The 71,763-nt window shown below is 47.5% G+C and overlaps 1 protein-coding gene across 1 annotated transcript; it reads left to right on the forward strand.

Annotated features, from left to right (window-relative positions):
• Nucleotides 1–11,336: 11,336 nt before the first annotated feature.
• LOC308262475 (gamma-aminobutyric acid receptor subunit alpha-5-like) lies at nucleotides 11,337–44,466 on the forward strand (the record flags this gene model as incomplete). Its single annotated transcript, XM_080694885.1, is given in 7 exon segments — nucleotides 11,337–11,411; nucleotides 17,808–17,904; nucleotides 18,446–18,521; nucleotides 41,856–41,931; nucleotides 42,782–42,805; nucleotides 43,552–43,920; nucleotides 43,924–44,466. Coding segments are annotated over 7 exon segments (1,260 nt in total).
• Nucleotides 44,467–71,763: the final 27,297 nt, after the last annotated feature.

The raw sequence follows: 71,763 nt of genomic DNA on the forward strand, positions 1-71,763 counted from the left end.
GGAATCTGTTGGACTCACACTGTGTATGGATGGAGCTGCACCACCGCTGTCTCTGGGTTCTATCTGCGCAACCAGCATGTGGGAGGGAAATGTTAATACCTCGTCCTAATCACCCTGTCCTGCTTGGATAATTTGCAGATGAAAATTTCCTTGTCTCCTCAGCACCACTGGTGAGTAGCAACACAGGCAAGAAGTATAATTGCATTAGGGACGATTTTGCTGCCACTGGTTTTTGGCTAATGAGGTGAGTTATAATTTTACACTCTAAAATATCAGCATCCATCCAAACTGAGTACATTTAAAGCAATTAGGGCAGATTATGGATTTGAAATGAAGAAGGAAATACATTAATATGTCTAATTACTATGTTAATTAGACATCAGGGCCATAATATTTCATACCTAAATGCTAATGTTGATGGAACTGTAATTATTATTATTATTATTTTTTGGAGTGCAAAATGAAATCCTGCTACTCTTCTCCATAGTTAATAACTGTGGGGGTCCACGGGGGTCTGTGTGTATGGCTACCCACTCCCTGTCTTTTAGGCATCAGATAGTCTAGAAGTCACCTGAGTAGGGGAACAGGATTAGTAGGGAACGAGGGAACAAGGTTAGCAGCCCTTTCTTGTCAAGCCATACCCTGTCTATTAAATCTACCGAGGTACTAGAAAGGGAGAGTGTAAACTTAGAAATTTCGAGGAGTTTGTTGGACTCTCACCTTTTACTGTCTGGCATATTAAATGTCTTAATTTGCATGCTAATTTTCACCGTATCCAAGGCCAGGCCAGCTGCAGAGCACTGGGAATGGTCCAGCAGGAACTACCTGGGACCCCTGAGTCAAGAAAGGAGCTTTGCAATGCTCATGTCATAGAAGGGCACAGTTGTCATCCCAGGTCTGTGCCTAGGTATAATGCCTGGATTTGCCGCTGGATTTTCCACACTCTGAAAACCTATGTTGGTTGGAAAAAGGAAAGTCGTATGCCATAGGGACTCCCTCAGCTCCAGGGAAGCCATGTCCCAGCCTTCTTTGGGACCTGTGCACCCCCACCTCCAGTGAGTTGGACCCTGCCTGGGATGTGGGACCCTGCCTTGCCGGACACCCTGGTGGGACACGGTACCCGTGCAGTGAGCCACGCTTCCCACTTGGCTTTGTGGAGCTACGTCTAAAAGGACAGCGGACAGATGAATGGCCTCCGTTGGCCTGTACCTCTGAACAGTGATTATTTGCATTGTTTAGTTTCACCAGGGCTTCGGGTCTTGTGCAGAAGCCTCAGGGGTGGACTTCATCTGTGCGCTGTAGGAGGCAGGATGGCCATGGCTCCAGTGGTCCTTCTGCTGAGAGCCCTTGAACTCAAGCCCAGGTTCTCATCAGAGTCAGGGTCCTCAGTTGCTGCCTGGCATCCACTCCACTTCCCTTTGGGAACACCATCCGCTCACGCCCTCTCCGGGCCTCTACCAGCCCCAGTGGGTGTAGCTGATGGGACCTGGATAAAAGGGCCAAGCTTTTCTTGCAAGGAGAAGATATGGCATCTCAGCAAAGCCACCAGGTGTCATTCTCCTTAGATTTTGAATCCTGTGTGACGTGACGAAGCAGCCGCAGTGGCTGGAGATGCTCCATTCCAGGAACCGGAGCCCCATGGACTTGCCACTCCCAGCATGGCTCTTTTGCCTTGGGCTTGAATCTGTGACTTTCTTTCTTATCCATCCAATGAATCTCCGACGCTGGGACTGTTCCGGTTGATTTACGTAGGTGGCAAACAAAGAGCTCTGGTGTCTACAGAAACCCGTGCCCCGCTCTGGAGTGTGTCAGGGCGGGAGGAGGGAGGGCTCCCACAGTCTCCGCACTATGCCACGAGCATTGTTGGTGCCTGTTCTATCCAGCCTGGAGAGGTGGTGACTTTAAAATCCACTCTGATGCAGCAACCTGAGCCCACTCTGGATTTAGGTTTCAGTGGATCTCAGTCCTGTGGAGTGGAGATAAGAAATACCCTCTGTGTGGTTGCTGGAGGTTTCGGGGTCGCAGCCTGCGTCTTTTGGTGTGAGCGGAGGAATTTGAGCTGATGGTGCTTTGAGCTGGTCAGGGCTTCAGAAACAACCATCTCCCCTCTCACATGGAGGTTTTCCTTCCTGGCAGGTGTCTATCTCCAAAGCCATGCCCCCAGTGAACGCCGGACCTCAGGGACACAGAACAGAACCAGTGTCATCAGAAGTCTGGCACCAGGCTCCATGGGCTGGCCGCTCCTTCCCATCCCAGCTTGGGAAGAAGCTCTGCTGCTCTCCCACCAGCTCTGCCAGATAACCAGCTTAAAATAGTCCTGTCTTCCCTGAGGGTCTGTTACCTGCCACCTATTCTCAAGAAACACATGCTTAAAAAAGAAAAGAAGAACAGGAACCAATTCAACTGCACCTAAGTAAAAGGAGAGCGTGCTGAAAGAAGAATGTGGCAGGATAGGAATAAGAACTGAAACCGCGGCAGCCGGAGGACAGGATCAGGGCAGCCCTGGGAGTCAGGGCAGAGTGACCTCTGGCCATTAGGTCACACCCAAGAGAGGGCACCTGCCTGCTGGTCTCTGTTCTGACCAGTGCCAACTCACAGATGGCCCCTTATGCTGGTCCTGGCTTCTCACTGTAATCTGGGGGCACAGGAGCCTGCACATTTCAAGGCTTCTGTGAGGCCCTGAGGAAGCGGGGAAAGACTTCTTAGTCCCAGCTACCTGGAGGGACACCTGGGCCCACCCTGGAGGGGCGTGTTTGATGACATCATCCCCAGGAAATCTGAGGATTGGAGTTTTATCAGCATATTTGGCAAAAAGTATATTATTTTATTTATTTATTTATTTATTTATTTATTTATTTATTTATTTTTTGCCGGTCTGGGGATGGAACCCAGGGGCATTTGACCTCCGAGCTACACCCCCTGCCCTATTTTTTATTCTTTATTTTGAAACCGGGTCTCACTGAGTTGCAAAGGGCCTCACTAAGTAGCTGAGGCTGTCCGCGAACTGCGATCCTCCAGGTCTCAGCCTCCCGAATGCTGGGATTACAAGCGTGCACCACCACACCTGGCAAAAAGTGTATAATTTTAAAAGGGGTGCATTTGAGAAGCCTAATTGTTTTGTCTGAGATTTTCACAGCCATGGATCATGTCCATGAGCTTTGTTTTGGTGGATTATTTACGCTCCATACCCTCTATTGTTAAGGGGAGGATATTCATTATTAAATGCTTTTGTACAGCTTCTTAATTGATCAGCGATCCTGGCAACAATGTAGAAAGAACTTGCTCTTGCTGATTAATTGGACAATGGGAAATTATCTTTGTCCTTGTCGGTGAAGCTTTTATTCATGCCCTGAATACTCAGCTTCCAGACAATGTGGTTTCGAGCTCTGATGACACTGGGAGAGGGATAGAGCTTTCTGGGTTCTTTTTTGTAATCCAGCACATATTAGCTCAGGCTCCGTTGCTTTTCCTTGGGAGAGCAATGCGGGATGGCTGGAGCCTTGGGGACGATGGAGTCAAGTAGGGCTTCCTGTGGTCTCAGGACACTCTCATCAGAAGAGGAGCAGGAGAGCGGATGGACCACAGACACCCACAGTACTGGCCCTTCCTCCTGCCTCGCCCAGTTAACTGTGTGGGGAGCTGGCTGGGTGGTCCAGCAGCACCATGCTTCTCCAGCTTTGGCCAGTCCAGGGCGACTCCTACGGTGTCTTCGCCCCTTTCCTGATGTGGGTGTGCAGCCATCACTCTAGAAGACAGCACCAGTGTTACATGTAAATGGAATCTGCTAAATGCATCGCTGACGTTCCGAGAGTACCGGGGGATCTACTTCCCTGGGATAGGCTTCTTGCATAAGTAAACGGTCATCTGTGACCTTTCTTAAAACAACTCGCAAGAGTATAACTAATAAGCCATTAGTGGAGACAAAAACAAAATCACAGAGAACATTCCAACATCCCCAAAAGCAGTTAGAAAAGGGGAAAACCAGAACAAGGAATGGGAAAAGAAAATGAGTGGCAAAATAGTGGTCTTAAATCTAATCACATCAATAATTGTGCTAAATGCAGGTATCCTAGACAGCCTCAAGATTTAAAAAAAATTTACAAGCAGAGATGGTCAGTCTGGGTATAGAAGCAAGACCTAGCAGTATTCTGTCATAAGAAATCCACTCTAAATATGAAGACATCAGTAGGGTGAAACACAGGGCATTGTCTCATGCAAACACTAAGGTAAAGAACCTTGGAGTGGCCATATTACATCTACCAGGATAGACTCAGAACAAGGGACATTGTTTAGGACAAAGAAGGATGGTTACATAGAGACAGAGGTCAACCAATCAAGAGATATAATCCTGAATGCAGCTAATAAAAGAGCTTTCAAATATGTGAAGCAAAAACTGATTGGACTGAAAAGAGAAATAGACAAATCCATGATTATAGTGGAAGATGATAGCACTTGTCTCCTTGTAATCAATGGAATGAGTAAACAGAATCAGTAAGGGCACAGAAGTTGTGCTCTGCCAACTCGGTTTGGTTGACTCTCAGAACAGCCAACTCAGAGGCAAGCAGGTGTGGATTTGCCAGATTCATATGAACATTCACTAAGACCAGAGCTCTCTGGGAAACTGAGTGGACCCCAACATCTAGTGGCATGCAAAAGAACTTAAAGCTATATGAACTATATTCTCTGATAAGAAAAGAATTAAGCCGGGCATGGTGGTGCCACTTGTATTCCCAGCATTCGGGAGGCTGAGACTGGAGGATCGCGGTTCACGGACATCCTTAGGTACTTAGTGAGCCCCTCGCAACTCAGTGAGACCCTGTTTTTAAAAATAAAGAACAAAAAAATAGGGCAGGGTATGTAGGTTGGAGGTCCAATGCCCCTGGGCTCCATCTCCAGAGCCGAAAAAAGAGAGAGAGAGAGAGAGAGAGAGAGAGAGAGAGAGAGAGAAAGAAAAGAATTAAGTGAGAAATTTGTAATAGGAAGATACCTGGAAAATTCTCCTCAAATTCAGAAACCAAAGGACACTCTTCTGAACAACATGGGCCCAGGGAAAAGTACATGAGAGATGAGATGAGAAGGTATTTTCCATCAGATTAAAACTTAAAGATACCAAAGACAAAACTTGAGGGGATGAAAGTAAAGTATTGCCTTGACATAAATTCATAATACTTAGACTGAAAAATAAGAAGGGGTTTGCATAAAGAATACACATTTATTTCTTAAGCAACTGGAAAAGAGAGATGATCAATTCCAAAACAACTAGAAGGAAGGAAATGATAATGACAAGGCATAAGTCAATGAAATTAAAAACAGAAAAATGGCAAAATAAAGCCCCCAAACAATACAGTCTGCTCTTTGAAAAGATCAACAGATTTGATAAGCCTCCAGCCAGGCGGATCCAAACAGGGCAGAAGACACGATTTATCAATATCAGAAGAGAAAGGCCAGCACCACTGCAGACCCTGCAAACATAAAAAGAACCAAAGTGAAGCATCTTTTAACACATTTTGTGCTAAGAATTGCAGGACATCTGCCCATAACCTTCAGCAGGCTACTTGCTAATTCTAGACTTCGGGGTTATCTTGTTCAGTAGGAGGAGTAACCAGAGCACGTTAAGAAGCGGCTTTTCTTTCATTTTTCCTAAGATGACCTGCTGACGGTTCTGATGCTGTTGCACTGTGGAGAAGGATCTGCTAGCAGGTGGATTTACCGAGGCTGGTGCCTGGGTGGCTGTCTCAGCCCTCACTGAGGTCTCTCTTCCACTTGCTCCTCACCATACACCTGCCTCTTGGGCAGGGATGGCATCCGATACACAAGACCACGGATTTCTGCTTCCTGAGCCAGCTCCAAGAGTCCATAGACTCTAGGAGTTCAAGCCATGGAGTTTGAAGACCAGGGTTCAAATCCAGTCTCTACCACATTAGAGCTATGGGTGGAGTGTTCATGTACCCCAAGTTCACAGTTTGAAGACCTAATCCCAAGTTTAATGGCTTTTAGAGGCAGGGTCTTTGGGAGGTGACTGTGGTTGGGTGAGGTCATGGGGGTGGGATCCCCTGGAGGGATCAGTGTCCCTATGAGAAGGGAGGCCAGAGCTCTGTCTGCTTTCTGGGCCAGTTAGGGAAACTTGGAAAATTGATCTGATTCCCCAGGCTCTGGAACTGTGAGAGACCTGGGTTTGTAGTTAAGCCACCCAGTCTGTTGTGTTTTTTATAGTGGTGTGGGCACAGCCACCTCTCATAGAAGGCCCTGCAGGAAAGAGGTGTTTTCAAAAGAGGTAATTGAAGAGAATTTGGTCAGAGGCTCAGGCAGAGTTGAAGAAGTCAGGATAGGGTGGGCAGCACTCGTGGGCTGAAGTTGAAGGAGACTTTGCCTCCTTGGCATGGAGGTGGCAGGGGGGAAGTGGCTCCTGAGCCTGGGCAGAGCTTCATTCAGGAAAGAGGGGCCCTTGGCAGCAGCCTCCATCTGGACTACAGCAGATGGGGTAGAGCCTGACCTCCCTCCTGCTAGCCTTTGCCTCCTGCAAGTGTGTCCCTTGGGCACATCCAACCGGTGCCAGAGAACAGGAAGCTGGTGGAGCTTTGCCCAGAGTAGGGACACAGCTCAGGGGAATGGTCTTCAGGGACAGAGGAGGTGGGCTGGGTTCTTCCTCTACATCCTTGCTGGCTGTCTCCTCCTCATTCAGCTGTGTGGAAGTCACTTCCTCGGTCCCCACTCATCTGTTCTCCATTCCTGCACGGTCTAGGCTCCCTGGGAGGCTCAGCCCGGAGCCTGGGCTTGGGCGCCATATTTATCTGATGGACTCAGAGCAAGTTCTGTGTGCAGTACGCTCGCAGTACGCACACAGGGCTCCTGTGCCCTGCGCGTCTCTCCTGTCTCACGGCCTTGGATGCTGAAGCTGTAGGATGGAGGAGGGCGCCTGGCCCTCACTGATCTCAGCTCACCTTCTCAAGCCCCGGGGACTCGGAGTTGGCTCTCACGAGCTGCTTTGCTCTCAGGCCGAACGCGGGTGGGTGGTTTGACCTTGTCTATGGAGCAGCAAAGGGACAGTGGTGCTGTGACCCGGATGGAGGCACCGAGGGGACGTCCTGGCAGGTCTCAGGGCTCACTGGCCACACTCAGGACATTGGGCTGGATGCTGGGCGAGGTACGCATTCTTGGAGGGCTTCAGGAGAGGTGCGTAGAGTCCGCTGCACACTGTGCAGAGGCCACAGCTGTGGAGGTGGGGTGACGTCGCAGGAACACGATGTTGCCCGCCGGGCTTGGGCGTGGGATGGAGGGAGAAGCGGGAGGCTCCAGTGTGGGGTTTGGCGCTAGAGAGGATCACACTGCTGATGGCTTCAAGTTGAGAGTGACGAGAAGGAGGGGCAAGGACGGCTCCAGGTCTGGGCTTGATCAGATGGAGAAGCGCAGGGGGGCTGGGCTGCAGTCAGACTCGGCCGGGATTCTGGGCTCTGCTTGGGCATCTTAAGCCTGAGGTGCCTGTTTGATTCACGAGGAAAGGGTGATGTCTAGTTCTGTCACTGCTCATGCACAGAGTGGCTTGCTCCCCTTGTCCAAGCATAGACACGTGGCCCTGACCCGCCGCATGTTTTGGGGGATATATTAGGTCCACAGAGTCAGAAAACGACGGGGAATGTCCGATTCATGTCTAAGTCTTCAACACGTACTTTCATAAGCCGTATCCAGATTTCTTTTTAAAAATGTTTTTGATGGGCCAGTTAAAGTAATTTTTTATGTTTTTGCTGGTGCATGGTAATTCCACATCACAGTGCAGTTCAGAGTCCTACAGACAAACGTGTGCACGGGTCTTGGTGTGTTCCCGTCAGGGACTACCCCCTGCCCGCCCCTCCCTACGCGATAGTGAGATTGGTAGCCATAGATACCTTCACACGTGGGCACAGCTTCATTTGAGCTGTTTCTTGGATCAGTTCTGCCCTGTCTTCCTCCCTCCACTCTCCTGCTGGTCACTCTCCTCGGTTACCTAAAGTCCCCTTTGTTTCTATCTTCTCTCTGGCGTCCACAGATGAGGGCGCACATCACGGGGATTTCTTCGCAGCAGAGGTGCCTCCGAGTACTTCCGAGGGCATCCGCAGAGCCAGTGCCGCCACAGCCATTGTTTTTCCTTCAAAGCTCTTTACCTGTTTTGCATAATTGCTTGATGCACACATAATTAGTTTTATGGCAAGTTAGGCTTCCACCCAGTGCCTCGAGAATCAGAATTTCAACTTCTAGGGCTTGGTGGTGCGTGCTGGATGTGTTATCGGATGACCCCGCGGTGCCGCAGGCTCACGTTGTCCCACTCGCTCCCCGTGGGAACGGCAGCCAGTCAGGAAGTGCCGACCAGCATTTGCCCGCTGTCAGGAGGCCCTGAGGTGATGTGCGCGTGGCTGAGATTTCTTCCAGCAGTGGATTCCATTTACCGGCCATTTGCACATGGGCTCACGCAAGGCCAGCTTCTGGTGGGGCGGAGGGGGTGGGAAAGACGAGCTGTGCCCTGTGAGATAGATCAGGATGCTGGCCCTGACAGCACGGTGTGCCCAGCCTCTGTGACCTTGCTGGGGCTTGTGCTCAGGGAAGGACCCTGCAGGGGCAAGGCTGCCTGGGGACCCAAAGAAGGAGGTTAGCGGGTCCCAACGGGTGGGGCAGACAGTTTCAGGGCAGAGAGGGCTGCAGTGAAGGCTACAGAGGTGGGAGGAAGAATTGCAACGATAGAAACATAACTACTATTGGTGCTCCGATGAGAGCTTGCTGGCCTGCATCAGCGGCATGCATGGATGTGGGGGTATAAAGGGATTTGCAGTTGAGAAGCTGAGTCCCTGTCCCCAGGCTTGGAGTGTTTCTCTCCACACCATCTTTATTCTGTCTTCTCCTTGTGGAGAAGATGGAACTTCACCTCTTTTCTCTCCTCGACCGCAGCAGAAGGCCCAGGGCCGGTTCTTCTCTGACTGGCTTGGGTCATGCATCAATTTCTGAGCCAGTCCCTGGCCAGGCAGATGTGTGTTCTAATTGGATAAACCAGGCCCTCGGCTACCCCTGGAGCTGGTCAGCCTCAGTGAACGCTGTGGACTAAGGATGAGGGCAGGTGGTTCTTCAGAGGGAAAGAGGGTACTGCCACCAGAAGAAAAGGAATGGGTGCTAGAGGCAGAGAGGCGAGATGCATGATGGGAGCCTGAGTTTGGTGGCAGCAGGTCCCTCCCCCGCCCATCTTTCCACCCACTCACGCATCAAGAACCAAGTGACGGTTTCCTGTGGCTGCTGGAGCGAGCGATCAGCACCTTCACTCTTGACAGTCAGGAGTTGGGAACGGGTCTCATGGGGAGGCCACCTCCCTCCAGAGATGCAGCCGATGCCAGGCCCCTTGTTTGTTGTTGGCTTCTAGAGCTGCCTGGATTCCCTGCCTCCATCTTCAAGCCAGTGTCCCACGGCGGAGTCCTCACTCTGCCACCACCCTGGCTCTTTCTTCCATCTCTGTTTTCTCTTACAGAGTCCCTTGTGATGACTTGGGCTGCCAGCCTAGACCAGGGGCTCTTTACCATCTCCAGGTGGGCTGGTAGAAACTAAATGGCATCTGCAAGTGAATTCTCTTTGTCGGGGAAGTGAGAGGTGTTCACAGGTTCTGGGGGTCAGGATGTGGGCACTTTTTTTGCAGTACTGGGGATGGAAACCAGGGGCATTCTACCTCCAAGTTACACCCCAGCCCTATTTTTGATTCTTTATTTTAAAATAGGGTCTCACTGAATTGCAAAGGTCCTCACTAAGTAGCTGAGGCTGGCTGCCAACCTGCAATCCTCCTGTCTCTGCCTCCTGAATGCTGGGATTCCAAGCATGCACCACTGTGCCCAGCTGGCACCTTTTGTAGAGATGGTATTCTGAGGCCACATTTAGTCCTAAGGTCCAGGCACTGTTGGGTGCTGGAGACAGAGATGAACACCTGCCGCCCCTGAGTTAAAGACAGTGTCAGCCCACGAGGGCACAGTCATAGTGCACCAGGCACGGGGCTGCGGGCTGCGGGCTTGTTGTCCATCCAGGATTCCTAGTTGTCTTAGAGTGGAGCGGAGGGACGGGGTCAACGAGCAGTGCTTGGGGACGTTTAGGCCGGGCAGAGGGAAGCGCTCACTCTGAAGACCGCTGGGAGCGGTGCTTTCATTCTGTTGTAAGCAGAGGGCAGCAAGGGAACAGGCTCCTCCTAAAATGAGGAGGTGTGTGATCTGAAACTCGAGCCACAGTGGAAAAGAAAGTCGGGCCTCAGGCAGAGACCACAGCAGAGCAGGGACAGCGGGGCCCAGAGGCCGCCATGTGTCATTTCCAGTGGCTCGTGCTCCACAGGTGTTTACACTTGCACTCCACAGGCATTCACACGCTCTCCACATGCGTTCACACGCTCTCCACAGGCGTTCACACGCTCTCCACAGGTGTTCACACGCGCTCCAAGGTGTTCACACGCTCTCCACACGCGTTCACATGCTCTCCACATGTGTTCACACACTCTCCACAGGCATTCACACGCACTCCACAGGCGTTCACACGCGCTCCACAGGCATTCACACGCGCACCACAGGCGTTCACACGCTCTCCACAAGTGTTAACACGTGCTCCATAGGCGTTCACACGTGCTCCACAGGTGTTCACACGCTCTCCACACGCGTTCACACGCTCTCCACATGCATTCACACGTGCTCCACATGCGTTCACACTCCACAGGCGTTCACACGCTCTCCACACACATTCACACACTCTCCACAATGCGTTCACACGCTTTCCATGGGTATTTACAAAGCTCCACAGGCATTTGTACAGGCTCCACAGTGTTTACACGTGTTCTCCACAGATGTTTACATGTTTCCACACGTGCTCCACAGGTGTTCACACGCATTCTATATGTGTTTACACGCACTCTCCACAGGTGTCCACACGCGCTCCTTCCTCCTCCCCAGTCCTCCCATGGAGTCGATGTTGCTGTGCCCTCTACAGGAGGCCGGTCCTGGAGGTTGAGGACCGGCACACAGCGTGGTCTGAGGACACAGGGCCGGCCAGCGAGGCCCTCCTCCTGGGAACCCCAGGCTTACGCCTGTTCTTCCGACTGTGACAGGCAGCCAGTCATCAAGCGTGGATGGACCTGTGCTTCACTGTCTTCCATTCAGTGGTGAGGGCCGGAAAGCTGCGTGCACAGCCTCCTGGGCGGCGCCTTGGGCTTTTCAGCTGCAAGGTCTGACCTTGCACACATGCTGGGCCTTCCTGGCGCCTCCTGAGCGCCCTCCTGTGGGATGGAGGCAAACAGTGGCGCGGGGGCCCGGGTGTTGCTTAGTGGAGATGACTCTGCTCTGAGTTTTGCTGAAATGGAGCAAAGGCGGCTGTGTATCAAGCTGCTGCACTTGCTGGCGCTGGAGGGCCCTGCTCCTGCTTCAGGCAGTGTGAGTTTGGAGAGGAGGCTTTAAATGAAAACTTCCTGTGGATGGCCAGGCCTCCTCTTCCTGCCTGCAGCAGGACCTGGGCCTTGCAAGCCACCAACAGCAACCACTTCTGGTTACCGCTCCTGCTCCCTGCTCAACTGTCTTTTATTTTGGTTGTTTTTAGCTTTCACATAAAAGTGAGATCATGTAGTATTTTCCTTCCTGCGTCCAGCTTATTTTTGCCGTATGCCTCTCCCCCATTCTGAAGGGCCTACACTTCATGTGTCACGGTGTGTTTTGGAGCCTGTCTGGGGTGAAGCGGAGGAGCGTCCTCTTCCCGTGCCCCCCATGCAGGCCTGGCCTCGGGCTTCTCTGTCTGCGGCTGAGCTCAGATGGGCTCAGTTGTGGCCCCTGTGCTCTGACATTTTAGGTCTTTTCCTGTTTCTTTCTCAGAAAGGGTGTGTGTGAATAAAAATTCTTAAACAATTAACTTTCTGTGTGACCTACTTTTCTTTTTTTTTCTTCAATGCAAATAAAAGAAAATGACCCTGGCATTGCAACCTGCCGTTTTTGAGCTCCGAAGACCATTCCGCAGGATTTATGTATCTTCGCAAATCCTTGGGCATTAGCCATCTGGAAGGTGCTGACTTTGTACTGGAGAAGCAGAACCTGCTATTTGCATTGGCTTCCTATTGTTGCTTTGACAAATTACCATCATCTCAGTCATGTAAGATGGTGTACATTTATTTTTTTATATTTTGGTGGTACTGGGGTTCCAGGAAGCCCTTCTACCTTTGGACTACACTCCCAGACCTATTTTATACTTTTTAATTTGGAAACAGGGTCTCTTAAGCCAGCACGGCTGGCTTTGAACCTGCGCAATCCTCCTGTCTCCGGCTCCCAAGTGTGGGGATTACAAGTGTGCGCCACCACGCCCGGCAAGATGGTGTACATTTATTATTGGGCAGTCTTGGAGGCAAGGGTGCCTAAATTCTAGGCACTGGAAGCATCATGTTAATCTGGAGGCTTTCTAGAAAAATTCATTTCTTTCTTTATATAATTCTTTCTTTCTAGCGTCTAGACCCATGTCTCTTGAGTCCTTACATCCCCCAGCTCCTAGGTTCTCCTGTCTATCTCTAAGTTCTGACTCTGCCTCCCCTGCCCCCTCTTTCAGGGCTTATGATTACACTGGGATCACCGTGTAACCCCAGAATAACCTCCCATCCCAGGAGCCCAATTACTCATATCTGCTAAGTCCCTTTGATGTAAGGCAGCACAGTCACAGGCTGTGGGGATTAGGACGTACGCATCTTTGTCCAGCAGTTGTCCTGCCTACCCTTAGTGTTCAGTTTGGCTTCCAACTTCTTAAGGATTTAGCAGACAGCTTGGTTATTGATTTCTAATGTAATTCTATTCTGGCCAGAGAGCAGAGTAGGTGTATGTAAGAATCTTTTTCCAGTTTTGGAGACCAATTTTAAACCCCAAAGTACGGCATGTCTTAAATATTAATGTTTTCTGTGCACCTAAGAAAAACATGTATTCTGCCGTTACTGGGTGAGGTGTGCTACCATGTGAATTAGGTCAGCTTGATGAATAGTGTGGTTCTGTCTTTAGTATCCTTGCTGATTTTCTGTCTACTTTTTATATCAATTATTGAGACGAGAGAGAGAGAGAGAGAGAGAGAGAGAGAGAGAGAGAGAGAGAGTGAGTGAGTGTGTGTTAGTTCATGAAATTCTGACTATATCCATGGAGTTTTGTTTCCCCTTTTTCTGTTACCTTTTGCCTCATGAACTTTGGGTTTTGTTATTAGCTTTGTAAGCACTTAGGATTGTTATATCATCTTGATGAATTAACTCTTCTCTATGAGTCTCCCAACCCATGCTAATTTTCTTTGACATTAATGTGTCCAGTCTACCTTTCTTTTGATTGGACATAGAATGATCTATCTTTATCATTTTCCTTTAAACTGCCTGTGTTTCTAGACAGCACACATTTAGTCTTGCTTTTGACAGTGTCTGATAATCTCTGTCTTTTAACTAGAGCACATTGTCCATTTATATTTAATGAGATTACTGACATGGCTGGTTTTAAATTTAGTATTCTGCTATTTGTTTTCTATTTGCTACATTTGTTCTTTGTTCCTATTTTTGTCTGCCTTAATTTTAGGTTAATTGTACATTTTTATGATTCTATTTTATTTCTTTTATTAGCTTATTAATTATAGCTTTTTATTTTGTTGTTTTATCAGTTTCTTTAGAGTTCATAGCATACATCTTTAATTTGTCACAGTCTACTTTAGAGTGATGTTATTTGGCTTCATTTATAGTGTAGAAAAATTAATAATGTTTTCCCTTCGAGTCTTTTATCTACTATTCTTGCACATTTTTATTTTACATGTATTGTATGCATTGTCATTATTTTGAGTTTAAACAAATAGCTGTACTTTTAAGATATTTAAATAATAAGAATAACTGTCTTTATATTTACTAATCTGGTTAACATTTCTTGTTTGTCTAGATCCAGGTTTCCATGTAATCTCATTTTTATTTTCTTCCTTTAACAGTTTTTGTAGTGCAGTTTTGCTGGTGATAATAGTCTTAGCTTTTGCATTCCTAAAAACACGATTTTGCCTTCATAGTTGAAAGCCCTTTTCTCTGAGCAAAAGATTCTAGATTAGCAGGGTTTTTCCCCTAACAATTTAAAGACAATGAACCACTGTCTTTTAGCTGGCACAATTTTCAATGAAACATCTACTGTTATCCTTATCTACTTACCTATTTTCTTTCTAGGTAATGTAACCTTTTTTCTCCGGCTGTTTTTAAGACTTTAGTCTTTATCCCTGGCTTTGATTATAATGTACTTTTGTGTAGTTTTCTTCACCTTTATTGTGTTTGAGGTTTGTTGAGCTTTTCTGCTCAATGGATGATTTATGTGTTCATAAATTTGAAAACTATCGGTCATGTTTTGACTCAAGTCTCCTCTCTTTCAGGGATTCCTATTGTGTCTATACTTGGCCACTTGAAGTTGTCCCACAATACACGGAAGCTGTTTGAGCTCTTTCTCCTCTCTGTGTTTAATTTTACATGGTTTCTATGGCTATGTCTGTAAGGTCACTAATCTTTTCTTTAAGTGTTAAGTCTACTGTTAATTTCATCCATTGAATTTTTTAAAATCAGACTTTCCTTACAGTTTTCATTTTTGGAAATTCAATGTGGATCTTTTTATTTACTTATCTTTTACAATTTCTTTTTTGTATACTTTTATTGGTACATTGTAGTCTCACATCATACTGTAGTTCAGTGATGGTGACATGCACGCACACAGCACTTGGTGAGCTCAATTTGGGTCTTCTTAAAGAAAGGCCTTTCATGGCTTTTGCACCAATTAAAACAAATAAAACAAAATGGAAAAAAAAAACAAAATAAAAAATAAAAGGGGCTGGGGTGTATCTCAGTGGTAGAATGCCACTGGGTTCAATTCCCATTACTACAAAATGTAAAAAAAAAAAAAGTGTGGTTAACATCTTCTGAAATACACGAAAAGTTTAATAGTTGCGTTTATTATTACCTTTTAAGTGATCTTTTTAAAAAATCTGTGCCAGTGTTGGGTCGATGTTTATTGATTATGGTTTATCCTCATTATGTGTATTATTTTCTTGCTTTTATTGTATACCAGGTAATCCTTGATGGGAGGCCAGTCATTGTTAGGTTATGTTGTTTGCTAGATATGTTTTATGACATATATGTTTCTGCTCCTATAGATATTCTTGAGCTTTGTTCTGTACCATGGTTAAGTTCTTTGAAAACAGTTTTACTTTTTTCAGGCTTTACTTTTATGCCTTTTAGGAGCAACTATTAATCCAGGGCTAATTTATCCCATTCTTGATGTTAAACTATTTTTATAACATTCTACACTATGCCTTGTGATTTTTAATTTTTCCCCTGGCTGATGGGAATAGGCACTATTCCCTCTAACCTGAAGGTAGGGTGGTCTTTGCCTGGCCTTGGGTTTGTCCACATGTGTACACTAAGTAGCACTCTGCCGTATGTTCAAGGAGAACCCTCTGGAGATCTCTGGAGTCCTCGCTGTGTGAAACTCTCTGTTCTTCAGCATTCTGACTGATAAACTCTAACCTCTTTAGCATTTGAGGACCTCCAGTGCTTTCTCCTTAGTTCAAGGAGACTACTGGGCTCTGCTTATAGGATATTTTAGTGAAACCCTCACGTTTTAGGGTAGATTCAAGAAAACCTCTTGTTAGGTGCCCTTTGTACAGCTTTCCAGAGATCCACCGGTGACTGGCCCTATCACCGTGGCTTGCTCCATGCCTGATCAGCTGAGTGTCAGAAGGCTTTTCTTGCCTGGAGTTTTACTGATGAGTGCAGTCCCACTGCTGTGACATGCAGGAAGCCTTGTTACCTGCCTCCCTCTGAGTCCCCAAGTGCCTGATTTCAGCTCTTTTACCATCTAAGTTGTTCTGCTTTGAAATACAACTATTGTCTCTTTGTTTCCAAGGGAGGCACTCATATTTAAATGTGGCGTTCCAGGCAAGTTCCAATTACAGGGCACAGTTATTACCTCCTGCCTCCTAGATGTGATGGTTCTCTTAATGTGGCTCGAGATTGCTTTGGCCTTCTTGATGTGTTGCATTATTCTGTTGTCTGGCACTGAACTTAGAGTTGAATGAAACCCCCAAATCTTATTTACATATGTGATTGTAAAGTCATGGTAAGCATGACATTTCTTTGCTTCAGTGTTGGCTTTGAAGGACAAGTTGGGCCACATGTGTGCCAAAAATATATTAGAAAAGAGCAGAAATACATATCAGGAGCCGGGTCTCCACTGGGGTGAATCCTGAACACGCAGTTCCTACTTTAACTTGTAAGTGAAATCAAGACCTTGTTAGAAGAGGGTGCATGCTTGAAGCACAGCTGAACATTTGGCTACCTGAAAGTTTTAATATTTTATAGAAGTCCTGAATTTTGCATATTTCAGGATTTAAATTGAGGCTATTTTAAAAATTGGTTCTGATTCATTAAAGCACACTTTAGAGAGCATTTATTTAACCAATAACACTTATGGTATTGAAGTTTATGAAGTAACAAATGGTATGAGCTATTGGCTTAGCGTTGACACGAAGATGAGCTATTGATATTTGATTAAGATAACAGCTGTTGTGTGAGCGCTGTGCCCTCATGACAAGAACACTGTGATTATACAGTAGGAAGGACAGTTACAGCAAAACACCACAATTTAAAAAATAAAGGTTACTCGTGAGCACGAAATTATTTCAAGTTAATTTTGCACTCTGCTCTTAAAGCTGATTAGTATAAAATGTAATGAAGTGTAATTTTTGCTAAACAGCTTAAGCCAGGGGTATAGCACAGAAACCTGCAATTAGCACTGATTGATACTGAGCCTTTTATGTGGCAAAGAAAATCTGGGTGTACAGCGGTGGTTAACAAGGTGACCCCTGGCAAAGTTGGTCAGCCTGGCCCGTAGGAAGTGGGTTGACCTCAGGCTGTTTTATTTTTTTTGATTGTCTTCGGGGTCCTGGGGACATTGACAGACATGCTCAGTATTCTTGAAGCAGGAGTTGGTAGTACTTTGCAGCAGTGTGTGTGTGTGTGTGTGTGTGTGTGTGTGTGTGTGTGTGTGTGTGTGTGGAGGGGTTGCTTCTGATCTCTCAGAGTGAGCTCCTGTCTAATGTCTGCTCAGCTCCTGTCCATATCCCCTGCATCTTGAGTGGGTGTTGATTCAGTTCTACTGACAAACAAAGCCATCTTGCCGCATGACTATTAAGAAGGCGGTGCCCTCCCCAAGCTCCTAGAAGGGGGCCATGTCTGTATGTCCAGATGTGGTGTGTGGCCGGTGAGGGAGCTTGTGACCTAGCCAGCTGGAACCCTGGGTTGCCTTGGAAAAAATTGCTCTGTGTGTGTGTGTAAATTGAGAGAACAGCACACACACACATACACACACACACACAAAGAACAGAGAGATGGAGGGAAAGAGAAAAGACAAAAAGAGGCATAGAAAGAGGAAGAGAAGATGAGACAAAAAGAAAGAGGGAGAAAACAAAAGAGGAAAGAGAGAGTAACAGAGAGATACAGAGAGAAGAAAGGTAGGCGAGGAGCTTATAAGGAGTTGGATTCTATGGCTAGAGAGGCCAACAAGCTCTAGATATGTAGCCAGCCAGCAGGCTGGAGACCCAGGAGTGATTCTGGTACAAGTTGAGTCTGGGAGTGGAAAAGGACTGGTGTACCAAGAGCAGTGGGCAGCAGGAGGACCCCGCACTCAGCCTTCTTGTTCTAGTAGTTCTTCAGTCGACTGGATGAGGCCCGCCTTAACATAAGGGAGGGCCATTTGCTCAACTCAGCTGACTGATTTCGACTGTTAGCCTTGCTGGAAACACGCTTTCAGGCACGGCACGCCAAGCCAGCGTTCGTCCAAACACCAGAGCAGCCCACACTGACACGTGAGATTGACCACCACAGACGGAATGGTCTTGATCCGTCAGGTAGGTTGCCCTGCTTCTCTTAGACTTCCAGTCCCTTTGCTTTTTTTTTTATTGGGAAATGGTCTAATTTGAGGGGAGTCTTTGTTTTTTATCTGACTAATGGTAATTACCACAAGTGGAACAATTGGGGTGATAAGGGAGCCTCATCTACCTTGGAGTGTGACTGTGAGAACTGTAAGATTTATGAGGTACAAACATCTCCCCTCACCCCAAAGACATCTATCTGATGGGCGTGTTTCTCCCCCAGTGCCCAAGTTAATTGCATTTTTAATGTTGTATTCTATTCCTGTCAAGAGTTAAATAAAACCAATAAGCGCAGGTTAGTTTCCAATGACATTCCTGCCACTTCTAAAGATGAAAATTGTTTGTTCTTTGTGCATTTTTAAAGAAAGATGATGCAGGTGTGCTCTGAGGGTCCATCCGAGTGGAGCCTGACTTTGGCCAGGCAGGGAGGCAGTGTGTGCGACCCCCACATCGTGCCTTTCTGCACCGGCGTTAGTGACGTCTGAGCCTCCCTTTCTCCTGCCACTTGCTCTGCCAGCTTCTGAGCAGACAGGCAATGGGTGGTGCCCAGGGGCTGCCCTTGGCATCCAGGACCCTGATGAAGGGCTCACCGAGTAGGTTTGGGTCAGCAGAATTTTAACCTGCGGGAAGTGGAGACAGCTGAGTAGCTTCTCCAGGTGCAAGGACTGGGGTGTTGAGACGCTGGCAGCAGCACCCCAAACATCACTGAGCACACATGCCCTGCCAGCCAAAGAGGCAAGCTGTCATGAGCAGCTCAGCCTGGGCAATGGAAGTGAAAGTGGTAGACATGTAGGCAGCGCTCATGTCCTTCCCAGTCCCCACGGAGGCAGGCAGCCTGCCGCAACTCTCCTGCCCAAGGCTGCCCCTTGCTGGCCTTCCCACCTCCCCAAGCCTGTGGCCCCACACAAAACATTTGGCCCCATCTCCACAGCCACAATCCCTCCCCTGTCCACGCTGCATCCAATCAGCTCCTCGAAATTTGCCCTTTTCTCTACTCTTAGTGATCCCAGGCCATAGATAAATATCCCCAGCCCCCCGAGCACTTATTTGAGGGGCTGGGGGTGGGAAGGCGGGGGCTGAGCTCCTTCTGCAAATCCTGGGGCCTAAGAGTATACGTGCTCTTTCTCCAGGCTAGGCCATTCCCAAGCACGAGCATCACTTCCAATGTGGCTTCGGGCATGGTTCTCCTGCTCCCAGGCCTGCTTTTTGGTAATGGCCAGGCACTTCCAGCAGTAGCCAGAGCCATGGCCATGTTCCCGCCTGTATCACCTTCCTTCCTGCTGCCCCTTCCGGGGGGAGACCTGACACCCCTGCAACCCTGAAAAGGCTCGTGGTGCTCTTCTCCCAGCCTGCCCTTCCCCCCAGGCCACAGGCCCTCATCCTGCTCTGAGATTTTTGCTTCCTCTTCTCCATCCCCACACTCTGCTGATGTCAGGTTGGCATCGCCACATGTAGACACTAGCAGTCACTTTCTCAATGGGATAGAATCCAGGGGACCTATGAACTAGGATGGGGAAAGTTACATTTTCCCTAAATGAGAAGCTAGCTGAAATCGAGCACCTCCTTCCGTGTGAGTGCAGACATCCCAGCCCGTGGTACCCATGGTGACCTGGGAAGGGATTCGTCCTCAGAATAGGCATTGCTTTTGGGAGGCCCTGTTCTGGCGATCACACTGCACATTAGAAGAACTTCACTAGAATCTACAGGGACGGCATGAGCATTTCCACATCCCACGGCACTCCCCACAGGTCTCTGGAATGGTAGCCATGCTCATCACTTCTTCAAAAGTACCCTCTGTATTGGCCCTGCTGCTTGAAAGCTTAGAGTATTAATAAAGAAGCTCCTATTTTTCATATCACATGTTTGTTTTCTAAGAAGATTTGATATCTATAGTTCATTGTCATAGATTTGCTTTGCAAGTACATGTTTTTTTTTTTTGTTGTTGTTGTTGGTACTGGGGTTCCTGGAAGCCCTTCTACCTCTGGGCCACACTCCCGGACCTATTTTATACTTTTATATTTTTGGAAACAGGGTCTCTTAAGCCAGCACGGCTGGCTTCGAACCTGCACGATCCTCCTGTCTCGGCCTCCCAAGCGCAGGGATTACAAGCGTGCGCCACCATGCCCAGCAAGTACATGTGTTTTAAAAATCCCTTTAAGAACTGTTCTGTGAAGGGTCCAGAGGCTTTGCCAGCCCATCCAGCTGTCCAGCTCAGGCTCACAGTGTGAGACTCCCAGCCCCTTTTGGGCAGGTTTCCATACCTGCTCCCTCATCCACTTTTTTTTTTTTTTTGATGGTACTGGAGGTGGAACCCAGAGGCTTTCTACCTCTGGGCTATACTCCCAGCCCTATTTTATATTTTATTTTGAAACAGGGTCTCACTAAGTTGCTGAAAGCCTCACTAAGTAGCTGGGGCTGGCTTCGAACCTGCGCGATCCTCCTGTCTCAGCCTCCCAAGCATGGGGATTACAAGTGTGCGCCACCACGCCCGGCCCTCAACCGCTTTGACTCAGCCTCTCATGCTGCCCTTTGATCTCTGAAGCACACTGAAACACTGGACCTCTCCTGATTACTGCTGGAGGGGTTCAGGGAGACCTGTGGTGGTGGGTCCTTGGTTCTGTCTCCTTGTCCTGCCTGTCTCATGTCCTATACTTGGGCCACACTGGGCTCTTAGGGTTTCCTGTGTGCCCTCCTGAATTCATAGAGCTCCTCCTTCTGGAATATTCTTCCTGTTACCTGAAAGCCCATTTCTGGCAGTGTCTGGCTTGTCTCTAAGATCTCAGCATGTGGCTCTCCCATGTCACAGTGATTCTCAGCATTGTGCTGTCCAGACAACAGCTGAGTAGCTGAGTGAGATTGAAGGGGTGGCAGGTGGGGTGAGGAACCTCTGGGGTCAGTGCAATGTCCCCCAAGCCCTTCTCTAGTGAGAGCCAATTTCATGAGTGCCAAACATTACCATAAAGTCGTCCTTGCCTGGAAGAACCAGGAGCTCTCAGAGAGTTTGAGTAGGAAGCATTCAGAGGGCTTGTGGAATGGGAGTGGAGTCTGAGGGAGGGTTGAGAGCTCCCATATCTGTGGATTGAACTCACTTGGAGCAGATGAGTGACCACGGAGCCACTGCCCGTGTGTGGGGAGTGTCGCGGCTCTGACCTGCTCAGTGGGACATTGAGGTCTTTGCTGCCTGTACTGGGATGAATGGTTCTTCCTCCCTAGTTCACGTCCATTGGAACCTCAGAATGTACCCTATTTAGAAATAGAGCATCAACAGATATATGTAGTTGAGATGACATCCTACTTGGTTAGAGTTGGCCCTTGTCCAGTGGCCAGTGTCTTTACTAGAAAACCACGAGGGGGCAGAGAGACCCCCGGGGAAAGCCACGTGATGATGGAGGCAGAGACAGGAGTGGTGGGGCCACAAGTCAAAGGACACAGGAGCTGGGAGAGAGCCATGGCAAAGCCTTTCTCAGCCCGCAGAAGGAGCCACCCTCACTGGCAGGCTGGTCTTGGACTTCTGGCCTCCAGGATAATGAGAAGCTAAGTTAAGATTGTTTTAAATCCCAATTTTGTGCTAACTTGTTATGGTAGTTCCAGAAAGCTAACAAACATCCAGATACACAGGCTGAGCCTTCTGTTTTTTTCCTGGCCTGCTGGTTATCCCATACTTCTGGTCCTCTTTAGGATGGTATGAACATTAGGGGTGTCAATGTGTTAGCCTACAGCCCAGGAGGATTGATTACACCCTACAACTCCAACTTGTTTACCCAGCAAACTGTTTGTGCTAGTGTGCTTTTTATTTTTAATTAACTGTTTGGTACATAGCATGTTTTCTCATGCTCTTGATTACCATATATAATTATTTAGATATAAATTTTAGAAATGTCAAATAACTAGTTTCTTAGGAGGAGTTGCTTGAAAACTCTAAACCTGACATATGTAAGACTCTGTTCCTAAAATCCAGAGTTGCTCAGACCAGTAGCTGCTCAGACCACCCCTGGGTGGTCTTCAGGGAAGATGAGGTTCATAGGACCAGAATTCCTGATTAATTTTATTGAGTAGGAGTAATTTAAATCATGTGTACACAAAATTAGCTGGTGGGTGATGCACATCTACCCACCAATATAGATGACCAGGACAGAGATTCTGAACTCAACACATATGTGCCAAGGATGAGTGACTTATAAAAGTCATAATATGATAAAACAATACTTCCTTTTGAGTATTCAAGAGCGTGTTGATCTTCAGTAGCCACAGACCATGTTCCAAATATTTGTTTAAAGGAGTGCCCTGGGGTGGAATGAGCTGTCCGTGGTCCTGAAGCCAGCCAGCTTTTTGAGATGGAGGGGTCCCTTGGTGGGAAGCCCGGGGAAGGGTTTGGACAGACTCTGAGAACTTGATAGGCACTTCAGCTTCTCAGATCCTCCGGTGGAATACACAAGCAAGGAGCAAAGGCTTCCCAAGAATGCTTCTCAGTATTTGTCTCTGTCTCTGGAAAGGCTGTCTCTGGGGAAAGTATAGAGAGACCACAGGCAGCAGAAGAGGTCGGGCCTGTGCTCAGGGGCTGCGAGTGGCCTGGAGGTGAGCAATTTGTCCCTTTGTTAAGTGTGCTCCGAGCTTTGCCCACTGTCCCCTGGGGAGCCCCATGACAGGTCTGTCAGGAGTGAATGTTATTCTCCAAGATCCAAATCACAAGCCCAAAGGCAGCATCTTCTAAACAGAAGCAGTTTTACAAGAACAACCCTTGAATTATAGCTTTCTAAATCACATGTCAGTCATGTTTTAGGGTCTTTTTTATGCTGTATGGAACGTAAACTATGCTTGTTTGGTGGCTCAGAGATTTTAATGGCCCTCTCACCAACCATGCTGGGATAGCTACACTTTCAAGCTGTTAAGATATGCAAAGCTATCTGCCTCTATCTCAATGGCCCCAGACTAAGGAAGTTGTTTTTGTTTTGTCTATTTGTTCTTCCCTTAGTAGAATCTGTGAATAGAAAGAAGGGTATAGAAGAGGATTTATCTGCTCCATGAAGCATCTTCTGCACTAGAAATGATCCTAGAAGACAATGATCCCTAGAACCCTATGACTGGCCAGATGCATTGTAGGCATTCAGCAATCTCATGAGTGAATGAATGAATATTTACATACATAAGCATGTCACCATCATGTATGGCCACTATAGAAATAGTTGCACGCATACCTCAGTTAAGGGGCATCCTATGCATTTTCTTCTTTGTTATTCTCTGAAGCATGGCATTCCGTACTCATTCTCCATAGAATAAGAACTGGGCAGTGTTTTACATTTTCTACCTGTTGCTTGATTGCTTGTCTATTGTACTAGGTTCTAGGGCTGATGAAGCTACACCTTTCAACTTGAACCCAGATGAATTCAACTCGTGCAGTAAATGTGCCTTTGGGTTGAAGGCCTGTTTGGCTCATGGTCCTGCTCTCTTTGTTGGTGGATGGAGGTTAGAGGATGGATGATAGAGGACCTCTGCAGACATCAGATGGACAGCACAGTGGAGAAGAGGACCCATGAAGAAGAGTGAGGGGTGTGCTGTAGCATCAGGGCACATACAGTTAGAGTGGATGTGAAGCCTGAAATCTGCAGAAGGAAGTGATTTGGAGACCTGGTAGCATGTGGCTGAGTAGGGCCTTCAAGGAGGTAGTGTTCGAACTGACCCTGGGAGGATGCACATGTTTGGGACATGGGCAGGAGGGAAAGTGGATTGACTGTGGGGGAACACTATACCTTTTGGTTAAGTTGGAGTTTTTTCTCTGTGGAGAAGACTGGGGATAGATGGTGCCAGGCATTGAAGGTCAAAGAATACTCTTGGTGTTATGTGGGATTACATAAGGCAGAGCATGTGGCCTTAGGAGGGGCCATCTGGAAGCCAGCGTGGGCTGGAGAGGGAGGTACAGGGAGCAAAAAGAGTGATGTGGTGCCAGAGGGCGGATGGGGAGGCATTGAGGAGGGACATGAAAACAGATGCTACTTGCATTGCAGGATGAATTCAGAGGGTGGCTACTGCTCAGAAGGAAGCTCCTCCCATATCCAATAGCAAAGAGACATTGCAGTTCCATCCCCACATTGGTCCTGTGCTCTGTGCAATGGGCTTGGGACATCAGATGAAGGTGTATCTCAGGCCACCAGTGACACATTGACTAGCCTATTGGTCAATAGAATGCCTTTTAGCCTAATAGGACTTTGGATGTTACCAGTACAAGGTACTTGTGCCCTTAAGTATGTTCAGATCTTGGTTGAGTTTGCTGAATCATGACAATGGCTTTGCTTGCCAGATCATGGTCTCTGTAGGGTGGGGACTCTGTTCTGGCCAGCCCCCTCCCTGTTGCCTACACAGTCCCAGTCCTTAGAGAGAGAGGGATTCACACAATATTGATTGGTGAGTACAATTCATGAGCCACTTTGCAAAGGAGAGTTGCTCCCAACTGAGTTCAAGAAAATCTTGGAAGCATAATATTGACTCTGTTTTCTGTCTCCTGTGTTTCACAATGTGGAACAAAGTGTGTGTCCTACTTTGGTGAAAATAGATGTTTATTCAAGGTATTGATTTTCTGCAAAATCTGATTCCCTCATTGTATTTAATGAATGCAGTCACTCTCCTTATCCTCCTCGATGTGATATATTATAGCCTTACAGTGCTGATAACTATAATCAGGGTGAAAATGGCTCAATAATCTATGGTGGTCACCACCATCCTGTAAATAGCTGTAACTACAACACTGCAGATGGGCACTGGGAAGTTTTCCCAGCTAGATTCAAAGGCTAATGGGGCTGAGGATCCAGAGCATTAACTGGGAGGAAGTACAGGGGGCAACGAGGTCCCCTGAGGCCCCAAGGCTTCCTGCATCTGCAGCCTCTATAGGAGCACACAAAGCAGGCAAGGTCCAATCAGGGTTGGGTATTGCAAGGGCCACTTGGAAACAAATTTCAGAATTCTTGAAATATCCTGACCATGATGCCCAAGGTCATGGCGGCTCTACCCACCATAATTGTTTCCCTTCCTGCATCGATCTTGTCTGTGTCCAAAGAGGCAAGTTTTACAGGAAGCTGAGCCCTGGGTAGGTGATCCCAGGAATCCAGACCTGAATGTTGGAGGATTCAGAGAAAAATCAATATAAGTTGGCAGGAAAAGTGACCATTATATTCCACCAGTTTTGAAAGACTACCTCAGAAAAGTTGTGTGAGACTGAAGGTTTCAGAAGATGTAAACAGAATCAACTCCCTCAATGATTTAAATAATTTTTAATCTCTTATTTAAAATTTCAAGTCTATAAAAGATTCTGAACAGCTTATGCTCTAAGGGGGAACCCCAAAAGGCCTTCCATATTTGAGGGTGTTTTTAGCTGGAAAGATTTTAGGAGCCTCTGTAGTTGATTACATTGCTGAACTCTTCCTAGACACTTTGGTGGTCAAGTGTTCAAGGGACTGTGGACAAGGGCTATAAGAGTAGAAGTTCCGCAGAACATCTGAAGACAAAGTAATTTTCCATTTTTTGCTACTTTTGATATATAAACAATATCAGGCTCAAACAGCCCTTTAATAAATGACACTTCTGGGACTAAATTAGAATCCATTTATTTAAAAAATGTTAGAAAAGAGCTGCATGCAAATCAGAAGTTAAATTGCAGTATTTGTGGACATGTTCATGATGGGAAACCTTGGCTATGCTTGATTCATTTGGTAGAGGTGAGGCCCAGTATTTATCATCTGCATTTTCTTTCTAAAACTGCTACAGATATTGAAAATGCAACCTGAACATGACTTAATTTTTTGTAAAGGGGCACGCACATTGCCCGTGGTGCATGCCTGCATTCAAAGAATGTGAGAGCTGCTGTTTGTCTTCTCTAAACGCCTCAGGAGATTCTTCTGCACGCCGTGGCTGTAGATGCCTCTTGCCTGTCTGTAGAGAATATAAACATGGTGCAGGGGAGGTAGAGATGGCAGTGCCAAGAACTCAGTGCTGGAATTAGGAATGCACCCAAGAAACTGTACCTGGCTGTCTCTATGAGCCGTGTGGATGAGGAGCATCCCACACTGCATGCAGACTCCTTCCATCTGAGAGTGAGAACTTCTCCCCTTGGACTTCCACGTAGCATGCACAGGAGGCATGGCAGAGGGGCACTCCATATTCTGAGTGGAGGAGGATGTCACAGCCTGGTGACTGGAAACGAGGGAAGACCTTAAGTCTTTGCCTCACGAGCTCCATGCTCATGGCTAAATCCTCCATCTCTGATTCTGGTTGAAATTGGATGCAGGCTCTCATCCTCTGGCCTCTCTGTGTTCCTACATTGCCATCTGTGGGCAGGAAGGCTAGCCATCCCATGAAGCAGGTGTTAGGCACGGCTAGGAGGATTAGATGAGATTAGGCATCTCTATCTGGAGCACTGAGTGCATCCTGGCACACCATTCTCTGCCTCTAAAGCTCGAGGGCCCTGGGCATCTGCACCATGGCACAATGAGATATTGCCATGGTGCCATGTGAGAGTATCCTCCTTCCTCACCCTGTCTGAGGGCAGGCTTGGACATTTGGCCAAAGAGGGTGGTGTCCTTCTCAGACACACGGGCTTTTCTTCCAACAGAGGTCTGTGGGCCAGTTTCCTGGCCACTGATATAAGCTGGTGCTGCCAGCAGGTCATGCCAATTTGTCTCTTTCAGTCCCTTCTTGCCACAGATGGTGCCAAGTTTGGAAACGAGCCATGAGACCTGTGTGCTGGCTCTGATCACAAAAGCTCGGTAGCACCAGCTTGGTCATGGGAGAGCAGTGGATGACTCCAGAAAGGGCAGCCATGAGCTGGGGCCTCAAACAGAGCCAGGCACAAGACAGCAGGCACCAGGAGGGAAGCGAGGCAGATGCAGGGCATAACCCCAGCTGGTGACGCCTCCCCCCATCCCAGCACAGTACGTGCCTCTCCTCTCTCTGCCCTGTGTCACCACCCTTCCCTAGGGGAGTGCCTGCACGTCTCTCTCCTGCAGTGAAGGCAAGCATGGCTTCCTGGCCCAACCCACTGCCTGTCCATGGCGCTCTCCAAGGTGCTGACCACACCCTGCTTCTTCCTATGTTGATGGCTCCCGAGCCTCAGTGCTCAGTAAATCCCACATGGACACTGGAAGCTGTTGGAACTGACAACCTGCACTGCATCCCCATCTTGGCCTGGAGGCCCTGGTAACATCATAGAATGGGGACCCTAGCATCAGAGGATGGAGGGAAGAGATGCACTCACAGCTGAGGCCGGGCTCCTGCAGAGAGTCCTGCAGCAGAGACTTCCATTTTCTTTCCTTGTGCAACTGACAGTGCCACTTGCACACCCTGCCCCAACTCACACTCAGATGCCCTAAGTTAAACCTGAGGTTTCCCCCTCACTCTGCCATATCCTCAGCTCGCCCCACACTGCCCACTCCACCCAGCATTCCTTGGCTCCTGGAGGCTCCGTCTCCTTCTGCCCCAGGCTTGCCTTTTTAACCCCTCCACTCCCACCGAGACCCTCCTTGCCTTTCCTTCCTCTCTTTTAATTGGATCCCCGGATCTCACTGCCAGTGAGATGGCGCCTGCACATCTGCCCTCAGAAGGACCTGCGGTTGCTCTCCTGATGACTGCGGCACCACACCTGGGCTCCAGGTCACATCCTCGGCCTGTACTTCCCCAACAGGCTAAACTTCAGTACTTCACATCTTTGAATCTCAAAGTAAACCCAACAATGTCATGGCTCTCGTGGCAGATGGGGTCCCTTAGAGGTTAACATCAGGAGCCCCTCTGGCCCTCCTGTTAGGGGGGTTCTCATCGGAGCATGGTGGGGCCGACTTGGAGGTGACTGGACAGGAAGTGCATTGGGAGCACCTACAGGTATCTGTGGGAGTCCACGTGTGTGGAACTCACGTGGTGCATATTGAAGCCAGGGAGCTGATGAAAGCACCTGCAAGTTCCCATACCTTCATCACATGGTGTGAGAACTAAAGGGGCCAGATCAAGAGCTGTGCATGGTTTATAGTTACCACAAAGATTTTCCTCTACCTGGAATCATCTGCCCTGTCCCCTCTCCACCCTATCTGTTGTCACCCTGCCCTTGTTTGAAGTCCAGACTCACACGGCCCTGCCTCAAAGACCTCCTCCTAGTTGTCCTCCTTGATGGGAGGAGATCCTCATAGACCCAAAGCACCCATTTTGGCCTTTCTCACAGAAGCCTGCCCTCCTCCATCCCTAGAAGGTAAGTGCCACACCACCTTTGGATCCCATGCCAGGGCACCATGCCAGGCAGTGTCTGAGCTGTAGGAGGGCCGTGTCCCCTTCACCTGTAGCATTGCTTCCTAGGATGTAGTTACCCTTGGTCAACTCTGGGGTGAAAATATTAACATATGACCCGGCTCTTTCAAAAGAGAGAGACCACATTCACATAACTTTGATTGAAGCATATGGTTATAGTTGTTCTATTATTAGCTGTTGCTTTTACTCTATGGCTGTGCCAGGTTCATAAATTAAACTTTATTCTAGGTATTCTATGTAATGAAAAAGAGTGTATGTGGGGTTTAGCTCCAAGCATCTTCAGGGGTCTTGAGACACATCCCCCATAGGTAAAGGGTCTACTATACTTGTAGGTGGAGAGAGGCTGGCCAGTATCTAAACAATGTCTGCAAAGACTCCAGCTGGCTAGAAGAGTGTTCTGTTCTCTGGGGGTGTTGAAGGTTTTATGTAAATAATTCCTTTTCTTGTTAATCCTTGGATGTCAGATAAGTAGAGATAAGAAGCACAATACAAATAAAGCCAGAAGCATCTTTCTTAATTAAATTTGAAATGCTAGTAATTATCCACATTATTAAGGCACATCTTATCTACCTCACGTTGCTGACAGGATTAGTATTGGTGCTTGGTACTTCCCCACTGGCAATGTTTTGAACCATGGAAAACATTCAACCCAAGTTACAGCATGAAACACCTCCAAGCTCCCACTGCCCAGGGCACCCAGGCCCAAGGAGAGGCTGTGGAACTCTGCACCAAGATGACACATGAGTGCCCTCTTGCAGGCTGCAGAGATGCTCAGGAGAACCCACAGGAGCATGGCACTGTGGCTCTGGCTGGGCTGGGGGTACGTGTGTGCTGTCTCCTACGGGCCGTACCTCTGCCCCTGCAAGGGGGCTGCCACCTCCGGTCTGCGAAGCAGGAGGCCTGGGGAAGGACATTGGCCTAGGAGGGTCTGGGACTCCTGAGTTGCCTGTGTTACCCTGGCCTTTTGTCCCATGGAGGCATGTATAAAGGAAAAAGCCTTGGGCCTTTGGCTGCTCAACCCCAGGGAAAGTCATGTTTGGAAACACCAATGTCTGCTCATTCAAACCTTCTCTAGGGAAGTGGGAGACTGACTCCTCTGATGGGTCAGCCCAGCCTGAGCTGGAGACCCAACAGGCAGGGGGTTAAAGAAACATGAGGAACAAACTCAACACCCACATTCCCTGGCTCCCTTTGTCCCTGTGTGTGATACCGCTTCACTGTTTCAGGTAATGAAAGTGTGTGTGTGCACGCACACACACTTAGGCTTGCACTTCCACTTGTGGGCATGTCTATATTTACCTATTAGGCCTTTAAAAGTCAATGCCCTAGTGGTAAACTATTTCTTAAATAGTTTTGTAGTTTGTAAATTTTTTATTTCTTATTTTAAATTTATTTATTTATTTTTATGTGGAACATATTGAAAATGGCATACATTCAGACTGTGCTTGGTACCCTCTCTCCCCCACTTATTCTTCTCTCTCCCAACAATGAGTGTCCAGGTTAACTATGCTAAATTTATATTTTTACACAAATTTGGATGTACCTCCTTCATTAATCAACCTCAGCCTTCTTCCTCTCCCATCCTTCCATTCTAGCTTTGCTGAGGTTTCTCCTCCATTGTCTGGAATCCCTCTGGTATCTCTAATATTCCTTAGCTTGGGCATAGTAGAGAAAATATAAGTTCCTTCTCTTTCTATGCTTGGCTGATCTCACTTAACATAATGTTCTCCAGGTCTTTCCATCTTCTTGCAAATTACATGATTTTGTTCTTCTTTATAGTTGAGTAGAATTCCATTGTGTGTATTTCCCATAATTTGCAATCCATGTATCTGTTGATGGAGATCTAAGTTGGTTCCATATTTTGGCTATTATGAATTGTGCTGCTATGAACATAGGTATGCATATGTTACTGTAGTTCTCTGATTTCAACCTGTTTGGACAAATACCCAGGAGTGGTATAGCCAGATCATATGGTGGATCTATTCCCAGTTTTCTAAGGAATCTCCTCACTGATCTTCATAATGGCTGAACTAGTTTGCACTCCCACTAACAGTGTAAAAGGGTTCCTCTTTCCCCACATCCTCACCAGCATTTGTTGTTTGATTTCTTTATGCTTGCTGCTCTGATTGGGGTTAGATGGAATCTCAGCGTAGTTTTGATTTGCATCTCCCTGATGGCTAGTGGTGTTGAACATCTTTTCATGTATCTATTGGCCCTTTGTATCCCTTGTTTTATGAAGTGTCTATTCAGTTCAGTTGTTCATTTCTTGATTGGGTTATTTGTTTTGCTAATATAGAGTCTTTTGAACTCTTTGTATATTCTGGATATTAGTCCTCTATCTGAGTGGTGGCTGGTAAAGATCTTCTCCCATTCTGTAGGCTTCCTCTTTAGGTTCTTGATGGTTTCCTTTGATGAAAAGAAGCTCTTTAGTTTGATGCCAGCCCACTTGTTAATTATTGCTTTAGTTTCCTGTGCTTTGAAGGTCTTGTTGAGAAAGTTACTGCCTGTGCCTTTATTTTGGAGTGTTGAGCCTATGCCCTCCTCTAATAACTTCACAGGCTCTGGTCTAGTTTCTAACTCTTTGATCCATCTCAAATTGATTCCTGTGCATGGTGAGAGGTAAGGATTTAGTTCCATCTTTCTACAAATAGGTAGCCAGTTTTCCCAGTACCATTTGTTGAAAAGGGTGTCTTTTCTCCAGCGTATGAATTTGGCCCCTTTATCAAAGATCAATTGACTATAGGTGTGTGGGTTTGTTTCTGTATCTTCTCTTCTGTTCCACTGGTCTGCCTGTTGTTGTGCCAGTACCATGCTGTTTTTACTACTATTGCTCTATAGTATAATTTGAAGTCTGGGATTTTGATGCCTCCTGCCTGGTTTTTATTGCAGAGGATTAATTTGGCTATTCTGGGTCTTTTCTTTCTCCATATAAAATTTATGACATGGGGAAAACCTATAAGAATTTCCTTTAAAATCAGGAACAAGACAAAGATGCCCACTATCACCACTCCTTTTCAATATAGTCCTTGAGACTCTTACCATAGCAATAAGACAAGAGAAAGAAATCAAAGGAATTCAAATATAAAGAGAAGAATTAAAATTATCCTTATTTTCAAATGACATGATCCTTCATCTAGAAGACCCAATGAACTCAACCAATGGAGTTGGTTGATTACTATTGGAGCTGATTAACCAATTCAGCAAAGTTGCAGGATACAAAATCAATCTAATGAAATCAGTTGCTTTTCTTTATACCAATAATGAATCTACAATGAAAGAAATAAAGAAAACAATTCCATCCACAATAACCTCAAAACCAGTAAAATACCTGGGAATAAACCTAACCAAAAATGTAAAAGGCCTCACAATGAAAACTATAAAACATTAAAGAAAGAAATTGAAGATGACCTTGGAAATTGGAAAGATCTCCCTTGCTCATGGATAGGCAGAATAAATATTATCAAAATGGCCATTCTAGGATAAGGGAAACTCTTTAAAGCACATGATGTACTTAAACATATCAAAGTCAGTCAGGAATCCAAGCCTGGGTAGGAGGGAGGGGAAGGGAAGGGGCTAGAAATTGGGTAGGGGCTGACTGGTTGATGTGTGCATGTATATCTCCACAAGTTTTGTTTCCCACTGAGATGTATGACTACAATCCTCCAATACACATTTATTAAACATGGCCATTCTGCCAAAAGTGATCTATAGATTCAATGTAATTCCTATTAAAATATCAACGACATTCTTCATAGACCGAGTTTGTAAATTTTACAAGTTTTTAAAAATAAAAAGGGGGACTTCCGGGAAGATGGCAACCGAGAAAAGCGGGGCTTAAGAGCCCCAATAACAACCAATCTCCATTACCACAAAATCAGCGCCTTTCATAGCCAGAAAACACCATCACCAGAGAAACAAAAAAATCACCAGGCTCCAGAGAGAAAGCGGACTGAGAACAGAGCTCAGAGCCACAGAGGAGATAACTGGCCTCACGCCCGAGGACGCGGCAGCAGCGCCGTACTGCCGGCAGCAGCGGCAAATTCACCAGACGGCTACAGCAAGCCGAGGTGAGCCGTTGTGGAACAGCCAGGGGGGATTTCTCGCCGCAGGTAAAATCTAAAGCTCCCAGTGGCTGAGCTCAGCACACGCCACAGGGCTTCAGAGTGGAAATCAAAACCAAGAAGAAATACGCCAGCCCCACGGCCGAGGGCGTGGCAGTGGCGCCATATTGCCACCAGCGGCAGCAGCAGAGAATTCACTGAATCCAGTACAGCTACATCTGCGTACTCAAGAACAGTGAGTCAAATTGCGGGCCATAGAGGAGAAATCCCAGTACTGTACTCCCTGGGACTTGACCCAGTGGGGGAGGGGCGGTGGCAGAGATATCACACCATAGGAGAACATGCAACCTGGCACCCCCCACAGTCTAAAGCAGCCTCTATCGACTCTCTGAGTCAGAGACTCTGTGATAAAACCCAGTAAAGGAGTAGTGGGGTCTGAGATACTACTGACTCGAGATCCAGAACACCTTAAGTGAAGTCATAGTGACCCAAGGGAAGAACCCAGAGAAGGCACAAACTTCCGCAATCATGGGAAAGAGGAATAATACTAGAGCAATGAATGCCCACAACCCCACAACATCAGAACCCGATAAAACAGAAAATCAGAGATTTCTAGAAGATCAAATCAGGAAAATAACTGTAGAAATAATAGAGGTGCTTCGAAAAGAACTCAGAGAGAGCCAAAAAGAGATAAAGGATGCAATTAATGAAGTAAAGGCCTCAATTCAAAGCACAAACAACCGATTAGACCACATGGAGAACAGAATCTCGCTCTTAGAAGATGATCATTCCAAAAATGAACGCATAGTTTCTAATCTAGGAAAAAATATCCGACAGCAGGAATCTGATATTGAAGAAATATGGGCCCATCTTAAGAGAGCTAACCTAAGAATAATTGGAATAGAGGAGGGAAAAGAAAGTGAAACCAAAGGGAGCAACAATTTCTTCAAGGAAGTAATAGCAGAAAATTTTCCAAACATAGAGCAAGAGGTTGATACACAGGTCCAGGAAACTTATAGAACTCCCTTTAGAGAGGATCAGAGAAGAGGATCCCCATGCCACATAATTGTCAAAATGACCAATGTGGAAGCCAAGCAGAGAATCTTAAAGGCAACAAAAGCAAAGGGCCAAGTGACATTCAGAGGCAAACTGGTTAGAATCACTCCAGACTTCCCAAACCAAGTCATGAGAGCCAGAAGGGCTTGGAGTAACATATTCCAAACTCTGAAAGAAAACAACTTCCAGCCAAAAATTTCCTACCCAGCAAAACTTTCTATCAAATTAGATGGAGAAATAAGAAGCTTCCATGACAAACAGAAACTGAAGGAATTTATGTCTTCAAAACCAGCGCTAGAGAAAATACTCAAAGAGATTAACTACAAAGAAGAAATAGGTAACACACACCAGAACCAGAGAAACAAGAGTTTCCATCCAACAGTCAACTAAGATTGGTTATCTGTGGAGATTCATTACTTATGTTAGTCTTTTACCTATCTCTAAATGGTATTGTTTGCCTTCATTGTTGTTAATTTTTAGGATTTCTAGTTGGAATATTAATATACCTTCAGATATAGCATTTGGAAATATTTTATCCCATTCTATTAGTAACTGTTAACTCTGTTTACATTGTCTTTGGATATACAATATTTTTTTTAATTTTTTTTTTAAATTTTATTTTATTGGTGCACTGTATTCATATATCATAGTGGGATACAAACTTTTGTAGACATACATGCACACATCGCCCAGTCAGCCCCCACCCGATCCCCACCCCATTCTCTCCCCATCCCTCCTTCCCATGCTTGGCTTAGTGGTTGACATCTAGTATTATAGCAATTTATCCAAAATTAAAAATGATAATCTCACATAACAGTTTCATTTGACTGATACCAAGCGTTTGATGATTTAAAGAGAGCATTTCAATATTTCTTTTTGCTTTCTTACTAGAGCATATTTTTTTCTGTTTTTTTAGGTGAAACTATCATATATTTATATATTTATTTTTCAGAAAAAACTCTATCCTAATATGGAATATGAATTCTAGATACCCAAAACGATCTTGAAAAAGAACAAAGCTAGCAGATATATATTTTCTGATTTCAAACCATATAAAGCTACAATAATTGAAACAGTGTAGTACTGTTCTAAAGGCAGATATATAGACCATTGGAGTTACATACAAGCCTAGAGCTAAATTCTTCCCTATATTGTCAAGTTATTTTTGACAAGGTTTCCACGAACATTTGGTGGTGGAAATAATAATCTTTTAACTAAATATTGTTGAAAAATAATAATTACATGGAAAAGAATAAAATTGGACCTTTACCTAATCCCATATACAAGTATTAACTCAAAATAGATAAAAGACCTAAATATAAATCTTAAGACTATAAACTTTTAGGAGAAAATCTGGGTCATAAAACCTCACAACATTGAAATTGGCAGTGATTTCTTGGATATGATTTCAATGGCACAGGCAACAGAAGAATATACAAACTCCCTAAAAAATAAAAGAAAATATTGTATATCCAAAGACAATGTAAACAGAGTTAAAAGTTACTGATAGAATGGGATAAAATATTTCCAAATGCTATATCTGAAGGTATATTAATATTCCAACTAGAAATCCTAAACATTAACAACAATAAAGGCAAACAATACCATTTAGAGATAGGTAAAAGACTAACATAAATAATGAATCTCCACAGATAACCAATCTTAGTTGTCTGTTGGATGGAAACTCTTGTTTCTCTGGTTCTGGTGAGTGTTACCTATTTCTTCTTTGTAGTTAATCTCTTTGAGTATTTTCTCTAGCGCTGGTTTTGATGACATAAATTCCTTCAGTTTCTGTTTGTCATGGAAGCTTCTTATTTCTCCATCTAATTTGATAGAAAGTTTTGCTGGATAGGAAATTTTTGGCTGGAAGTTGTTTTCTTTCAGAGTTTGGAATATGTTACTCCAAGCCCTTCTGGCTCTCATGACTTGGTTTGGGAAGTCTGGAGTGATTCTAATTGGTTTGCCTCTGAATGTCAGTTGGCCCTTTGTTTTTGTTGCCTTTAAGATTCTCTGCTTGGCTTCCACATTGGTCATTTTGACAATTATATGGCGTGGGGATCCTCTTCTCCGATCCTGTCTAAAGGGTGTATCAACCTCTTGCTCTATATTTGGAAAATTTTCTGCTATTACTTCCTTGAAGAGATTGTTGATCCCTTTGGTATCACTTTCTTTTCCCTCCTCTATTCCAATTATTCTTAGGTTAGCTCTCTTAAGATGGGCCCATATTTCTTCAATGTCAGATTCCTGCTGTTGGATATTTTTTTCTAGATTAGAAACTATGCATTCATTTTTGGATTGCTCATCTTCTAAGAGCGAGATTCTGTTCCCCATGTGGTCTAATCGGTTGTTTGTGCTTTGAATTGAGGCCTTTACTTCATTAATTGCATCCTTTATCTCTTTTTGGCTCTCTCTGAGTTCTTTTCGAAGCACCTCTGTTATTTCTACAGTTATTTTCCTGATTTGATCTTCTAGAAATCTCTGATTTTCTGTTTTATCAGGTTCTGATGTTGTGGGGTTGTGCACATTCATTGCTCCAGTGTTATTCCTCTTTCCCATGATTTCGGAGGTTTGTGCCTTCTCTGGGTTCTTCCCTTGGGTCACTACGGCTTCACTTAAGGTGCTCTGGATCTCGAGTCTGTATTATCTCAGACCCCACTACTCCTTTACTGGGTTGTATCACAGAGTCTCCGACCCAGGGAGTCGATAGAGGCTGCTTTAAACTATGGGGGGTGCCAGGTTGCACGTTCTCCTATGGTGTGATATCTCTGCCACCACCACTCCCTCACTGGGTCAAGTCCCAGGAGGCCCAATACTGCGATTTCTCCTCTGTGGCCCGCAATTTGACTCACTGTTCTTGAGTACGCAGATGTAGCTGTACTGGACTCGGTGAATTCACTGCTGCTGCCGCCGCCGGTGGCAATATGGCGCCTCTGCCACGCCCTCGGCCATGAGGCTGGCGTATTTTTTCTTCTCTGGTTTTGATTTCCACTCTGAATCCCTGCAGCGTGTGCTGAGCTCAGCCACTGGGAGCTTTAAATGCTGTCTGCGCCGAAAGATCCCGCCTGGCTGTTCCGCAGCGGCTCACCTGGCTTGCTGTAGCCATCCGTTGAGTTCGCCGCTGCCGCCGGCAGTATGGCGCTGCTGCCGCGTCCTCGGGCGCGTGTGTCTCCTCTGTGGCCCTGAGCTCTGTTCTCAGTCCGCTTTCTCTCTGGAGCCTGGTGGTTTTTTTTTGTTTTTCTGGTGATGGTGCTTTCTGGCTATGAAAGGCACTCTTTTTGTGGTAATGGAGATTGGTTGTTAGCGGGACTCTTAAGCCCCGCTTTTCTCGGTCGCCATCTTCTTTTTTTTTTTTTTTAAATTTTTAGGGAGTTTGTATACTCTTCTGTTGCCTGTGCCATTGAAATCATATCCAAGAAATCACTGCCAATTTCAATGTTGTGAGGTTTTATGACCCAGATTTTCTCCTAAAAGTTTATAGTCTTAAGATTTATATCTAGGTCTTTTATCTATTTTGAGTTAATATTTGTATATGGGATTAGGTAAGGGTCCAACTCTATTCTTTTCCATGTAATTATTATGTTTCAACAATATTTAGTTAAAATATTATTATTTCTACCACCAAATGTTTGTGGAAACCTTGTCAAAAATAACTTGACAATATAGGGAAGAATTTAGCTCTAGGCTTTTATTTAACTCCAATGTTTTATATATCTGCCTTTAGAATAGTACTACACTGTTTCAATTATTGTAGCTTTATATGGTTTGAAATCAAAAAATATATATCTTCTAGCTTTGTTCTTTTTCAAGATCGTTTTGGGTATCTAGAGTCCATATTCCATATTAGGATAGAGATTTTTTCTGAAAAATAAATATATAAATATATGATAGTTTCACCTAAAAAATAGAAAAAAAATATTCTCTGGTAAGAAAGAAAGTAAAAAGAAATATTGAAATGTTATCTTTAAGTCATCAAAAGCTTGGTATCAGACAAATGAAACTGTTATGTGAGATTATCATTTTTAATTTTAGATAAATTGCTATAATACTAGATGTCAACCACTAAGCCAAGCATGGGAGGGAGGGATGGGGAGAGAATGGGGTAGGGATCGGGTGGGGGCTGACTGGGCGATGTGTGCATGTATGTCTACAAAATTTTGTATCCCACTATGATGTATGAATACAGTACACCAATAAAAAAATAAAAATAAAAATAAAAAGTACCCGGCACATAGCAGATTTAAATTCAATCATTTGTATATTGATATCTTGTTTAGTTTTTAGAGATTTTCTTAGAGTTAAGTAAGAACTGGGTGTGGAAGTTTGGTGTCTGACAGAATAGCCCTAAGCTTCATGCAGCTTTTGAGATGCACACAGGTTGAAAGAACGCTTTACTGGGGCACAGACATCAATTTCAATATGTTACATAGTCTGTGGCTTTTTCCAGCTAGAATGATGTAAAGTGTCCTTTTGCGTTTGGGGCCATGTCCTCTTATGACCAGGGCCTTCTTGAAAGCACAGCCAGGATGGGGAGGGTGATTCTTTTCTATCAGCTGTCCACTTCCTCCATACTGCTCTGTCTTCATGGAGGCCTTGAGGACTGAGATCCTCCGGAGGGAGAAAGCATCCCCATCACGTTCTGCGCTGTGGACGGTTACTTCCCTGGCTCTCGCCTCCTCTGGCCCTTTTCCTCCACACATGCCGGTGCAGCTCCTGATTCAGGCCCCTTCCCGGAGGAGCGTGGTGGGAAGCAGGCAGCGGGAGACTACAAGTTTTTGATTTTGATTCAGCTTCAGCCAGGTTGAGGGAAGAGCTGTAGGGGGGAGGAAGAGCAGCTCAGAATGCAGGAGGTGGGGCTTCTAGATGTGCATGTGAGATGCCCTGAATCAGGGAGGGGGCTGAAGCGCTGCTGTGGAGTCCTCAAAATGCTACTTGGAGGGGCAGAGTTGTACCTGGGGGTGCTTGCTGGGGATGATGAGGAATACTATTGTTCCCACCTTGCCTGCACATAGGAGACAGGGGAGCAACAAGTGCTGCTGCCCTGGAGGGGCCTCAATAACAGGAGGGGTGCACCCCTGCTGCCCACCGCTGGCCCATGGCCAGCGTTCCTCTGCTGCAGTGGGCGAGCTTTGTGCCTTGGGAAGGATGTTCAAGTCCCCAACCCCAGATATTAGAAGATAAATTTATTTGAAATCAGGATCACCAGAGGAAAAACATGAGTTAAGGTGAGGTATAAGAGAATAGGGTGGGCTCTGTCGTGAGCGCTGGTGTTCACAGAGGAAGAGGAGAAGACACACAGGGAACATACCCCGGTGCAGAGACCCTCGGGAAGCCAAACCTCTTGCCTTGCCCTTCCAGTTTGAAAAGGTGAGTGCAACCAAGAGCAGGGGATTGAAAGTGAGATTTCTTCTCAGCATCTTCAAGAGGCATGGCCCTCTCCTGGGGATTTCTGCTTAATGAGTCATTTCCTTCTTCCTTTCTCCCTCCCCTCTCCTTGCTCTCAACTGTGCATCTGCAGCAGAGGATGCATAGACCTAGGGCACTTTCTTACCTTGCAGACCCCAGGGAGCCTGTTGGGGTCCTAGTCTTGGGAGCATCTCCTTAAATGTTCCAGAAAAGAGAGGTCAAAATTGAAGAAAAAAGAAAAATAACCTAAGGCTAAATTGCAACTCATTCTTCTCAGTTTGGAATGCTTGCATTCGTGCTAGGCAATTAGGCTTAATGGGACTGCCCCTTGCAGAGGGTAAGTGGTTGACTGTGGATACTGGAGAAGCTCAGGTGAAGGGCATGGGGATACTTCTCTTAGAAATTGAATTTTATCTCAAAACATTAATAAAAAAACAGCTCTTGGGGATGACCTCCTCTGCTATGAGGCATTAGCCATCGTCCTACAGTTCTTTATCAGAGCACAGGAGGGTGGGGACTCTGCGGCGGTTGGACACACGTGTGCTGTAGGTAACATTGGGAGTGGGCCATGTGGCTCATCCAAGTGTCCCACTCTAGCATTTCTTAGATCCCAGACCTAAAAGTAATTGAAGAGCTAGGGCTTGGGGGTCTCTAGTTTGTATTAGAGGAAAGGAGACCCTGGTAAAGGGGGAATAATACCTCATCTCCCTCTCCCTTTGAGGTCTGGTGTCATTACTGCACGGTGCCATCCCTAAGGTCTCATGACTGAGGGCTTCAAGCAGAGATGGCCCTCTGCGGGGGAGGGAGTCAGGGCTCACCCTGGAAGAAGTCAATTGCTGGCAGATGTCCTGCCTGGGCTCCCACAGTGGCTTCAGATAAATGCCTGAATATATGAATGGAAGTGGAGATAGCTTTGGGAAGCTCAGGCCGGCTCTCCATTGCTGCAAAAGTCCCTAAGCCGGACAGCAATTGGCAAGGAGACCCGAGACCTCCTGTCTTTTCCTGTCGCTCCCAGCACACTTCCATCCCTCTGTGAGTTGCTCAAGTTTCCTTTGAATTTCTGGAGGCTTATATGTGTCCAACTCAATGATACTGTCTTGTCTACTAGACCAAGTACCACGAGTAAGCCTTCTAGAAGGGGAATTAGCCTCTGAGGAAAGATCTCAGGGGCACAGTGGATTAGATTTTGGCTAACTTGGCCAAGTGGGGCTACAATTTTGTGCTTTGGGGGAAGGTTTAGATAGAAGTCTACATAGAGAGTCCCGACTGCAATGTGCATTCCATGAGCTCATACACACGGGTTCAAGTGACCTCTGCAACCCACTGTCCTGGGGCTCCCTTCTTTCTCAGCATGGTATTACGATCCAGGCTCCTGACATGGCCAGGCGAAAAGAGCCGGGCTTGGAGCTTGGATGCTCAGATGTGCACACTGCCGCTGCTATCCCCTAGCTTCCCGCAGAGCCCTTCTCCAGGCTCAGATTTTCTTAGTGGGGTATTGTGCCAATGGGAGTCTTACCTGCTTCACCCACTGAGAGGGCCCTAGAGAAAGTGCCATTCAGAAACGAGAAATGATGTGAGTGTGGCTGTCACTGTCACTCCGGATGCCTGGAGCAGTTGGGGTCCAGATGGGTGAGCCCTTGTGTGAGTTCATTCCCTGAGAGCCAGCTGAAGTGGTCCCTGGTGGCTCCAGGGAACATGGGGCCTGGCCTGGAGCATGCTGCTCCTTTCCTGGAGAATCTGTCTTCCAATGCACTTATTTATGCCTCACGAGTTCAGTTTTGGACAGGGATACATTTATCTTGCTCAGGCCTTTCTTGGTGACAGAATTTAATGAAGAGACATTTCAAGGCATCTTCTGAACTTGCGAATTTTGAGACAAGAATAATAGCTTTACAAAAATCACTTTCTAAAACAAATTCTGCGCTGCAATTTGCTTTACTTAATGAAAGAAACCAACCGGCATGGCCCGGGTGCCTGTCTGGATGCTTCACGGCAACACGCCTCATCTTGTTCACTTAGCAAACCCCAAGGTCTCTGAGCTAAGAGCTTTCAAACTTCAGGAGATCAACTACTATGCATGTAAACTTTACAATTACTGTAAAGTAAACCAGCAGGCATTTGTCAGAATTCCCAAACAGGAAGCCCAAGTTCTATACCTACGCGGCTCCCTATTCAGCTAAGAATGCAACAGCGCCTTGCTACATGTGGTGCTCCTAATTATTTGTGACTTGGGTTAGGCATTTCCAACAGATTCCTTCCAGGGTATGTCATGGTCCTGAGTGAGTGCTAAGATAGTCTGGCTTCTGGAATGTCGGGTGTAGGAGACAGTGGGACCCATGTCTATCCCTATGTGATATCTGTGAAAGCCAGCAGCTCTCGGCCCATAACTGAGTGTCAGCAAGAGAAATAAATGCATGTGTGAGCTCTGGGGTGAGGGTGGGGGCACAGAGGTGCTCCTGCCAGATGTATGCCCTGCTTCCTGGAGTCAGAGCCCAGGCCTTGGCTCAGCAGTGCCTTCCTGAATGTCAGGTTGCTGGAGAGTGAGAGAAGGCTTTGCTGGTGCCTGATGGTTCAGGTTGTGATGTTCCAACGTTTTACGTAAATAGCTATTCATTTTTTTCTGTTTTATTGGAAGCCTTGTTAGTTATCAGCTTTGAGGTCACCTCGGTCCAGCTTGGGAGGGGCACAGACTGGCCACTCAAGTGGTATTTCTGCACATAGACAAATCTCCAAGGACCAAATGAGACAGGGAAGCAGAAACCTGCCAACTTCCTTGTTTACCCTTTCTTTTTCGAATTCATCTGTTACTACCTTGATTTTTCCCCTGACTCATAACTGCTTTGCTTTCCCTTGTGATTTATCATTTTTACAGTGTTTTGGTTAAAATTCTCAATATAAGAAAGACATTGGTGGAGGGAGAGCTAGGAGAGAGCTCTACCTCTCTCTCCTCAGCCCTCTCAGCTATTAATAATTTTCTATAAAGTGGTTCTGACTCCACTGTCATTCATGTGAGAGACAGAATCAATCAATATCAACTCCATCTGCTACACGCTTCAGTTTGAAATTCCCATGGATACTGTGGAGTACCTGCTCGTGGCCTGGTGATTAATTGTGAGCTGTTGGCATCAGTGTGGTCCTCGCAGCACAAAAGGCCCAGTGTCGGAAAGTCTTTGAGTTGGATTTTCACTGGGTCATGACCATCACTGTGAATTATAAGAGTTGCAGTGAGACCAGTTTGGAAATGAAAGCACATGATCCTGACTTCCAGGCCCACTGGATCCCATACATCTCTCTACACTCCCTTGCAGATATGTGCCCATGATGGCTCAGATTCCAGCAGCATTGTGCCCTGGTAGGTTCTTTAGACTGCCCATCTCTTGGCTTTGCTGTGCTCAATGGAATCTAGTTGTCTACTCTTTGATACACAATGAGGCAAGCTCTCCAGGCTTGGCATAGCTGTGTCACTTGGCATGAGGTGGTGTTGGGGGGGCAACTGGCACCATGCTCTGTTGAAGCCCTGGCCCCATGTGCAGAGAGCCTTCACTCTCTCTCTCTCTCTCTGGGTTCTTTGTGCAGTCTTTGCTCAGGACCACTGTAGGCATAGTCTCTGGCATGTGCTGGGTTAGCTCTTCTGGGCACCAATCACCTTCCAGAAGAACCAGATTCCAACTCTAACTTAAGTTGCCGGTACCAAGCACTATATTTGTGGTAGGGTGATATATCCCCTGGGAGACATGGTGACAGATCCTCTCAGACATCTGTGCCCAAAACACACAAACTAAATATATGGACTTACATATGAGAAGGGATGTGGGTGATGAGATGAAATTTTGCAACCCTGAGAGGGAGAGATTATATTGAGTCACCTGGGTGGGCCCATGTCGTCACAGAGTTCTTAGGAGAGAGAGACAGGCAGGTCCAGGGCAGAGCAGATGTGACCACTGAGCCAGAAGGTTCCTCAGGCTGAAGGGATGGCTGTGCTCACCAGCCAAGGGACAGAAACTTTCTTCCAGAACTTCCAGAAGGAGCTGGCCCTGCTGACACCTTGCCTTTAGTGTTCTGTCATGAAGATTCAGACGGTAAGTTTCTTGGCCATTGAGCTTGTGGTAACCTGTCAGTAGCTGCAGAGGGAAACGAACACGGAGCTGATCCTGGCCAGGAACTCGGTGAGCACTCACTGAGTGAAGCGAAGCCTATGGAAGGCAGGTCCTGAAATGCCGTCTCTGTGTGACATCGATTTCAGAATGATTGCCGGTAAACCCCTCCATGCCGGCTTCTCCCCACTCCTCAGAAATGAAGTCTGTTACAGCCTCTGGCTTCCTGAGGCTGAATATTCACGTGTGTGTGACAATTTTGGCTAAGAGAGTCATTGACTAACGATTACAGTACTGAACAAAACATCCATAAAATGGAAACTTACGGGTTCCTCTCGTGAAGTTTTCATGATGTGTTTAAAGTAAAAGCTGGGGACGCCCCCGGGCCACAGCCACCGCAGCCGCCCCCCACCCGGCGCCGCGGGCTCTGGCGGCCTCTGCCGGAGCCTCTGCAGAGGGAGGTGCTCGGCGGGCGCGGCGAGCTCCAAGACCGAGAGGGGGAGCCGCGCGCCCGTCCACCTGCCCGCCACGCTGCCCGCTGGGGATGGACAATGAAATGTCCCCGAGCTTTACCATGATCAGACACCTCCTCCTTGTGTGCGTCTCGGTGAACTTGTCCGGTCACTTTGGCTTTTCCAGATGCCAACCAGTTCTGTTAAGAAAGAAGCCAATGACAACATCACAGTGTTCACGAGGATCCTGGACGGGCTCCTGGACGGCTATGACAACAGGCTGCGGCCGGGGCTGGGAGCTTGACCATCTCTGCCGAGTGCCCCATGCAGCTGGAGGACTTCCCCATGGACGCCCACGCGTGCCCGCTGAAATTTGGCAGCTATGCCTACCTGAATTCTGAGGTGGTCTACGTGTGGACCAATGGCTCTACCAAGTCCGTGGTGGTGGCAGAGGACGGCTCCAGACTGAACCAATACCACCTCATGGGGCAGACGGTGGGCACGGAGAACATCAGTACCAGCACAGGCGAATACACCATTATGACGGCACACTTCCACCTGAAGAGGAAGATCGGCTACTTTGTCATCCAGACCTACCTGCCCTGCATCATGACCGTGATCTTATCCCAGGTGTCCTTCTGGCTCAACTGAGAATCTGTCCCAGCCCGGACAGTTTTTGGGGTCACCACAGTGCTGACCATGACGACGCTGAGCATCAGTGCGCGGAACTCGCTGCCCAAGGTGGCCTACGCCACCGCCATGGACTGGTTCATTGCCGTGTGCTACGCCTTCGTCTTCTCCGCGCTCATCGAGTTCGCCACGGTCAACTACTTCACCAAGAGAGGCTGGGCTTGGGACGGCAAGAAAGCCCTGGAGGCCGCCAGGTTCAAGAAAAAGGAACGAGAACGCAAACTGAACAAGTCCACAAATACATTCACCTCCGGGAAGATGACCCACCCCCCAAACATCCCAAAGGAACAGTCCCCAGCGAGGGCCTCAAACGCAGCTTCAGCTCCCGCCAAACCGCCTGAAGACAAGACCTCTGAGAGCAAAAAGACTTACAACAGCGTCAGCAAGATCGACAAGATGTCCCGGATCATGTTCCCCGTCTTGTTCGGCACTTTCAACTTAGTTTACTGGGCAACGTATTTGAACAGGGAGCTGGTGATTAAAGGGGCCGCCTCTCCCAAGTGAGCCGCCCTCTCCCCACTCCACGGAAGCCACGCTTCCTGCAGAATGGTACCGCGGAGAGGCCAGCTCGGAGGGACGCTCTGCATTCGGGCACTCTGTTTCAGGAGCACTTTTGCATGTTTAATAATATGTACACATGATATCGCCTTGATGTTTCTAAATGTAACTCCAGATGTTTTGAAGATGTCTCCTTGGTAAATAAAGCAAACAACTTCCTAGAAAAACGGGAAGCAAAAGAGGGACACTCAGACACTCAGTATCTTAACACTGACAGTTTACAAATGAGATTAGTGTATTTTTAACCATTCCAGGTGTACCTAACAATGTTTTTATACTCCAGATGTCATTTCATACGAAATTTCCCAGCAGATAAATATTTTAGGAAAACGCTTGTGATTATTACTTGACCAACAATGGCAAGAGAAAAAGAATACAAGAGAGCACATTTTTTTCCATTAAAAGAAAACAGTGGCCATTTATGTCCCCAATTAGTTGCCTTTGATAATTCTTACTGTTCTGAAATTAGAACAGGACTGCATGATCTGACATTAAGAAAAGAATAGGCAAACATTTATGTAGATAAATTTAATAACAGAAATGCATAGGATGTTAGATTAGCAGATAAAACATTTCCCCAAGGAAAAATTTTGAGCAGTTAAGCTTAAAAATTATTATTATTATTAGTGTGTGTGTGTGTGGGGGGGGAGACGTGTATTCTCCACTCACCTCACCTTGACCCCTCCACTAACTGAGCAATGGCCAAGAAAGAAAAGATGTTGGGACGGCAGACAGGTGAGCTGGCATCCTTGGCCCTGCCCCCGTGCTGTCTCTAGATGCCCACCGCCTCTCGCTGCCGCTAGCGTGTGGTGCTTCAGTGGTGAGAAGTTGTAGCTGAGTTATTTTCTCTTTTATTTCCTTGTATGTATTTCACGATCGACTTACCGCTTTGTCAACTTTTGTATAGGAATCTTCAATGTTCATTAAAAAATAAAAAATGAACTGAAAAAAAAATAAAGTAAAAGCTGCGAGTATGTTACCCTATCGTGTTTCTCCGAGGTGCCAAGAAAGGTAAGAAGAAAGAGGAGCAAGGCAGGTTTCCCAGGCGTCGAAGGTGCCATTTCCCTGAGCTCTCAAACTCTCCATGGAAGATGCACACAAAACTCTGGCTTGAAAGTTCTGCGTTGTTTCATGTTTGTTTTGTATTTGGAATCTCAGGGCAGCTTTTATTTATGTTCAGCATGCTGCCTCCATTGCAATGGACTGGTGCTGAACGAGAGGCGGTGTCCAGGAAGGTTCTGGCCAAGGACTAAGTGGTCCATGTCTGGGTCCATCACTTCCCTCCCTGGGTTGCGGCTCCCTCTTGTATGAAACCAGGGATCCGATTAGATCATCTCCAGGGTTGCTCCACTCTGAAATTTTTGTACTTCCCCTGCCATTTTGAGAATTAATTGAATGAGATGCACATCAGTTCCATTCAGTTAGAGATTTCCAGCCAAAAGATCTTTTGAGGTGTGCTGACCTTCTGGGTTTTCTCTCTTGAGAAAAACAACAGCAACAAATAAGTTTCTAAACATGCTAATAAGCTACACAAAGACCACCATTTATCATTCTGATTGAAACCTTTAAAACTGTATAATTGTGCTTTGTTTTTCTTGGTTGCCATAATGAAGTAGGTTTGGGGGCAACAATGATTAAATATAGGCGTGATAGAGTGGGATGCATTTGTCTTGAGGTGTCTGATTTTTCTGGATTTGCTCTTATCTTAACTCTCTGTGTGGAGTGAATTGGACAGGGCATTAACACTGCCAGCAGAATGACAATTATTCCCTTCTTAATTTCATCTGAAATTAGCACCTGGTGATGAAGATTATCTTTTTTAATGTCTTGGTTTTCCCTCTTTTGGACTTATGCAAGAGCCTGCCACAGCACTGGTCTTTATTGATCTGTGCTTCAAAATGAAATCTACAACCCTCTAAGTATCATATTTTTAAAAAGGCTTAATGTATGACTTCTTTAAAGATTTATGAGGATTGGCAACTAGATTTTGTATAAAGAAAGTACAGACCCTAAATCTGATGCTTGTAATAAGATCAGAGATGCTGATTCATTGACTTTTTGCTACTGTATAGAAAGTCAATAAATACAGTCCCTAGACCCCCGTGAGACTTTGGGGGCTTGGGTCCTCTATCAAACTGAGTTGTGCATTATGGGTTAAGATCCCCTGTTGAAATGATTCTGAAAATGTATAATTCAGTAACCTTGGCTGAAGGTCCTTGGGGTAACTCATCCTTTCTGATATTAACCATCCCTCACTCCCTTCGCATTCCCAGCCCGAGAATACTGTTCCCAATTCCACAGGTCAAGAAATTGTTTTGAGTCCCTTAATGGTAAGTCATAAAGGGAAAGATGTAGAAATAATTGCTTATGGCTTTGAGAAGATTTCTATGAAATCATGCTGATCCAAACGCAATAAATAGGTTGTGAGATATGAGAATTATCTGCTCTGGTGAGCGTGAAGTGGGCATAACTCACCAGTGTGATAGCGTTCCCCCGAGCGGGACTAACCCAGCCAGCAGACAGCACAGAGGAGGGGCCACCAAGAGGCCACCAGCGGGCCGCAGTAAAAAGGACTTTCTTTGTTCTTTGCCATAAAACTGATGCCTCGCTGAAGGACATCGGAGTTGGCTGATGACCCTGTGGTGGCTTCCCTCCGGCGGGAGGACGTGTGTTCAGAGTGTGGGTGGAGGAGAAGGTGGGGATGGTCACAAGGGACCCACCCTGAGCTGCTCTTCTGCGCCCTGTGAGAGCTGGATGTGAGGCCACCTGTATCATGTTTCCTGATCTCACGGCAGCCTCGGCTTCACTGGGTGCTCAGAATGAGCTGATTCCGCTTAGCATTCCGGCACGGCACCAGCTCTCGAGTAAGTTTGCTCCCACCTGTGGAGGACAGGGATGACCCTGAGTGTGGATGCCATGCTCACCTCCAAGTGTGGTCAAGTGAGGGATGCGACTGAACCAAGAGGCACTGCAGACCTTTTGTGTCTCTTTTACGATTTTTCATGAATACAACACAAGTGAGTCACATTTTTCATAGAATTGAAGAAAACAGGAATGTGCAGATTGGTTAACAGTGAATAGAACCCAGCACAATGGTGCGTGCCTAGACTCCCAGCCCTGGGAGGTTGCGACAGGAGGAGCGCAGGTCGAAGGTCAGCCCCAGGAATGTAGCATGGTCCTCAGTAACTCAGGGAGACCTTGTTTCAAAATAAAAAATAAAGAGGGCTGAGAGTATAGCTTAGAGGTAGCCCCTGAGTAAAATCCCCAACATAAAAGAGAGGAAAAAAATAAAACATAAAAGTGAATAAAAATTCATTTACCAAGTACCTATGTACAAACAAATATTAGTCTTTTGACATACATTGTTTCATGCTTTTATATATGTGTGTATGCATATATTTTACAATAAAGTTTGCACTTTATATCCATTTCTTTTTAATTAGGCTATCACATGTATGCAATAAAGTACTCTGATAGTAATATTGATACAAACCAATAGCCACCACTCCCATGAAGGTAGCAAAGCTCCCAGCACATGGGAAGGCCCGTGAGACCCTTCCTGGGGACAAAGGGGACGGCCATCGTAACTGCTGTGCTGATTTCAGTTACTAAGGTCCCGTTTTCCGGTCCCTGGGCTTCCTGTTAATGGGATGATTCTTGCTCTATCTGGGGCATTCTTCCTCTCTGTGTGAAAATAGTCACCTCTCTTCCATGGTGCTGTTGTATTGCATTGTTTAAATACGCCACCACTTGCTGTCACTTTCTCACTTTTGGAAGTGTGAGTTGCTTACAATGCTAGGTTACCAAGAGTGAGGATGTTGTGAACATTCTTTGGAAACATTCATTTTTCTTGGGCATATTCACCAGGAGAAAATGTTGCTTGGTTGCAAGCGCATAGGGGTGTCCCTCATGTATCCTCAGTACTAGGGGGGCCCTAGGACTCTGGGCAGACACCCAAACCCACAGATGCTCAAGTCTCTTATAGAAAATGGCACCATATTGGCATGTAACCTACACACATTCTCTGCATACCTTAAATCTTCTCTAGAATACTTACAATTCTTAATATAGTGTAATGATACAGTTTGCGAATAGTTGTTATAGTGTACTGTTAAGGGAGTGATGGCAGAAAGTCTGCACATGTTTATGCTTTTGAAATCTGTGGTTGAATTTTCATGTATACAGCTCCAGGATGGGTGGACCAGTTGCCTGTGAGAAGTTTTAGCGGATCCTGTGAAAGAGTCTCTGGAACCTTCAGACTGCTCCATGACCACACATTCTGACCTTCTTAACTTTAGTCATTTTGTGAGCATATAAAGGCATTTAGGTGATGTCTTAATAAGCCTTTTTCTGACAAATAATTATGTTGAACGGTTTTCAGTTAGCGGGGCCTGGTGGCACACAGTTGTCATCCTAGTATTTGATAGGCTGAGACAGAGGGAAAAACACACCAAAAAAACAAAAAAAGTTTTCTTTTTTTATTGGTGCATTGCCATTATGCATCACAGTGAGGGGCAGCGATAGAAACTTGGTTCACACAGCTCTCGTCTCCCTCCAGGTCCCACCTGATCCTCTCCCTCTCCACACCAACGATGCTGGAAACTTTTAGGCACTAACGGCTTCATAAACATTCTCCTATGATTTGTTTATGTCTTTGCTCATTTAAAAAATCAGGTAGATTTTTGGCTATGGATTTGTAAGAATTATTTATATATTCTGGATGTGAGTTCATTGTTGGGTATGTGTATTTTATGAATTTTTACCCACTAAATGGTCATTTTTAACAAAGAGAAGTTTTTTTTTTTATATTTCCAGCCCTATTTTTTTGTTCTTTATTTGAAACACGTTCTCACTGTGTTGCAAAGGGCCTCAATAAATAGCTGAGGCTGTCCGCTAACCACGATCCTCCTGTCTCAGCCTCCCAAATGCTGAGATTACAAGTGTGTGCCACCATGCCCGGCTCACAATGAAGTTCTTAAAGTGAGTATATCCAACTTGTCCAGTCTTTTCTGTTAGTGCTTCTCATTGTGTTAAGAGGCATCTTCCTAATCCAGACAAAGAAATATTTTCTTTCTTGAGACTGCAGTTTTACTGCTTGCACTTTGATCTGACAGTGAGTCTTGAGGTGCTGCTTGGAGACAGCTGGAGGCAGGTGGAAGAGCTGTGTTTCTCCTTGTGTGGCCATTGGCTTCTTCATCACTGTGTGTAGGAGCTCCCCCAGCCACAGGGGCGGAGGTGCCTTCCTTCACAAGGCACACGTCTGCCTCTGCGTGATGCTCTCCACTGCCCATCCCTCTCCCGTCCTCGTGAGCCCCACCTCGCCTTGGTCACCACAGCTTTACAATAAGGCTTGAAATCTCAGTCTCGCAACTTGGTAAAAGACTAACATAAATAATGAATCTCCACAGATAACCAATCTTAGTTGTTTGTTGGATGGAAAATCTTGTTTCTCTAGTTCTGGAGTGTGTTACCTATTTCTTCTTTGTAGTTAATCTCTTTGAGTATTTTCTCTAGTGCTGGTTTTGAAGACATAAATTCCTTCAGTTTCTGTTTGTCATGGAAGCTTCTTATTTCTCCATCTAATTTGATAGAAAGTTTTGCTGGGTAGGAAATTTTTGGCTGGAAGTTGTTTTCTTTCAGAGTTTGGAATATGTTACTCCAAGCCCTTCTGGCTCTCATAACTTGGTTTGGGAAGTCTGGAGTGATTCTAATTGGTTTGTCTCTGAATGTCACTTGGCCCTTTGCTTTCTGTTCTCCTTTGAAACTGTCCCAGCTCCACCAGGTCCTGTGCGTTTCCATATCCATTTTGGAACTGGCTTGTCAGCTTGCACCAAGGATCCTGTAGAATTCTGACTGGGACTACACTAAATCTAGAGATCGATTTGGGAGGATTTGGCATCTTGAGAATAATAATTTTAGCTGGGCGTGGTGGCGCACACTTGCAATCCCAGCATTTGGAAGGCGGAGACAGGAGGATCACGGTTTGCGGCCAGCCTCAGCTACTTGGCGAGGCCCTTTGCAAGTCAGTGAGACCCGACCCTGTTTCAAAATAAAGAATAAAAGCCGGGTGTGGTGGCCCACGCTTGTAATCCCCGCGCTTGGAAGGCGGAGACAGGAGGATCGCACAGGTTCGAAGCCAGCTGCACTGGTTTAAGAGACCCTGTTTCCAAATAAAAATATAAAATAGGTCTGGGAGTGTAGACTGGAGGTAAAAGGGTTTCCAGGAACCCCAGTACCACCATAAATAAATAAATAAATAAATAAATAATAAAAAATTGGACTGGGGGGTGTAGCTCAGAGATAGAGTGCCCCTGGGTGTCATTCCCAGTACCGCAAGAGTGGGGGGAGGGAGGGAGGGAGGGAGGGAGGGAGGGAGGAAGAGAGAGAGAGAGAGAGAGAGAGAGAGAGAGAGAGATGCAATAAACAGCTCTCAGTAAAACAAAAGGCTAAAAAGATACTCACAGGCGGACCCACGTGGAAACAACACGGGTTGTTGAGTCCCAGCATCCAGGAAGCTTGGGTTAAATGCCCTGTTTCTGGCTGCCTTCCTCGGTGCAGTCTTGCTCCCTAACCTTCTAATTCTCCTGATAAACTCCATCTGCCTCTTCTAGAGAGCTGCTTCAACCCTTTTATTATAAGCTCATTATAAATTCATGATCTCTAACTGCAGAGGGGCCTCCAGCCTTGCCTAGCCACGCCATTACACTTCCCAGCCATTTTACCCTCCGGTCCTCTGCAATATAGGTCTTCAAATCTTTTTCATTCTCTGCAGATCTCGGCCATCTCCAGGTGCCTCTCTAATGCCAGCAGAACTGTCAGGCGCTTGATGCGGGAACCTGAGCTGCCGCCGAGCTCTCATTTCCCACCGACCCGCCTGCTCCACACACGGCCTCCCTCTTTCCTGCTTGTTCCAGGGCAGGGACCACTAGAGCCAGTGCCTGCTTTCAGCCCCACCTGCCTGGTCCTCTCCCTACAGTTGGACCCCTCCTGCCCCTCGGTCCTGCTCAGCAACCTGCCACGAATGCAAGAAACACCGATCTCCGCCCACCAGGCGGCGTCTTTGTCACGGCAAGTCTCTGCTCTGCCTCACTTCCTCACTGCCGGGAGCCATCGAGCCTCTTCCACCGGGGCCTTGCAGCGCGTGGCCCGAGTGCCGCGTCCTGTCACTGTTGGAGGCTGTCTCGGGCCTCAGCGTCCACCGCGGGCCCGTCCGGCTCACGGCCTGCCTTGCCAGGTTGCTGGCTGGGCTCTCCACGCCTTGGCTTCCTTTGCTGCACCACGGTGGCCCAAGGGCTGCTCCGAGTGACAGGTGCCTGCCATGCCCAGCACAAGGTGCTCGCACTGGCTCAGGTCAGCCTTACTCTCACCTCCTGCCTGGTGGTTTATCTTTGGGCCTCTGAGCAGCGTTCGACTTTGCTCACCACTGTGACCGCTGGAAGCGTGCTCTCTGATCTCTTTCTCTGGCCACGGCCTTCCCCAGCGCTCCCGCCCACAGGATGGGCTGCTCCAAGGGAAGGACAGCGCACACGCTCTCAGCACGCCTGTGTTGACCTGTTCCATGCTCCATAGGTGAGCAGAGCTCCCTGGAAGTTGGTGTAGTGGCTGAGAGGCAGGAGTATCGAGCCGCTCTGCCTGTCAGAGTGGCCCAACAGGACCGCACATGGTGACCCTGGCTTTGCCAGCCCTCTTGGGACATGGTCCATCTGCTCTGACTTCTTTTAGGTATTCATGCACTCTGACCATGACACGTTTAAATAGATTTTGTTTGCAAGGCTGACTCTAGCATCTGCAGTTTGGCTGCCTCGGGCCAGGCAAGGGGCTCCTACTTTCTTCTAGGGAAGTGCTTCCTCTCCAGCCCCCACTGAGGCCTTCCCCATGCTCTCTGTGGGTGGGGTCTGCACCTACCACTCCTTGATCAGCAGTGCTTGGGGCAACTGAAGGCCCCCTCAAGGGGTGCCACCTGCTGGAGGTAGGCGCTGCCCCCTGTGCCTCCACCCAGTGCCACGGGGCCTTGCTGGGGAGACCATGCCAGAGCAGTGCCTGCACCTCAAAACACAGTCTGCTGGGTGCAGATGGGGCAGGCCTTGTTCAGAAGCTGACGGGCCTTGCAGGGGGCAGGGCAGGCTCCGCTGTAGATTCCTTAGTGTGATTAATGTTCCCTCCTTGGCCCCTTGGTACATTTGAACGACTGGGGAGGAATTGTGGCGTTGGCCCTGCTGGGCTGGAGCCTCTGGCAGGTTTGCAGGACTGCAGCGCCCTGTGGGGAGGGAGGGCTTCTGCACTCTGGGCTGGGGTGTTCTGCCTGTGTGAGAGGGTCCTTGGCTGCAGGATGGGGAGGGTGGCTCCAGACCTCCGGAATGTTTTGTAGCGTGCAGCGAGGCTGGCCTCTGCTGTGTGAGCAGGGAGCTGGCTGGCACTGGCTCAGTCACCACCCCAGTCCTGAGTCCCATCCCCCAGCTCCTGGGGACTTGACTTCACTGTATTCTGTTCAGGTGGGTGCAGTTGGTTGTCTGAGAGTCGGGAAGTCAGGGAGATGTGGCTGCAGTGGGTGGACACCAGCCACGGTGGGCGCTGCTATCACCCCCAGGTCATCCCCAGCGACAGTGCCGTGGGTGGTGCTGGGAGAGCTCAGGCCACCTGGAACTGCCTGAGTCCCGCCCTGAGCACACGCTGCCTAATGTCCAGTCTTGACCCCTGGGCCTTCCTTCCAGTGGGAGCCAGCAAGTGTCACCTAGGACGGCAGGGCGGCCCAGTGGGGAACAGAAGACGGTGGGTGAGCACTGGAGCCGCCTGTCCTTCAGGTGGGCAAATCTAGGAGGTTCTGGGGGATTCTCCATGCTGCCCATTGCAGGGTCTGCTGGCTGGTCCCCGTTCCTGTCTCATTCCCGCCCTCCACTGCTATACCCTAGGACCTACCTCCATGTTTCTTTTGGAGGAATCTCAAGTAAGATACTGACTTATGCCAATACTTATAGTGCAAGCGTCTCCCACAGCTGTCTTGGAAACTCATGGAACGTAGGCAGGGGGGCCTCCAAGTTCCAAAGTAGGTAGGATGTGGTGCGGCTGTGGCCAGTCCTCACTGGGAGGGCAGACTCCTGTCTGAAACGTCTAGCTCCATATTCTTCAAATAATAGCATCTGAGAAAGGGCTCCTGGCCATCTCTGCTCACTCGTCCTTCTGGGGCCAAGAGACCCGCAGTGCCTGCCAGTTTCTGGAGATAGACCAATGGGTAAGGTCCTGTGATGGGGGACCCCCAGTAGGGCTTTGATTTTGCAAGCCTCCCTGGCAAGGGTTAAGGACTATGTCCTGCTGAGGGGGCGGTCACTGGATGGCTCCCCACTTCCCAAGCTTCTGAGCTCCCACTGCATAGACCCTGGAGCAGAAACAGATATGCATCCTTCCCAGGGCTTGAGTTAATGAGGAGCATCCCAGAGAAGGCAGCTCCCGCGAAGCCGCATTTGCAGCAGCTCCGAGTGTGGCTCCACGTCCAGCCGGATTGAGGGGAGGCAGCACCAGCTGTGGCTTCTGAAGCGCCCCAGGTGCTTTGGTTTTTGCTCCTGCACAAAGCCGAGAGTCCTCCTGAGAAGGAGGGATAATGGAGCACCGGGAGCTTCAGTGTGATCCTTAATATTCACACCCAGCAGGGGAGCTGAGTGCAAGCTGATGTGTTCCTGCAGTGGCAAGAGAACAAAGCAACATTAAACTCTAAGATGCTCGCAAAAATGCCTCAGGTTTGTCCCATTGCTTTAAATTTTTGCAGTTTGAGAATGCCTAAATATTGTGTACGGACATGATCAGGAAAAGACAGAAACAGCTCAGACTGTATGCAACCAAGCCAGCCGAAGCCAGCTGGGAGCGCCTCTCTGCAGGGGCAGCTGCTGGGTGTCCAGCTCCCGGATGAGGCTGTCCATCCAGAAATGTCCTTTTGGCGCCTCTCCAGAGAGCACCTAGCACATTAGATGGAGATTTACACTGTCTCCTGCACTCAGGCCCAATTGGCCAACCTGGGAAAGAATAATGATCATTGATGGGCAGAGAGACGGAGGCTCCGGCCCCTCTCTCTCTGGGAGAAACACGCGTTGTACACACACTATGCTGGGATTCTCTGGGGTTGTGAACCCTGAAACTCACCCCTCTGCTCCAGGTGAAGAATAACTTCCTGACCCACAAGAAAGAAACCTATTGGCTGTATTGTTCTGAGCAAAACAGGGCAGTCGAACCTAGGCCACGAGTAATCAATCCACAGGCACCAAAATGAAGGTAGATTGAAGGCTTCGTTTAAAATTCTGGTAGGCGGGAGGGAGAGAGGGTATATCCCCTGAAGCTATAAGGGAGAGATTTTTCAAATTATGAGCTTAGCATGTGCTTTCTGGTCAAATTGTTTTTTATAATTTTCTATGCAAATAAAATCGGGGCCATTCTATAACATCGTATTGCAATTAAAAAAAAAAAAAACAACAGCACACAGGCTTGGTGTGGTGGCACATGCTTGTAATCCCAGCATTTGGGAGGCAGAGACAGGAGAATCACAGCTCACAGACAGCCTCAGCTACTTAGTGAGGACCTTTACAACTCAGTGAGACCCTATTTCAAAAATAAAGAACAAAATATATGGCTGGAGGTGTAGCTCGGAGGTGCAATGCCCCTAAGTTCCATCCCCAGTACCGCAAACAAAACAACAAAACAGAACACAAAGAGAAAGAAAAATAAGATAAACCCGGGTATCTTCCAAGTTTTGAAGTAAGACAGAGTATGTTTCTGAGATGTGTGTGAAGTGGGATGCTTAGCTAATGATCACATGATAAGGGGGAAATGTCACTGGGATGATCCCAGGCCAAGCCACTGTGGCAGCTGAGGCCTCCAGAGGGGCTGAAGGCCCACGAGTGTAGGCCCCGGCCAGCGAGCGCCATGACCCAGCGTGATCAGGGGCTGAACCCACTCCTGAGACCATGACACTGGGGATGGAGGGAGCCTTTCTGGACAGGTGCTGGCAGAAACAACAGAGCCACCAAAGTTTGGAAATAAGAACCTATCAAGGATAGCGCTGAGAGAAAGGCTGTTCTCATGGACCATCTGTCCCAGCAGGGCTATAAAAAGCAAGGTGCAACTTGAAGGAAAGAGTTTTATAAGTGCCAGCGCATCCGTGTCCTTGTTTTTTTTTTTTTTTTTTTTTTTTTGTAAAAGAGTCTCAGCTTTGCAGCTCTGTGATTTTACAAGCTAATTGACTTGTTTTTCTTTTAATGGTGAATGAAGAAACTCAAAATGACCTTCTCTTTGGAAAAATCCCCTCATGAGGGAAAAATTTAAAACATCTCATGAGACCATATAATCTTTTAGATTTGCGTTTTGGAGTAAAATACTAATTTTCTTTTTGTCCATTTTGAAATGTATGTTTAAAAACCAAATATAACCACATGGCTTGTCCATGTAAGATGTCTGAATATTATCTAGTTATATCAGCTATTAAAATGTATATTTTATTATTGCTAGGGTACTACGTAGTCCCCCCAATACTGAATTGAAATGGTTATGAGAAAAGTTGACAATAGTATTAACCAGCTTTCCTGTTTCCAGAGTAAGTTTTCTCAGAGAAGCCTTCCTCACTGGACTGGAGCCATGGAGATAAGAGGAGGCCTCTGTGTCCTTGGACAGGGCCAGCTCACCTTCCCCCGGCCTGGGAAGGCGGAAGGGATGTTTCCACTGCCTTCCCTCCCGTTTTCATTCATCTCCTTAGGCTTGCAGCTTTTCATAGTTTCTGAGCTGAGCTAGAAGGTGGTTCCCTACTCATTTGTTTTCTATAACAAGAAGATTTTAAAGATATTTGCACATACAAATTGAAAACATTTTAAAATGTGAAGAGGTGTCTTAAAAAGAGATAATGAACTCCAACCTGTAAAAAGAGGAGTTAAGAAGAGACTAGGCTAGATTGACGGAAGAATGGGTAACAAAATGTGACATATCTGTACAACGGAATATTATTTGGCCTCAAGAAAGATAAAGCCTCTCCAATTTTCAATAACATGAACGAACCTGGAGGATGTTATGCTGAGCAAAGCAAGCCACACACAGAAAGTCACATGCTGTGTGCCACCATTTACAGGAGGAGTCTGAGACAGTCATACTCAGAGTCAGAGGTGGCTGGCGATCGCCGGGGGCGGGAGGGGAAGTAGTAGTCAGAAGGTATAGGGTTCAGCTGTGCAAGATGAGTACAGCAGAGAGGCCTACTGTTCAGTGTAGGCCCTCTAGGTAATGCCACTGCATTCCATACTTAAAAATCACCAAGAAGACAGATCTTCTGTTAAGTGTTCTTGTGAAAAATAATAAAAAGGAGAAAATAATAGAAATAAATACAGAAGAGCCTTTTGGGGGAGATGGATGGCCTGATGCCAGCGGCTGGCGTTGTGTCTGTCTCCAGACGCATCAAGTGTAGTAATCAGACATGGCCAACGCTTTGCATGTCACTCACACCTCTGTAAAGTGGTTGAAGGAGAGAAAGACAGAGAGCACGACACTGGGTGAAAAGCGACTCACTCCAAGGAAGCACTCCAAGCTCCGAGAGGGAGGAAAAGAGGGAGCGAGCGAGCGAGCTTGGTGCAGCCCTGCTCCAAGGGCTGGGCAGACAGGGCCAAGAGCAGCAGGAGAGGATGCCCTCTTGGAGTTGGGGCCACACCCATGAATGCTTGCTGTCTCATGTCCCCAAGTAACAGGGCGTGTGCCATTCCACAGGGACACAATCCAGGCCCAGCCAGGCCCTGGGGAGGCAGTGGCAGGGCAAAGAATGTGAGGAGGCCTGGCTCTCCCATTCCAATGGACAGAGGGTGGGGGCTCCGAGGGCTGCTGATCCCGGAAAGGAGAGCCTCTGAGCATTCCCCAAGGCGGCCCAGAGACCCCCAAATGCAGGCGGGGCCTTTTCTGCCTCATGCAGTCTCCTGAGAGCCTGCTTGTAAGTGGTGGTTGCCCAGAGGAATCTGGCATTGATAAAATACATGGGCTTCTATATTGCAGCCCCAAGCAATAGCTAGTGAGCAACGGTTACCCTGGGAGAGCTTGGGAGGGCCATGGCAGCAGAGCGCCGGGATCAGGAGCATCCTGCCATCCAAGAGGGCGTTCCACTGCCTGCGTGGCTGGGCCGGCTTTGGCAAGACTGTGTGCGCAGTGGAACCATGTGGCATCTGGCCACCAGTTCACGGGGTGGGGCATCGTGCTGCTGCCGTGCGGCCACCAAAGAATGGAAATTAGGTACAGATTAGTCGAGTTTCTTCTAGTCAATCATTTGGGTGTTTTGCACAGGTAATTTTCCAGACTGGAATAGTCTGAATTTGTACATGAAAAGTCAAGATATCTTCTACTTGGGTTGGTATTAGAGGTTATGTAAACATAATATGGATAAAAGTTAAAATTGAGAAATGCTATGATAAAAATAGTTGGTGTCTCTCTTACAAACTGGTTCTTCCAATAAAAAATGTTATTGTGCAAATTATATGGCCTTGCCTTGCAGAGATTATCTTAAATTTTTAACTAAAGTTTAATATTTGATAGAGTTGTAATGCTATCCTCCCTTCCTTCCTTCCTTCTTTCCTTCTTTCTTTCCTTCTTCTCTTTCTCTTATTTTGTTATTGTTGTACTAGGGATTGAACTCAGGGGCATTCTACCACTAAGCTATATGCTCAGCCTGTTTAGAAAAAAATCCGAACTAGATCTTGCTGAAGTCTCACGCTCTGGCCATGACCCTCAATCCTCCTGACTCGGGCATGCTCCACTGTGCTGGGCTATTTGTCATATTTCTGATGGTGTTCGTTTTCTGATGCACTGATGGACTGATAAATTGTCTTTATTATCCTACGGCTGAAGGTCACTGGAGCACACACCAACCCAGGAGGGATGCAAGCTGAGTAATGGTGTTGTGGCTCATGAACAGGAGCAGTGAAGAGGGGCCTTCATGTCTACTTTCCCTTTCTTTACCATCGCCTACCAACTTTTGGATCACCCTGGAATCCTCCATCCTGGGGAGGCGTGAGATGTGGTGGTGGTGGGGTCCTCGAGACTTCCCATTCTGAAGCCCAGTGTGTGTGCACGGTGCGTGGGCCAAGGCTGCAGTAGGAAAGAGAGCGTTGCTCTGCACCGTGCGTGGCAAGGCATGGTGTGACCTGCTCGTGGGGCCTACGTAGTGCACCCAAGCCCGTGGATGATGGTGGCAGGTCTGGCCAGTGGGTAGAAATGAGCACTCCCTCATGCGTGCGTGGTAAACACAGGAGTAATCTGGACACGTCGCCATGAACTAGATGCGTCTGAGCAGGGGAGCTTGCCCTGCTCCGATGAGAAGCAGTACACTGTGGGCTCCTGGTGTTCAGACTTGGGTTTTCTAGGCTGTCCTCCGTGGCAAGGAACCAGGACCACTTCGAGAGCCCTGGATTCCACATTTGGGTTACAGGACTCAAGATGGACCTGGAACACGCATTGTGAGAGAAAAGGCTGGATTCACACATGGGGAACGAGGTGGCAGTGGAGTCAGGAGGGACCATCACTAGCAATGTCTTACAATTTGAGCTTCATAAACAACAGGATGATGAGGGTCCTGTGACTTCAGGTGAATCTGCTCATGGGTGTAAGTCTAAGAGGATACTCAAAGTCTAGAGGGCACCTCCACCATGTCTCACACACCAGATGGGAGGGAAGCAGAATCCCAGCCTCCCCAGGATGGAGGTTCCAGGGTGATCCTACGAGCTGGTGAACGATGGAAAAGAAGGGGAACTAAGTGTGAAGGCCCCACTCACTGCTCCTGCTCATGAGCCGCAGCGCCAGCACTCAGCTCTTACCCCTTCTGGCTGGGTGTGTGCTCTATTGACCTTCACAGCGGCAGAGAATAGAGCACATGCCAGAGAAAGGCCACAGGCCATCCGCGACTTCCACATCGTAGAAAGTCTACATGTGTGAGCCAGTTTCTCCACATATGGCCTCCCCTCCCCACCAGAGCCGGGGAGGACGGGAGCAGTGTGTGGAAGTGGCCTTGGTATCAGGGTGCAGCATCAGCCAGCCGGCTGAGAGAGTTAAAGGAGGTGCTTGACCCCCAGGAACTGGGCTTCCTGGGACGCTGGCGGGCTCTCTCCGAAAGTGCTATTTAAAGATGGCCAGGCCTGGCTTTGCCCCCGGACTCTGAAAGGTGGTACACACTCGATGAGCTTTGAGAACCAGGGCACTATTTGATGCCTGTGGGGATTTCCCATGAAGGGCAGCGATGATTTGCATAAGTCCTTCATGGTTAGCAAAGCAAACCTCCCAGCATGGAAGGACTTCGGTCAAGAAGAGACAGGTTCTTTAGTCTGGTAAGATTTTAATTCCATTATTTGTGGACAAAATACAAACACCAGCTTCCTAAGCCCTAACCTGGGATGTCAGGATTCCAGGGGTATGTGTACAGCTGCTGTCATTTCTGTATCAGGATCTTTGTCTAACTGTAGTGTGTGTGTGAGAGTGTGTGTGCGTAAACGTGTGAGTGTGAATATAAGTGTGTGTGAATGTGTGTTTGTGGGCAAGTGTATGTGTCTGAGTGTGAATTGTGTGTTTGTGGGTATTTGTGTGTGTGAGTTTGTGTGTGTGTGTGTGTGTGTGTGTGTGTGTAGTCTGCTCTCACCAGTGCGAAGCCTACCTCCAACATGAAACAGAACTTCTCCCCAGCGTGGGTGTCATGTTGGTGTGGAAGTTTTCTTTCAACAATTCTTGGGGGGCAAGGAAGCCAGGGAGGCCGGGTAGATGAAACATTCTGGAGCAGCCTCAGCAGCCTGGTGGGAGACGGGGCACAGGGTGGTCAGGGCTGTCAGCAGCGGGGTGCCAGTGGTCCTGCCTGGGATGACTGGTGGGTAATGAGAGGCGTGTTCAGGTTTGGGGCTGTGGTGGGTTATCTCTATCAAGTAGGCACCTGTGGGGCATCCAGCAGATGGCGACTTGGAGGTAATGTGAGGATGGATTCAAGTCCAGGAGTCGATGAGGTCACCTGGGCACCTGCTAGAGAAAGGCCAAGGTCAGAGCGCTGTGCAGCCCCAAACTCGGGAAGGAACACAGTCCGGTGTCTGTCTCTGGGGACCCAGTGTCTCCCGAAGGTCTGGCTTCTCTCACTCCTTGAGAGGTATGTGTAACGTGGAGGCGTGGCTGTTCTTGGTGACATGCTTGTATACCAAGGAGGAGACTGTATGCTACTCTTAGTTTCCATTGTGACCCAGAGAGACTCCTGGAGACGTAAGAGTGCTCTGTTTATATTTCTTCCTCCGTTAGTGGGAAGAGACCTGTGCTAGACGTCACTGGAGAGTCACAGGTTGCCCTGCATCTGGTCACCCCGGCTGGCCTTGCGTGTGTCTGGAATTGTGACTCCTCTAGGCAGGCTGGCTTTCCCCAGAGAATGTCCCTTGACACTGGTTAAAGTGAAGGTCTCTGCACGTTGGGTAGCAGGGCTCTGAGCTAAGCAGTTTCATTTCTAACAAATGGGCCCAGCTAAAGGCCAACGTCTGGGTCCAAGCTAGCTCAAAGAGAAGACAACGAATTCTTGACCAAGTAAAGCTTTCTTCAGAATTACACGGCTCTTGGCTTTCCTTTCCCTTGGCTTTCTATGCCTTTCCTCTGTGAACTACTTTTTATTACTGATAAATTAGACACAGGCTGCTTTCTTGGGTCATTTGAAGTCGCTGTGTGTACCGCCAACCTCAGGGTGCCTCCGGATCTGCACGGTTGCTCTGTTTGTAGGTGCACAGAGAGTCTTAGTTAAGGCTTCTGTGTGTGCTCACGGGACCTGTGAATGCCCGGCCTGCTCACCCCTCCTGCCCCACTTAACCTCAAAATAACCAGCGCGGCCTCTCCACCTCATCAAAATAAACAAGCAGAAAGAAACACACACAACTCCCGGGTCATTCAGCTAAATATCCAGTTTAACTGAGTAAAAACAACAGAAAAACAAGTGACTCTCAAAACTCAACAACAGACGTGCATGTATGTATCGGCCTCACGGCGTTACATCAGGCATCCACCTCGTGCCTGCTCCTGGCTTCGCCCTATCAATAATTTGGCAGTGTTGGGGCTAGTATTTTTATTTTTTATTTTTGGCGCAGTGGTACTGGAGATTGAACTCAGGAACATTCTACCTCCAAGCTACACCTCTAAGCCTTTTTATTTTGAAATAGGGTCTCACTAAGTTGCCGAGGGTCTCGCTTAGTGGCTGAGGCTGGCCTAAACCTTCAGTCCTCCCATCTCAGTCTTCAGAGTACTGGATTACACACTGGGCTAGAGCTAGTATTTCAGGATGTGAGGCCATTATGCTTGCTCTTCTATGGTCCAGCAGTCTTAGAGTAATACCAGTTGGACCACTGCAAGATACTCTCTGCTTCTTTGACAGGAGATGCTGCATGCAGCTTGCTTATGAGTACTGTCTATTGCATTTAAGAAAACATGCATGCTGTTATTTATAGGTGTGGTTCTCCCAAGTCCTTGGGCCCATTGTGTTTGAAAGCGCAGTTGAGGTATTGTCCTTGTACTATTCCTGCGCTCAAGCTGGTGGCTGGGTGGGCACCCTTGGGGCCCTTGGAGTACTGGGGGAAGAGGAGGAGCCAGTACAGAGTAGCACTTCTGGGATCCAGAGGCGAGAACTGGGGCCATAAGAGGCGTCATGAGCTGGGTGTGGTGCTTTTGGTTGTGGGGATGCGGAGAGCAAGACAGAAGACCCCCCCAGGATTCAGGCTTGTGTGAGTGAGGGATGAGGAGCAGGTGTGCAGGGAGGCCCACACCGGGACAGGTTGGGCTTGAGGACCCTGCAGGAGCTGTGTGTTCAGGGCCAGCTCAGTGCGCGGGGTCCGCACGCAGGAGGGCGTGTGGAGCAGTGGCGCGCTCCATTGCGTTTCAGTTTTCGGTTCCTTTGCTCTCTGCTGCTGCCTTTGCTGCTTTCCCCTCTCCTTCCTCTTGCCTGCCCCTTTTCTATTTTCTATGGTGGAAGCTCGGCTCATTGCTTCAAGACTTTCTTCTTTTCCAATTTAAGAACTTAATGTTAAAAATACCCCTGCAAGCACTGCCTTCGCTGCAGCCCACACATTTTGATGAGTTGTGTCTTTGCTTTTATTCCATTAAAAATACTTTCTAATTTCCCTCATGACTTCCTCTGTGACCTATAGGTTACTTAGAAGTGTGTTGGTTAATTTGGCATTCAGGAATATCTTCTTAAGATATCTTTCTGCTACTGAGTTCTAATTTAACTCCATTTGGGTCAAAGAAAACGCTGTGTGATTTTTAACTCTTTTATATTTGCTGAGATTTGTTTTCAGGCATAGAATGCGGCCTGTCTCAGCGAGTGTTTAATTTACTCTTGAAAAGACTCTACATTTCACTGTCATTGTAGGTAACGTCCTACAAACGCCAGTTAGGCCAAGTCGGTTGATCGTGTTGTTCATAAGCTCCAAATCCTGGCTGGTGTTTTGTCTGCTGGGTTTTTTTTAAATTGTTGCTCAAAGAGGACTGTTGAAGTTTACAACAATTTTCGTAGGGTTTTCTATTTTTACCTCTCAATTTCCTTCCTTTTGCTTCATGTCTTTGGAAGCTCCATGGCTAAATGTGTGCGCATTCAGGATGGCTCCTTCTTCTGGGGGACTGATTCCTGCGTCCTCACATGATGCTCTTCCTTAGCCCCGCCAGGGTCCCGAAGTCTGTCCCGTCTGATATTAGTGCAGACTCCCTGGCTTGCTTCCCTTACTCTTCATGTACTACACATTCCCATCCTGCCCTAACATACGCCTGTGCCTGTGCATATGCTCTCTATTTAAAGCAGGTTTCTTGTAGATTTTTAAATTGATGCATTGCAATTATATATGATAATGAGATTCAGAGTGATAAAAACATATGTGCACACAGCACTGGTGTGCTCTCTGGATCCCACCCCACTCCCTTTCCCTCCCTGTATGTTACTGAGATCTGACTGACTCCTTGGTACAGGTGTACAGCGCTGTATATTTTCATCCTGCTTTATTATTCAGCGGGATCACCTCTGTCTTTTAATTCTAGACCGTTTCTGTTTAGTATGATTCTTCATAACGTTGCATTTGAGGCTCCTCCTGCTCCAGGTTGTTTCCGCCTCCGGCTCCCTAGTGGTCTTGTCTCCCCACCTCTCTCTTTAACGACTCTTCTGCTGTGTCTTTCTTCTCTCTGGAGAGCTTACTTATTCTCAGTGTGCCTGGAAAGCAGCCTCTGTGCTGCATTACCAGTGTGTAACACGTGAGTTCTAACCCCCTATTGGCTGGCGGGCTCTCCAGCCGGAGCCTTGCCTTCGTGTCCTCTGTGCTTGCCACACACACAGCGGTGAGGATGCCCACAGCATGGACTTCTGTGCAGCTAGAGCTGAATGGCACGGAGGTGCAGTCAACACTCAAGTCATGGAATCCAGCTGCAGTCTACTTTTGCTAACTCCTCAATGCCCCGATGTTTCTGATAAACTTGGGTTTCTCCATTTCTCCTCCTGTTCCTGCCCTCCATAGATATCCACGATCCACAGATGGGCTCCCCACACCCCACCTCTAGTTTGATCCCTCTTTGCTGATCCCAGTGATTCCCACCTATGCCAGGTTTGGCTCCAACGAGGCTCCTGAGCTCCTGGCTACACACCTGCTCTCCCGCTCACAGGCTCCATGGGCCTCATACCCACCCTTCTCTTTGACTTCCTGTGTTGGATGAAGGGATCATAGATAAGGTTCATCCTCAAAGTCATCTTTGAGTTCTTATCTCTCTCATCCCTTCCCTTGGTCGCCAAGTCCTGATCTTCCTGTAGACTTCCCCCACAATGCCCTCTGTTCTCTAGGACTAGCACAAAGGCCTGTGCCTGGCTTCTCTGTCCTGTGGGGTCCTTTCCTTGCCTGTGCTGCTTCCTGCTTGCACTGCTGCCCTCTCCATCTTCCCTGGGCCTGAGGGAATCCTTCTTGTCCTTCCCTCTAAGTCCCATGACTGCCACTGCTTGGGTGTACCAAGCAATGGTAGGGGCATACCATTCCCATCCTGCTATCTCCCACCCTCCTCTTCTGTCAACAGAAACTCCCCTGCTGCCACTGTTTCACAAGGTCTCATCTTAGGATGGAGGTTCTCTGTGGGCAGGGTCCACAGCTCATTTGTCTTGGTAACCCCAGTGCCTGGTATGAGGTAGCTATGAGCAGTCGCTATAGCTATAGCCGGAAGCAAATGCTTACATCCAACAATCTTCTGTTCTTGGTCTTTCAGCCAGAGTCTTGCTTGAAATGCAGGGTGACCAGTTTGCACTTCTGTTTCTGCCCTAGGATGCAAAAGCATCACCCTTTGATTGGACTCTTGTTTAGATCTCTAAAAGTAGAAATACATGACTTGCCATCTTTCAAAATACAGAAGCCAGAGACACTCCTAAGAGGAGCCCAGGGCTGTGGAGGACTCCACACCAGGCTGCGCTACGCATGTTTATTATGCCTTAATCCCAACTTGGAAAGAGAGTGTAGACAAACGAAGGGACAGAAATCACTGTGAGAGTCTGGTCATCACAGGGCTGCCCTTCAGTTTGACCTCACAGTGTTGTTTTGAAGCTACTTTACTACAAATGCTCTTTTTTTTTTTTAATCCTTTCTGAAAATGTGTTTCTGCCCCAAAGACAAGGTTTGATTTGCTCTGTTTGGTGCTTTATTTTCCAGTGGACTGGCTTACACTGGGGAGTCCAGGCTCTTGCATGCTCCCAGCATCTGACTGGGGGGGGGGGAGGAGAAAGCAGCGCCGTCACGTCACATTAGCAGCGGGGCGGCCCTCGGCTGGCGCTCGCTCAGCCCTGCCGCGGGGCCAGCCCGTGCGCAGGAAGTCAGCGCCATTTCCCAAAGTGCTCTTGACTGTTTGATTTGGCCACTTGTCAGGTCTGCATTATCTGCGCCTCCGGGACGCCTGTCTCTGGGGACAAGCAAGGCTTTTAAGGGAATAGACTGTTTATTAATCTCGAGGAAACACGAGCAGCTCATTGCAAGATGTAAGATTGGAATCAAAAACTTGTGAGGGCTGCACCTGTCAAAGAAGTCCTACCCTGTCTGCTCCCAGCTTCCCAGATGTGATGGAGATGCCAGCTCATCTGGGGGAAGTACCAGGAGATGGGACATGTCCTGCGGCTGATTATAGAGCATCACGTGGGTTAAAATCCTTTGGCCTTTTAAAATATTTAGATTTCATCTTCTATGGAAATCTACTAGTTTTGCGATACATGTGAAATATCAAACTTGTGGTTAAGTGAATGGTGGAGAAAAGAGGCATAGTTGCACTTGGTTCTGCAGTGGGTGCCATGGGGCGATCGTAATGAAAATCGTAATGAAAATCTTCTGCATGGAAAGCCCATAAGCAGGTAATGTTCTCAGGTAATGGCTCTTCCTCGGTGTGCGTGTGTGTGTGTGAGTGAATGTGTGTGTCTATGTGTATGTACGTGCGTGGCACATACATGTGAAGATCCAACGACCTGCTGATTAGGACCGATGTTCTGAAGTGGTGCCCTCTGAGCTCCAAGGAATTCTAGGGGTACAGAGCCCATCAAACTTCAGCAAACCCCGAGAATCCCGTGTGAGCTTGCCCGTATATCCTGGATTCCTCTCCTTTGGTTGATGCTGCCCATGGGAAAGGCTGGTCGAAGGAAAGACATCAAGCCTTGTTGCTGTAGAATCTCGGGTGATGGGTCAATAGCCATAAAATGCCAGAAGTCAATATGGGCTTCGTGTGCCTCTTGGAAGCAGCGTTTGTTGGGGTCTGTCCCCTTCCGTGGTCCTGGCGGTGGCCCTGGGGTCCCTGGCAGTTGGGGTCTACCCAGGTGCTGCTCACAGTGTCTCGGGAGGTGTGACACCCAGACAGTTTTGCAGATATCACCTGGGCACTAGTGAGGCCGTCTCCTTCTTCCTGTCCTCCCCACCAGGATAAATGGTGGCTCCGGTGACAGCTGTGGAGGGTGGACTCCCCGGGGAGAGTGACAGAGCCTGTCCCAGCTTTTTCCAAGCATGAAGCAGCCTCCCCAAGGAGACAGCAACCTAAATGGGGAGAATTAGGTTGAATTAAATGACTCATTAAATGTTTCCTCTATAAGAGCAGAAGCGTGAGCAGGGTGGCGGAGCTGAGGGGATCAGGGCGAGGGTGCGGGAAACAGAGCTTGGCGGATTCCTTTCTGCCAACCCCTCAGCATCCTCTGAAATGTGGTCTGAATACGTGTGACCCGAGGAAGGGGTGGGCCCTCGGTAGGCATCTGCTGAATGGAGTGAGGGAGAGAGGTGCTGGCTGCAGGTGACAGATGCACACCTGCCTTGGCTTCCCGGGCCTGGGCTGGCATCCTGAGCCTGCATCCATCCCAGGCCTCCTCCCCACCCCCAAATGTACTATGTTTTTATTGTCTTCATACTTTCAGTGAGACAAAATTCTTGCTCATTAAAGACATCTCCTACTATAAAAAATAGAGGAGGCACAAATTTTGGAAGAGTCAAGGTGAACCCCACCCCCTAAAATGACAGCTCTGCTTCAGAGCTGGGCTTGGGCTTGTTTGCTCATCCCAGTGCTGGAGCCCCGATTCTGGCTTCCATTGCTGTTTTTCAAAAAGTACAACTGGGATTCCTGGGGGCATCTGGTTTTATTTGCCATCTTGAAGTAGGAAGAGATGAGGGTAGCATTGGAACATAGTTTTATTGCCAGAAAGGGAAAAATCCTTTCCCCAACCATGGGGTCGGGGGAGGGCAACATTAAAGGAGAAAGAGCCAGCCATTGCTGGTCAGGGTTGTAACGTGAAAAGGAGAATGTTGAAGGTTAGTGGAAGTAAGTCAGATCTGCAAACTGCCAGGAGCTCTGTAGGGGGCTCAGGAGAAAAACGTGAGCCCGGGGGGTAATATGATACAACACGCTTTGAAAGTGGTGCAGTTAGAGGGGTTCATTTCACCACATGTGACGTACTCTTGTAATCCCAGCATTTGAAAGTCCCAGACAGGAGATCATGGTTCGTGGCCAGCCTCAGCTACTTAGTGAGCCCCTTTGCAACTCAGTGAGACCCTGTTTCAAAATAAAGAATAAAAAAGTAAGGCTGGGGGTGTAGCTCCGAAGTAGAAACCCCCTGGGTTCCATCCCCAGTACCACAAAAAAAGAGAAAGGGCTCGTTTCTTCTTTCAATTGCACCACGTCTCTGAGTGTGGAGATGTGCTTGTTTTGTGTACAGAGGAGAATTTCAGGAGAGGTGAGAGTCTGGCGGGCCTAGGTCAGGTATGAACCATCTGAGAATACGAAGGGTCCCCCGCAGTGGAGCCACATACCATCACCGGGAGGGGATGGGGGGGCTTAGTACCTGGTCACCCCAGAGGTCAAGTGTACACACAAAGAGGGTTGATGGTGCTCCAGGAGGACATATAATCGCAGTGGGCTGGAGGAGAGAGCTGAGCTGACATGTGGAATGGGCTTTTATTATAGGCCAGAGACCTTCAGCTTTTTAGTCTAATGCGTAGTAAACAGTGTTTTGCATCAGGACCTGGTATACATGTTCGTTCTCTCTCTCTCTCTCTCTCTCTCTCTCTCTCTCTCTCTCTCTCTCTCTCTGCAACAATGGATGAATAGAACCTTCATCAGGTGATGGATATGAAGAGCGGGCACTAATCACCCGGGGACAGGTCACTATGAAGGAGGCCACACCCATAAAGGGTGCCTCACTTCTGAGTAGCCAATGAACACTCTGCAGGGAAAGGACCACATAAGTCCAGTCCCAGCGCGACCTCTGATCCCAGAGCAAGCCTGCGGGCACTGTAGAATCAAGGCCTTGGGTACCGGTGGGGTGGCCATGGTCAGGACTGCGCTTGTACCACACAGGATGAGGCCGGCAAGGGTTTTTTTTTTTTTTTTTTTTTTGAGAAGAGAAATCTTGAAAACCTGCCCATTGCCTTGAAAGAGAAACAACTTCTTAGTGGCTGATGCTGATTAAAGAAGAAAAAAAATGCCACTCTCATCCCCGAAGAGAAGTTCTGACTCGAGCACAAGGCCTCAGGTCCAAGGTTCTTGTTCTAAGTAAGAGACTGTGTCACCCCTTGTCATTATCTAGCGTTTACTCTGTGCCAGGCTCTCTACTGAATGCTTGAATGTTTTATCTCGAGCATCTCAAGAGACCTCTACAGCAGTGGCTTGTTCCCACCTGCAGCCGAGGGAGCCCAGGTCAGTGTGGCCAGAGGCACAGCAGCCCCTAATAAGTGCCGAGGTCTGGACCAGACTCAGCCCTCTAACTGCAAACATCATTTCTCATGATGGCCTTCGGGTTGAATCTTTATGTGTTTCTTATGCAGCATGGTGGGGCACATTTCATTCTAAGGGGATAATAGCTTGATTATTTTGTGCTACTTAATATTTATAAATACTTTTCAATCTCAGATGTAACTTTTAGTGAAATTACAGGACAACTGCTTGCAGCGAAGGCTCAATTGTCTGTTCTCAATGGTGGTGGCTACGACAGCTATTTCAAAACATGTCAGTGCTTGGCACAAGTACGCGCCATGCGAATTCACTTATTTTTGCTCTAGGTTCATATCTGGGCCTGTCTGATGCATGAGTTGTCTATATTTTATATTCTGGGGTAAATATGAAATGGTCATAGTGTAACATTGGAATAAACACTTAATAGGAAGTCGGGCGTGGTGGCGCACACTTGTAATCCCAGCTTTTGGGAGGCTGAGATAGGAGGATCTCGGTTTGAGGACAGCCTCAGCTACTTAGTGAGGCCCTCTGCAACTCAGTGAGACCCTGTTTCAAAATAAAGAATAAAAAAAATAGGGCTGGGGGTGTAGCTCAGAGGTAGAATGCCCCTGGATTCCACCCCCAGTACCACAGGAACAAGAAAAGCACTTAATGGGAAAATAGTCATTATTCCTTTCTTATTACTGTCCTAGCTGTTAGTTCCTTCATGTTTAGGAACGTGTCTGGGGGAGAAAGGGAACAAAAAAAAGCACTTAATGGGAAAAAAAAGCACTTAATGGGAAAATAGTCATTATTCCTTTCTTGTTACTGTCCTAGCTGTTAGTTCCTTCACGTTCAGGAACGTGTCTGGGGGAGAAAGGGAACCGTTCACACCCAGCGGCATTGCAGTCACTTATTTGAAGCGCATCCTCCAGCCTTCATGGTGGGGGCAGAGGGCGATCTGCTTGGTAGGGTGTGCATTTGAAGGGGTGGAGGGCGATCTGCTTGGAAGGGTGTGCATGGCACCTTTGTCTCTGGCTCCGTTGTTCTGTCCATGCTAACAAGTAGTGAAATGGACAAGGAAGGACGGGCAAGGATTGCAGAGTGTGGAAAATTCAACGCGTGACTCCCGTGGCTGGCTCATGGGTCGCGATCCCCTTGTTATAAGCCGGTCTACACGTAAGGCCTCGCAGCCTTCGGGAAAGGTGACCCATCGCTCTCCAGGCTTCTCCAGACACTGCAGAAATGCTTCTGTGCTCTTGCCTTCAGAATGAGCCTCCTCGGCAAAACATCGCCCTCTCCAGCAGGTCCAGAGCCCACCTGCCATCGCCCCTCTCCACCCAGAGACTTGCCTCCTCTACGCCCCCTACTGGAGGGCTACAGAGGACTTCGCCTCTCTGTTGCTGGACTTTCTTCATAAGCAAAGGAGTACAGAAACCTTAAATGGCATAGTCTTCCTTGGGGTTTGACTTGAAATTGCTTTGGTGAACTAAGTGCTGGGAGCAATTCCTGGGCTCCGTGTGGCTCTAGCCCCCCTTAGAGGTCATTCATAAGGGGAAGCAGTTGATGTTATGTTCAGCTGGGGCTTAGCTCTTTCCTCTTCTGTCTTTTGCAGCGATGGTGTGAAGCATCCCACACATTTGATGGGTACTTGTTCTCCTGGTTGATAATCCCCCTTTGTGCTAAATGGAAATTCAAGATCCTCCATGAATCTGGGCCCATACTAAGTTATCAATCAATCCGTTCATCCATCCATCAATCAATCATAACTGACATGATTCCAAAGTTTTAGAAAACTATCAACATCTTCATCAGTAATTCTATTAAATTTCTCTCTGAAGTGCTTCTGGTGGGGATCTGTGTGCTCACACTCCTTGTGCTGTCAAAAGGGAGGCTCCTGTGGGACGTGACCTTGTCACACGATGCCCTCTGGGGGCTTGGGAGCGGTGGACCAGCGTTCAGCTTCTGCCATGTCTGGGGCTCTGGAAAGACATTTAGGGACACCCCTCACCCTGGGCCATGAAGGGTGGTGTTCACCTGCTGCTCTGCGGGGGGCAGCATAGCTTACTGCTGTGTTGATCTCACACTGGGTCAGCCACTGGGTTTCCAGAACTTAAGGGGAAACAGGAAGTGGGGGCAATAACACAATCAAGTTGTGGGCAAATGTATTCTCATGTTTAGTGACCAGGCAAGCAAATAGGAATCAAGTACAGACCTCATTAATGGGGTCCTTTTCTCCCTGGTGTCCCAGCCAGTACTGAAATCACAGGTGCAGTGGCCACGCCCAGCTCCTGTGCCCCAGTCTCTATGCTTTCTCTTTGGGGATGATTTAAGATGCGGTCACTAAAGCACCAGGACTTTCCCCTGTCTCAGACCCTTCAGGCTGCCTTAGCAAAGTGCCAGACTGGACGGCTTACAAATAGCCAGCACTCATTTCTCACAGTTCTGGGGCTGAAGGTCCAAGGTCAGGGTGCTGGCCCGGTCAGGTCCTGGCGAACGCCCTCTTCCAGGTTGCAGCCAGCTGCCTCTTTCCTGTGTTCTCACTCATGTGGGAGAAGGAGGGCCAGAGAGCTCCGTGGAGTCCCTTCATCAGGCCTCTGAGCCTCCTCCCTTGCGAACCTGATCACTTCCCTGAGGCCTTGCCTCCTGATACGTCACCTGGGAACATGGATTTTAGCAAGTGAATCCTGAGGCCTCGGCACTCAGTCCATATCACCCTCTGCTGCACAGAGCTCTCTCTTCCTCCTTTGAGCAGATTGCTCAAAGGCAAACCAGTGGCTCATCCTAGCCCTGGCTGCTCAGAAGAGGCCCCTCTGTTCCTGGGAGAAGGCACTTATCCCCCTGCCAAGGGCAGAGGGGCCCCCAGACAGCTCCTGGGAGGGAGGGTCTTGCCTTTTCGAGTGGAAGCCTTTGGAAGGTTGATTTTTCTGGGAAACCTGAGTAGACCATTCTCTGTGGGCATCAAGGGTGGATACACCAGGGTAGATCTGGAGCATAGCAATTCAGGGGAACTAGGCTCCTTTCAAAGGCTCCTCAACTTTTAAACTCAAA

This window comes from Muscardinus avellanarius (assembly GCF_963383645.1).
Source record: "Muscardinus avellanarius genome assembly, chromosome: 4".
Classification (NCBI taxonomy): Eukaryota; Metazoa; Chordata; class Mammalia; order Rodentia; family Gliridae; genus Muscardinus; species Muscardinus avellanarius.